The sequence below is a fragment of the Cyprinodon tularosa genome, unplaced genomic scaffold, assembly GCF_016077235.1.
Source record: "Cyprinodon tularosa strain WSP-4 unplaced genomic scaffold, ASM1607723v1 ctg169, whole genome shotgun sequence".
Classification (NCBI taxonomy): domain Eukaryota; kingdom Metazoa; phylum Chordata; class Actinopteri; order Cyprinodontiformes; family Cyprinodontidae; genus Cyprinodon; species Cyprinodon tularosa.
Window position 1 is genome coordinate 762,617 of NW_024038523.1, and position 72,089 is coordinate 834,705.

Consider the following 72,089-nt stretch of genomic DNA (forward strand, 5'->3'; position numbering starts at 1 on the left):
ACCACCTGGATTTAGACCATTTAAAAACTATATTAACAATTAATAAATACATTTAAAGTAATCTGTTGGCCAGGTGTTTTTTTTATAGAGTTTATAAGATGGAAAATGGAATTTTATTTTTTAAGTAAAGTCAAATTGAATGTGAAAATTATAATTTGGTTATATTTATATTCATTAACTGGAGTAAGTACATTAGGTTGGTTCAATTTCAATATATTAGTTTGGTTCATCAAATGAAATCATTTGGAACAGGGCAAAGATTTTAAGTTGGGTCACGTGGAGTATTATTGATTTACATCAACGTGAAATAATCAGGTCCTAACAAGGGATTAAATTCAGATTCTGCAAAGTCAAATATTGTAAATGTGCAATCTGGACGTAATTTTTTAAAATTTGAGCAAGGTTACACTTTTCCAGTCTACGGCACCAGTTAAGGCAAAGTATCGTTTGTGAAATTCAGGAAGTCAAGAATGGTTGGAAGAATGATTTGAAAAGGGAATCATTGGTCGGTTCTGCAGAAAGGAGCCTGATTTTGATGTTAAAATGAAATAATATTAGAATCAGGAGTCATTCAGGTGTCGACAGAGAACTAATCAAATATTTGCTGCAAGAAGGACAGTCTCCTTCTTTATTGCACAGCAGACGGATGTTAAACATTATATTCTAATGTTGGGTGATCATTTATAATGTTTTGATTGTGCAAAGTTTGTGCACATTTTCTTTCAATCTAAAGACACATTTAAAGATATGAAACATAAAACCGTATTTTATCTCTTATGAGTCTTTTAATGACATGCCGAACACTGTAAAAAAATAATGCAACCACTTTTGGCATTCACTTAATCATATTTACTTTAAGACAATTGTTTTGTCCTAAATTCTAATAGTGTTAAAGTAACTAAATATGCTTAAGTAAAATCGAAAAAGGTTGCATTATTTTTTTCAGTGAACTCCCATCTCCATTTACAGTCTCTCAGCTCCTCATTCCTGGTAAACTTCCACCCCCTCAGGCACAGACGCCCTGAAAAAGGTAATATCCTTGACATCCCACCTTTCAATAAGAGCCTGGCAGATTTATGACGCATCCAGCTGAGAGGAAGATTTTTAGAGTTCCAGGGGGTCAAGAGAAGGAAACAAATAAAAGGCTCATTCAGACCAGCAGGCTGAGATAAGGATCATTCCAGACCTAATTACTTTCAAATTAAAAGATTAGAAATCTTTGACATTCTTTGAAGCTGTTTCCTGGTTGTAAATGTCTCATATATGTTCAATGCAGTCTGTTGGTCAGAACTTTTCCTTTTACCACACTGGAGAAACGATCTACAAATAAGTAAAAACCTTGATTTGAGTTTGTAAATGAGATAGTTTGACAATGGAATGAGTATTTTTATTATTAAAAGATAATTAGATAATATGCACTTGAAATAAGACAATGCAATTGTGTTTTCTTATTTTAAATGTAAATCGTCTTGTTCCATTGGCAAAGTGTCTCATTTACCTCCTCAATCCAAGAACAAATGCATTTATTTTAAGAAAAACTGACTGATGTAGATTTTAGTGATAGACTGTAGGATGTTTCTCAGAAAGGCCGGTCCTGAGAGGGATTATCAGACTAAATGCATTCTACTTCTGGCTGGAAAAAGGTTCCCTGGTTTGTCTTTGAAAGCATCTCAGCTCTCTGAATGTAGTCAATACACATTGACTTCAAAGTGGAGGATCAACACCTTGGTTAGGTGTGATCTGCTCCATGTTAGCTGTGTAATCCCCTCTTTAAGTGGATTCAGTCCATTCTTATGCTAAACTTTTTTGTTTCATTTGTTTATTAGCTTTTTTTTAATGATTTTTGTGAATGGACACAATCAAACTCTTCAGAATTTTTTTATTAAAACAAGAGATAAACATAAATATGTGCGTAAAAATGAATAGAAAGTGCAGATAAAAGAATTTACATATATATTTTTTTATCATGTGGATCCACGGTGTCTCCGCCTGGAAGCAAAGCCCTCCCCGGATTCCTTCTTTGCACAGACATGCTTGACTATAACCTGGGAGCAGTCCTCGCAGTTGACTCTGCAGCACCAGTGGAACTTGCAGTTGCAGCTGCTCACCACCTCTGTGCGCATCTCCTCCACTCTCAGGCCGCATTCATGGCACAGCCTGCGGCAGCTCCTGCGCTCCCACTGGCTCAGCCCCGCTCCTGGTTGCAGACACTCCCTGCCCTCGGTGCCCTGGAGCCCTAAGCTGGCGTTCCTCCTGCAGTAATCGGGCGAGTCCTCCAGGTAGATGAGCTCCGTCTGGGCTACGTTTCCAAACGCGTCCAGGATGGCGCCGCGGCTGTCCGCGCTGTTTCCAGCCTTCACGCGCTTCTTGTCGATGTCCAGCTTCTGAGCCTGATTGTATTTGATCTTTAAGTAATTACCGACCTCTCTAAAATCAGACAGCTGCGTCCAGCACGTCTGCAGGCTGCAGCTCTCGGACATGCCGTGGCACCTGCAGATGCGTTTCACTGTGGCCTTCACTGCCTGGTGGGAGGAGAGGAAATCAGTGCGTCTGCAACAAACTGGCTGCTATTTAGTTAAAATAATAATAATAAAAAAGTCCTTACTAGGCGTCCTGCATCGTTGTTGTGCAGATTAACAGCAGCTCTTGAGTCCTGTCCCGTCTCCTGCGCGTCCACATACTGTTTGGAAATCCTTTCCCCAAAATCCAGGTTGTCGCTGCAGCCCCCCCATAACCAGCCGCGGCCTCCTTGCATGCAGAAAAGTAATGATTAAATTCATATTCAGCACCTTCGGGTTTATCTCTGTCATTTTGTGAACCTCACCAATTTTCCCATTGTTGGAAACATCACAGCCACAGTTTTCCAGGTCTCCCAAGCTGCAGTTCCTGGTCAGAGTGAACATGACCCCAGCAGCACTGATGGCATGGACGAAAGAGGTTTCTCTGGTGGCTAAAGGGACATTTAAATGATCATAAAGTCAACCTGACAATACATTTATTTGATATTTTCTTTAAAATAATGTAGAAAACTCATCGAGGAGTTACGGAAGAGGATTAGGGCCAGTGGGAAAAAAAAAGTTAACTGATTTTTAAATTTTATTTCAGTTTAGTATGGGAAAAAAAGTCAGAATTCTGAGATTAAAGTCAGAATTTTTTTGACTTTTTTATTGTCAGAATTTAGTCAGAATTTTCAGAAAAAAGTCAGAATTCTGAGATTAAAGTCAGAATTCTGACTTTAATCTCAGAATTCTGACTTTTTTCTGAAAATTCTGACTAAATTCTGACAATAAAAAAGTCAAAAAAATTCTGACTTTAATCTCAGAATTCTGACTTAAATCTTAGTATTCTGAGATTAAAGTCAGAATTTTGACTTTTTTTCTCAGAATTCTGACTTTTTTATTGTCTTTTTTAAAGTCAGAATTCTAACTTTTTTCTCAGAATTCTGAGTAAATTCTGACAATAAAAAAGTCAGAATTCTGACTTTCATCTCAGAATTCTGACTTTTTTTCTTAGAATTATAAGATTAAAGTCAGAATTCTGACTTTTTTTCTTAGAATTATAAGATTAAAGTCAGAATTCTGACTTTAATCTTAGAATAATAAGAAAAAAAGTCAGAATTCTGAGATTAAAGTCAGAATTCTGACTTTATCCCCATAGTAAACTGAAATAAAATTTAAAAATCAGTTAACTTTCTTTTTTCAGTGGCCCTAATCCTCTTCCGTAAGGAGTAGCTCTTAAAATGATCCTACCTCTTTTGAGTCCTTTGGGTTGGGTTGCGCTGTCAGGACAGTTCCACCTGTCCAAAGCAAACTGGTGTTTACATTCCTCGATGCCGCTCTGGGTGCCCACCTGCACGCTTTTTGCATAGGTCAGATAGGCCTGTAACAGAGACAATCATGCAGTAATCCGGAAATGAAATCTATTATGAGCTGCAAGGAGATCTGTTTACCTTTGGTCCTGTCATGAGGAAGTTACTGCCCACCCTGGGAGGGAAAATACAAAACATTATTTTTCTTTTCTATTTATTCCCCAAATAAGATAAAAACTAATTGTTTCTTACCAGGTGTGTCCTGTGTGCATTTCAAGGTTCAGAAAAAGTAGCCAAAGAATGAAACCCTCCATCTTCATCTGCAGGATATTCCTGAGGAGCTCTGTGTAATTTTCTACAACTTTCCACTTTATTTCTAAGAGAACTAATGGAGAAGCAGTTTTTTTTTCTGCTTCCGGCCCAGAGGATCTGATTGGCTGCTGGATCAGGGAACGCCTTTATGCGCACATCAAAGTGATGACCCTCCTCTCCCCTCCTGTGCTGCAGGACACCAGGATACCAATATACAAACGAAGCTAAAGATGAGATCGAGCCTTAAATGTTTCAGAAAATATTTATTAACTTAGAAAAAAATGTATAATTTATAGCAAAAGTTTAAAAACCAAGCAACTTTTTTTTTTTTTGGTCAGGCATCGATTTTTAAAATAAATTCAGTCAAAATAATAAAAAAAGTGCAATAATAAGCATTATATAATATATCATCCAGATAAAACACCCGTCAGGTTTCCAATAAGTCCATAATAGTGAACTATTTCCATGTCCATAGATGGATCCACGTCAGTGTCGCGGTTTGCGCTTTGTTTTATTCTGCTGTTTCCTCGCACCGTCTTTACGCGAGCAGTAATATTTAGTGACAATCTGTGTGCATCGTTCACACTTGACGGTGCAGCACCAGTGAAACTTGCAGTTGCAGCTGCTGACCACCTCAGTGCGCCTCTCCACCACTCTGAGGCCGCATTCATGACACAGCCGGCGGCAGCTCCTCCTCTTCCACTGAGGCATGGTCCTGTCGCCCTTCAGGCACTCCCGCCCCTCTGTGCCCTGCACCCCCAGGCTCTGGTTCTTCATGCAGTAATTGGGGGAATCCTCCAGGTAAACTAGCTCCGTTTTGGCGATGCTCCGAAAGGCGTGCGCTATGGTCGTCCTGCTCCCCGCGCTGTTACCAGCTCTCACTGGCTTCTTGTCCACCTCCAGCTTCCTGGCGTTCCGGTGCTTCATCCTCAGATAGTTCCCCACCTCTCTGAACTCGGCTAATTGCACCCAACAGGTTTGGATGCTGCAGCTTCCAGAAACTCCATGACATTTGCAGACCCTCCTCATAGTTGCTTTGACCGCCTGTCAAAGAAATCAATGTTTTACCTTAATGACTTAAATTTGAATGTTTTGCATGTGCGAAAATAATAAGAATAATAATTAAAAATAAAAAATAAATGCAAAAATCCGCACCAGTCTTCCTGCTTCATTGTTGTGGAGATTGACTGCTGCGCGTGAATCTTGTCCATCTTCCAGGGCGTCAACAAACTGCCGGGAGATCTTTTCTCCAAACGCTATATTGTCGCTGCATCCTCCCCAGATCCATCCTCTGCCTCCTAAAGCCAACAAACACAAAACAGGTTATAGAAATGTTAATAGAATAGACATCCATTATCTGTTCTAGGTTGTGCCCCTCTCTTCTTGTCCCTTTTCTTCTTGTTTTCCTCTCTATGTTTTGTACTCAGCTGACTTTTCATGCTGTCTCTAAAGGAATGAAAGATTTTTTCCAATCACTAAGCTCACTTAGCTGATTGCTCCTTCCTGTGTTTCCAAAAAGGCCAAAGTAAATAACCCAGTCCTTCTTTTCACTGTAGACAGGCCATGATCTGCTTATCTGTTCTCCATTTTTCATTTGGATGAAATAATAGCTGCATGAATCATGACAGCAGACAAGATAGAGGAGAGCAGGAGGCGGGGTTACCAATCTACTTGCTCTGGAGAGCAGAGTTCGCTGCTTTTAGATGTTGTCTCCAAAGTCTCCAGTAGCAGAAAAAAAGTCTCTAGATTTGGCGCTAGGAGCTTTTTAGAAATCAAAGTTCTAGAGGGGTCTGAAAAGTGGCTAAATGTAGCGACTAAAGCGCTAAGTTGGCAACACTGCTCTTTGCATGGTTTGTTTTCAAATGGTTTGCTGCTGTCTGTTTGGACCTTTCTGAACATGTGCAGCAAATGGACTGATCCAATATGGTGGACACTGAAGGGGGGGGGCTGAGACACACTTAATATTATCAGAAACTTAATGTGCACAAATAAGGGTTAGGTGTATTAACATAGTTTTATGGGGCCCCCAGAAACTTGGGGCCCTAGGCAACTGCCTAGTATTGCCTAATGGCAATCCCCCTGCCAAATATAGTGTATGGTTCATTTAACCTTATTTATTTATTTTTATTATTATTATTATAAATAAGGCAACAAAGAATACTAATAAATGCGAACCTGTCTGTCCAATCCTTGTGTCATCGCAGCCGCAGCTGTCAAAGTCCCCCATGCTGCAGTTCTTGGTGAGCGTGTACATCACTCCAGCAGCGCTGATTGCGTGCACAAACGACGTCTCCTTTGTGGCTAAAATAAAAGACAAAAACAAGAAAAAATAAAGCTCACCAATCAACAGAAAATACTTGGAAGCATACGTGCGTAAAAGCCAAAAAGATGGTGTGAGCGCACATCCATGAATTCATGCAGACATATAACTGATTGCGGTAAATAAATAATAGACTAACCGATGCGGAGGCCGTTCAGCGTGGACAGCTGAACCGTGCTTTCTGGACAGTTCCACTTCTCCCAAGCGAACTGGTGTTTGCACTCTTTTATTCCGCTCTGCGCGCCCATCTGCACGCTGCTGGCGTAGGTCAGAAACGCCTTAGAGAGAAAGAAAGATGCTTTTAAAAAGTGACGATAAAAAATAAAACTACAAAAACAGAGGAATAAAAGTAAATAAAACAAAAAAAAAACGGAATTAAGGACAGAAGTTTGTGCGTCTCCAAAACAGATTTTACGCATTACCTTTGGGCCGGTCATGAGGAAATTATTCCCTGTCCTGTGAAGAGAAAACAAGATAAGCAAATTTAAGAATAAAATTTGAAAAGTTAAACTATAGAAATTAATTCTCCAAAAAAAAAAAAAAAAAATTGACATACCAAGTGGAAGCATGTTGGAAAAGACAGAGCATAGAGAAGATCGTGGCTGGGAGGACATTCAGATGCGCCATGACGGCTAGTTTGATGGTGTTCCAGATGTGTGCAGCAGGAGAGAAATTGGAAAAGTGATGCTGCTGCTTCCCTACTCGCTCATGATATTTATACTCTCTCTGCCTTGCAGCTGACGCATCAATGTGAAAATGCGTCAAGGACGACATTAATTGCCGCGTCCCACTGACTAACAGGGAGCCGTTGGTGCATAAGCGCACTTCAAAGAATGTTGGACAGCCCCTCATTCACCTGTCCTTCCCAGGACCCAAACCTTATGCCTTTCCCACGAGTATAAGCTTAATGAGAGCACAACCGTTAAATAAATCCATGGATTACTAGATGGTTATTTTTTTATCATAAGCAAATGCGCAGAATTTTTATGCATAGATATAACGGAAGGAAAGCATGGTGGAGTTTGTTGTGTTCATTTGGGGAAATTGCACCGCTGTTCCCCAGGAGGAGACCCTGGTTCTACAAAAAAAACCTCAAAGCTTTGCAGGCTGAACGCCATATAGTAATGTAACCCCCCCCCCCCCCCCGACACGTTGGTTGGAATTGACACGGCCATGATAATAGGATAATAGATGTTTCCCTGGGAAACAACTGCGTGTGAAAAAAGTCTGGAATTTACAGGAGCGCAAATACGCTCCTTTTACGCCTCAAATCGTTTTATTGGACAGAAACTAATTTTATTTTATGTATTTATTCATTTGTTACAAAACACAATAAGAACAAGTTTGGTTTTCTCTAAATAAATAGATTATCCCAATTAGTCTTAAGCTTTTCTTGATTTCATACCATCAACGTTCATCAGGACAGTTTCTGCCTTTTCGCTAAACTGCTACTAAATTAATGTGTCCAAGGCAGTGATTAGGGTCAGAGTTTTTCATTAAATCCCCTCCAAAACACTTAAAATCCCTTAAAACAACAATCCACTCAGCGAGCAGAACAATAGAGGAGCGGCTGGGAAGGCCGAAGGTGAGGATAATCCTTTCTAATTAGATATCACCCACATTCATTTCCCCCCGCAAGACAGAAACCAAAAACCAGCATCATGATCTGCGCTTTACTAAAAGCTTTACGGCTTTTAATCGGTTAATAATGACAGCAGACAATAAGAGCTGCATGATTTAGGAGCATCGAAACTATCAACCATTTAATAAATGACAATAGCATTTTATTAACTGTTTTTAACGCGTAAACGCAGCGTTTCACTTAGAAAAAAAACTAAATGCATGTCTAGTCTGTTCGATTTTTATAAGATAAGCCAGTTTGTCTTGAATACACGTTGAAGATGTGATATATGAAGTCATTAAAGCGTCCCGGCTGTCTTGATTTGGCGCAGCAGTGTGAGCGGAGAGGAATGGAGCAATAAAGGCGCAGAAGGTGACACTTCTGACAGGCTGCTGTAGGTGGCAGGACTGGAGACGCCAGTCCTGGAGCTGGGGGGGTTAATGGGGTGTTATGGCAGGTGATCTTTAAATAAATGGCCCAACATTATGGTTAAAGATGCTGTAATTGAATTCAATAATAGGCTGTTTGTGTCTCATCATAAGTTGTTGCTTGAATTATTGGATAGCTTTACTGGTGATTTTATCAAAAACAATGGAGTTCACATGATTTTTATCATCTTTATTGTTTTCCATTGGTATTATTATTATTATATTTAACAAAATTAGAGTTAGAAAAATTTTATTTTCTACACACAAGTGTAAACAAAAAGAAATGTCGTTAACAGCTCTCTAGAAAATGTCATTTTTTTAAAGTGCAGGTAAGCAGCAGGGATAAAAACATTGTGATGAAAAAAGTGATGTAGCATATGATTTTATAGTTACAGTTCCAACTTCCATTTTTTTATAACTTATAACTTTATTATTAATTATAAAAATTGAACAGAGGTTTCATGATTCCCTTCATTTTTCAACAAATATTTCATCTATTTAGTTTCAGTTTATTTCTATAGCGCCAATTTACAGCACATGTCAACCACATAATCCAGCCAGACTGATTCAAAGTTTTCTATCTAGAGAAAACAGTCATTGACTCTTCAACAATCCCTCACACTAAGCATGCTTGTAGCGACAGTGGAGAGGAAAAACTCCCTTTTAATATGAAGAAACCTCCAGCAGAGCAGGCTAATTTACTTATTTATTTTGGTGCCTATTGCAGATTAATTATTATTATGCCAGAAAATTTGTAATGAGAGGGTTTATAACATAGTTGCTACAGATTCTGTCCAAAATAAAGATGGGGATCTAGAAAATGATCAGGAATTTGTGTAAAAAAAAAAAAAAAAAAAAAACTTGGTACAAAGATAGAAATATAGGGGATGTATGATTTGGATGTTTTTTTTTTAAATGGTGCTATATCAATATGCTATATCAACAATCATGTTTGAATTAATTTTATTCCCTAATCCCAGACTAAACATGTTAATGAAACTGGGATTTTTAAAATGGATTCTTAATGAAGAAAAACAAGTAAAAAACCCTGAAACAAATCACCTGACTTGCAACACAAAGCAGAACCTCCTATAGATGGCAAACAGGAGTTTCTCTGTCGTGATTGGTGACCACTGCTCCTCAAAGACATCGCTGCCCTGTTGGGTGCCACAGGGATCTGTTCTCGGCCCTATTTTGTTTTCTTTATATATGCTACCTCTGGGATCAATTATAAAAAAACATAACCTGTCTTTTCACTTATATGCCGACGGCTTGCAGATATATTTGCCCTTGAAACCAAACGAAAAAACTGCATTCACTGCTACTGGACTGCATCACAGATATAAAGCAGCAGCTGTCACAGAACTTTTTGCACTTAAACGACAGCAAAACCAAATGCATGTTGTTTGGTTCTCCATCAATTTCAAATGTTCTCGCCACAAACTCCAGCAATCTAGCCCCCTTTTTTAAATGCCATGTCAGAAATCTCGGGGTAACATTTGATAATGGGCTCAAATTTGACAAACAGATTAGCTCCGTTGTCGGCTCAAGCTTTTTCCAGCTCCGTCTTTTGGCCAAAGTCAAGTCTTTTCTCAGTCGGCACAATCTTGAGAAGGCAATCCATGATTTCATTAGTTCAAGACTGGACTACTGCAATGCCCTTTACGTCGGCCTCAGTCAGTCAACAATTTCTCGTCTCCAACTTGTGCAGAACGCTGCTGCCCGATTTTTAACAAACACATCCAGACGTGAACACATTACTCCTGTGCTGTCGTCACTCCACTGGCTTCCAGTCCGTTTTAGAATCGATTTTAAACTTCTGCTGTTTGTTTTGCCCCCTCTTACTTGTCTGAGATTTTAACTTTCCGCAATTGTGGAAGAGCTTTACGCTCCTCGGGTCAGCCTCTGTTAGAGGTCCCTAGGTCAAGGCGATCGTTCTTTTGCCGACGCTGCTCCCAGACTGTGGAACAAACTACCCCCTGACATCCGCACCACTACTGACCTCAGCCTTTTAAAAAAAAAGCTTAAAACCCACTTTTTTAATTTAGCTTTTAATTCTGACTATAATACTGTGTCTTAGATGTCATCTTTCTGTGTATTCCTTTCTATGCACCTCTGGAAGGCTTTTAATGTCCTGCATCGCTGCACCACTACAGCACTTTTAATTATATCTTGTATGTTTTTATATGTGTTATGTTTATTTTTATGGCTTTGTTGTAAAGCACTTTGGGTACCATTTGGCTATTGTAAACGGCTATACAAATAAATTTGATTTGAAATTTGATTTGATATAGATGGTGACTCTGAAATGGGCAAAGTCTGAAAATATCAATCATTCATCTCATTTAAAAACAACTGTGGAAATATTACAATTCTTGTAATTTGTGCATTTTTGTTAAGCAGAAAAAAATGCTGAAAAATGTATTGATGAAAGACACAAAATTTTAGTTTAGGGTCAATTTAATAAAAAATGCATGACACTGCATCATCACTGTAAGAAAAAGTTAAACACAGCAAAACACTGTTAAACCAAATATTGTCATTTACTTTATTAAATACATTAAATTACTGTGTTGAATATAGAAGTCACAGTGATTTATGGTGAAAATAAATATATATGCATGCATTTTACAAGAACGTACTATATAAAGCTTCTAACTCAAAGCTATTTCTGACATTTTGAATTGAAAAATCTTCCTGGATGGAAGAGAAAGGACTTCAAACTTGGAAACAAAGGATTTTTTTTTTTTCACTTTTTTGGAAAGAAAGTACTGCACACATAGAAATATTAAAACAAAGAATTCTGAAGGAATTTTTGGGATATAACTACAGGTTTCTATCACAGGATATAATTATTAATTGTGAAGTAAACATTAACTTTATTTTTTAGTTAATCAAAATGTTTCAAAATTTAGTCTACTGTAAAAATATTAACAATGAAACATTGGACAAATCAGAAATAACAGCAAAAACAAAAATATTGGCCTTGGTTATAGAAAACATTTAAACTCCACCAGTGAAAGTAGTAAATTCCATCCTTTGTTTTTAATGCTTCTTCATTTCATGTTTTTTGGAGAAAAATGAAAAAATCAAGTATGATTGAAGAAATAAGAAGTAAATTTAAAGTTGAAAATTTGTAAAAATTAAGTTAAAGGAATAGTACACCCAAAACATGATTAGCCTTCATTTTCTACTCACCCCCATGCTGAACAACACTCTGGAGTACTTTTTTGATATCTCAAATGCATCTGGAGATCTGGGAGGCTTCTTGCTGTCTGCTGACATTCAAATAATGGAGGTCTATGGCGCCCGAGGCAGAAAGGTCCATAAAAGTCCACAAAAAACGTGTCAATATTCCTCCATACTGCTCGTCCAATGTATTCCAAGTGTCCTGAGTGGGTAGCGTCCATAATTTACTTGAAACGAAGTCATTTCGAATCTTTTTAGAGCATAAACAGTAGTGTATAGGATTTCCTAAAAGCGCGTTCACGAGTCTACGGAAACCGCGGCAGACCAAACCAGACGAAAGTGCGCATTCAGCGTCTGCTCTGCCGATAATGCAAGCGTAGAAGAAGAAATGTGCTGTTTACCTGTGCAAAGAAAGAAACAACGAAAGAAAAATGTCTGAGGACTTCAGTGTTGAGGAAGAGCATGAGTTCTTTGCCGAGCTGAATGCGCACTTTCATCTGGTTTGGTCTGCCGCGGTTTCCGTAGACTCGTGAACACGCTTTTAGGAAATCCTATACACTACTGTTTATGCTCTAAAAACATTCTAAATGACTTCGTTTCGAGTAAATTATGGACGCTACCCACTCAGGACACTTGGAATACATTGGACGAGCAGTATGGAGGAATATTGACACGTTTTTTGTGGACTTTTATGGACCTTTCTGCCTCGGGCGCCATAGACCTCCATTATTTGAATGTCAGCAGACAGCAAGAAGCCTCCCAGATCTCCAGATGCATTTGAGATATCAAAAAAGTACTCCAGAGTGTTGTTCAGCATGGGGGTGAGTAGAAAATGAAGGCTAATCATGTTTCGGGTGTACTATTCCTTTAAGATCTACAGACAGCCTGTTATCTTTCCTGGTTTTAGGCCATTTGAGGTCTGAGGAAAAAATTGAAATTAACCTGAGTAGAAAGGAGGCTGGTTTTTTTTTTTTTTTTTAGTTTCTTTCTTTGTTTTCTTTCATTTTTTTTTATTTTGGATGCCAGGTTTATCATGTATAAGCCTAAAAGTGGACTTCTTTCCAAATCACGTCACAGTAAAAAAAAAGAAAAAAAAAAAAAAGAAAAAACATCTGCAGATATTACTGTTTAATCAGGTGTGAATCACCTCTTGCTTAATTCAATAAGATAACAGATTCTATATTTTGTACTCATTAATGATTCTGAAGTAAAAAGATTTTGGACACTAAAATGACCCCAACGAGTTTCCGAACTTTTCAGTCACCATGCTGGTGATCATTTACGAATTCTGCTCCTTATAACTTTCCGAAAGCAAACCCAGTTTACCCAGGTTTTCAAAAAGTATTGGAAAGCTTAGCATATTATTCAGTAACCATAGATTCTAAATGTATTTCCATCCAGAAGCACTCACACAGAAGACAAGCAACAATCTGAGTTTATTGGAAGAAATATAAGTCTTGGCGGTGAGGCCGCAGTGGAATAGAAGTAAAATGATGATCCTAGGTTGGTATATGGTATGTATGTAACGTCATCTAAATTTTCCTTCTTTCATCTGAGGAATTTTGCAAAAAATAGAAATCTCCCATCCAGGGGTGACGCTGAGAAACTAGTCCATGCATTTGTTACCTCAAGGCTGGACTATTGTAATTCTTTACTATCAGGAAGTCCACAAACTGTAGTTAAAAGCCTTCAGCTGATCCAAAATGCTGCAGCAAGAGTTCTAATGAAAATTAAAAAGAGAGATCATATCTCTCCTATCCTGGCTTCTCTTCATTGGCTTCCTGTTAAATCCAGAATAGAATTTAAAATCCTCCTTCTCACATATAAAGCCTTAAATGGCCAAGCTCCATCTGATATCAGAGATCTGATTGTTCCTTATGTTCCTAACAGAGCACTTCGCTCTCAATCTGCAGGTTTGTTAGTGGTTCCTAGAATTTCTAAAAGTAGAATGGGAGGCAGATCTTTTAGTTCTCAGGCTCCTCTCCTGTGGAACCAACTACCAGTTTTAGTCTGTGTGGTTAGTTGGTGATTGAGTATAGAAGTATGAGGAGGTAGAGCGTGAGCTGCCTGATCCATCCGAGGAGAATTAAATCCAGACTTGGCTCTACTTTTCTCATACCTCATCCAAAATAGTTAGCTTATCCTGATCAATATTCAATATTAATGCTGCTATATGTTTTGGCTGCCGGAGGACATAGGGACCACTTTTCATCCACTGCTTCATTCTATTTATAGTCTCTCATTCTGCATTATTTGTTAGTTCAGTTTCTGGTTGGCCTCTTCACACACCTGCGGATGGTCATCTCATTAACAGAGGACTCTTAAGCTGCTGACTGCCACTACCTCGACGCCAGAGTGTTGGCCAGTTTAGGGTACTCTAGTCAAACTGAGTTTTTGTCTACCTGAGTTTTAATCTTGCTGTTTTTTTGTCTTTGCCTCTCGGCAGGAAGTCATCCTGCAAACTGGATGTTTCGGACCTTCTCTCCCCTGGAAGGATTCTCTGAGAACCAAACTGAGCTTACCTCTTAGACCCTCAGGGGGTATAAATAAATTTCTGCCTGACAAAAACACACAAAAGTAAATAACTTATAGCCTCACAGCTATTAGATTTAAGAAGAAACTTTTGGTACGTCTGTAAAGGTAAGATGTCATAGAATCGTTTTCTGGTGTCAGCACCATTGTAGCTTTGACCCTGCCTGAAATATTAGGGACAAAATACAAAATATTTTGCATTTTTTGAACCTCACCAAAATTTTCTTTGAAATAAACATTGCAAAACACTACCAAAATATTATTTATAGCACAAAAAAGTAGTACAGACTTTCAAATCTAAATGTTGTGTAAAAATATACCAAATTTGGACTCAATCAGATGAATCATATTTATTTTAGAATGGTATTAGTGAGAAATTTCTTAGGCAGAGAGGCCATTTTGGCACATTTATCCATAAATGTCACCAAACTGTGCCAAATATGTTTTTTACATCAATACTGGGGGTTTGGTAAAACTACGAGGTCATGTAGCAGCTGGACCCGCCGGTGGGTCCGTAGGGTTCAAGGGGTTAGGATTCAAGTGTGTGGTTTGGATCAACTTTTCCCCTCAAGGATTGTTTTGGGATTCTTGCTGAGCAGGGGATTCCTCTCCTCTATAACCCGTTCAAGTACCGCAGGAAAACTAAGTGGCAGTCAGCTTCTCCGTTCACCAAGGAACAACGGCAATCTGGGTAAACCCTGTCCGCCCACCATCGAACAAGACATTCACTGGAATGTCCCACATCGACTGGATTCAATTAGAGACACCTTTTTCTGGAAACGTGAGTCTGCAACCTAATTCCTCCTCTTCAAGTCAAAGAAAATTTCATTTCAGTCAGTTAATATAAGGCAGGGATCACCAACCTTTTAAGACTGAGGCCTTCTTTAGTAGTACTGGGTCATAAAAAGGGCCACCAGTACTGAGAGGGGTCAGCATCCACCTAAAATGTATACATAATAAACATTTTTTATGCTTAATTTGTAATTTTCTTTTAGATGATGGTATTTTGAAATCCCTGTAGATCAGGCATCCCCAAACTCGGTCCTCAAGGCCCCAAGTAACCAGCTGTGCTGAAGCAGAGAAACCTCTAAAACCTGCAGGACAGGGGGCCTCGAGGACCGAGTTTGGGGATGCCTGCTGTAGATGATTAAATTTTATGATAGATATAAAGAATTGCTCTATAAATTATTCAAAAAGAAGATCAATGGAATAAGATAACGTTTCAATTTAAAATGTAGACAGCAAGGACTCATTCCCAAATGCAAATTGAAACCGACGTTGGGAATGAGTCCTTGCTGTCTACATCTTAAATTGAAACGTAGATGGTTCCTATAATCTGCAAGTTTCCTAAGCAATTTCTCATACTCACGCGTTATTCTGAAGGTGTCGTCGGTTTCAATTTGCATGTTTCCAAGCGATACAATGCCTTGTCTGTATAAAGACTCAAACTCACTGCGGATCCAGACATTTGAATTGAGAAAGCTTCCTGGAGGGGAAGCGAAACGTCTTCAAATCTTGGAAACCAAGTCCAGTGGATATTTTTTAAACTTTTAAAGAATGACTATGACCTGGATGACTGAGAATCTTCATCAGGATTTAAAGGTGGGGAGCTGGGTAGCGCTCTAGCTATGCTCAGTAGCTAACAAGTTAGCCTCTTTTAGCTTGGTCAGTTACCCATATTAAGCTACACTACTTTTGAATTTGTATCAACAACAACAACCATTTGTTCTCTACAAGTAGAATAACTGTTTTCTTCATCTAAAATCTCTACGAAACTTTTATAAGACGTTCCATTTGTCCTCCTCTGCCCTCAGATCTTAATAAAAAGAATAAAAATAAAAACTTAGACTTTTAGTGTCATCTTGGTAAATGGCAGAGCTCAGTCTTAAAAGGCAGTACTCTCCTTCAAGACTGAGAATGATTGTTTTCTACTTTTGGCTACTTTAGATCGACAATGAAATGTAAAATAAAAGCAAATATAGGTAATAATAGGTTGAAACTCCAAAAGATATTAGATCCTTAATAAACGGGTGCAATACAGTTTGTCCGAGTGGATTTGCCATATTTTGACATCATAAGAAGGGGCGGGGCCCTGAGTAGACCTGACCACTCGAGCAGATCTGGTACCTACACCGTCCACAACGCCTGGCACACCTCAGACACTATCCCAGACACCATACAGGACGCTAGCTCTGAGCGACGGTCTGTTGGTTTGCACCCGAAGCCAAAACACGCAGCGCCACGGCCAGACTTTGGGGAACATGGGTGGACTGTGTGTCGTCCGCCGTTGGGTAAGAGGTTGAAACAAGCTAATCACACCAAGACAAAGACACCTACAATCCTAGCTAGTTCATGATTGTCCCTCTTGCGTCGCAATTATATTGTCGCGTCATACCTGCAACAAGATAACTGAGACACACTGCTGCGGGAGGATAACCTGCCCTTAACACTTCAAACATTGATACAAATTAATGGGAAAAATCACACAGCAGACTGCTTCCATTATGTCTTCATGTTTATTACATAAAGAAAAGTAAAAAGCTTGTTAAGAAAAATTCCCACATGAATCCCCCCCCCCCCCCTTTTGGCCTGTATTCCCCTCAGCCTGGATGCTTGCTTCTCTCCCTGTGCTACACCAATTCCCCCTTCCCTCATTTGGCATTGCTGGAGACATGTTAGCTACAGGCTAACATCCCAAAACAGGCACCCAGGCTTCAGTGTTTCAGATTTGTAAGAGAGCCCCACATACTAGGATGCCAAATATCGTATCAGCGCCCCAGAGAGCTCGGGCAGCACCCTTCTGTGATGACGATGTCGGAGATTCGAATGTCGGGATAATAAAAAGAAAGTGCTTTTTTTCTGTTGCATCTCAGCTCCTTTTCTTCATGTGCTCAAGTCAAGGTGTGGCATCGCCCTTCCTCTCCTGCTCGATGGCTGCAAAAAAAGAGCATAAACAGAAGCTGTTAGTTTAGGCTTGAACTGGTGAGTTGGGTGCAGCTTTTTTTTTGGTTTCCTGATGCTGCAGAGATTTGTTTCATTGCTCCCTCTGCTGTGTGAAGGTGATGATGGGGGCGGTTCTGACAGGGGAGAAAAATTGCTGCAGAGGATGAAGGAGTTGCACGCGTGCAAAGGGGGGCACTCACTCTCTTTGGTGGGCAGAGGATTCTTCTCTTTTGTCTCTGTCTTCTTCAGCTTTGTCTTGTCGAAACGGGCGATCTCGGTCATGTCTGGCTTGTCGGACATTTTGGCTGTGGAGAAATGAGATGCGGAACTTATTGCAGCACTTTGACCTTCCCTGTCAGGCATCATATGATGCATATACATAGTTTCACCATTTAAGAAAATCTGTAACGTGCCATCAGCTGTATTGGTAAGCGTATGAACAGAAAGGGAGTGGCTACAACATGTGCTGCTCAGACAAGTGGTTGCTTCCCCCACACATGCTCAGTCTACATGCGTGTCTCTCTGATGCCTTTGTGGCTAACATGTGTCTGTCTGCCTTTTTTTCCCCGTCTCTAAAGCTCCACTCTTTGTTCTTGCTGCATCCTCCCTCATTCCGCTGTTTCTTTTTCTTCTGCATCGACTCGTAGTCCGGCGGATGCAGTCATCAGTCTGCAGGCTCCACTGCAGTAACACCTACAGGCTGAGGTCTAAGCAATCCGCCTCGTCACTGTCTAGATCTCAGCGTGTCTGACTCAGCCAGCTGTTTTAAGCTCATGAGGCTGCAGCTCTTTGTAGGCTTCTGTAAAATGATTCTTACCAACGTGGACTTGAAGGGGGCCTAAAAGCTTCTGCTTGACATGCTATGAAGCTTCCTAGGTCAAAATAATAATAGAACAAACTCTGCTTTAACATCAAAAGCAACCTTCAATCATTAGCTTGACCACCTTAGCATCTTAATTAAGTCATGTCACATATTAGGCAAATTTCACAACCTCAATATACCAGTATGATTGCTTTATTTATCATCACCACCATTATCAACATCCTCATTATTTAACTGTTTCCATTAGCAGCCAACTTCTACCCATCCAGCCACACCCAGAGTCCTTTGTTCGTCTCCCCCCTCAAACCAGAGCCGCCATCAATCAGAGAAACAAAGATGAATGAAGAGAAGAAGGAGAAATCGTTCTTTCTTACCGAGGATCCACACAGCAGGTGGGTTAATATCCAAGGCAGGAGGCTGCAGGGAGGGTCAGAGATGCAGAAACGAGAGCGGTACGGAAGCTGAGACAGGCTGCCGGCGTGTGCGCGCCTCACTGTGTCCAGCGTCTGGGTATAAGAAGGGGGGAGGAGGGAGGAGGGAGAGTGACTGGGAGCTTGGTCATCTTTCCTCTTTCATTAATATTAATGTCCTTAAGGAGGGGGACATGAGGGGAAAACCACTGAAAGAAGATATGTACTTAATATAGATTCTCTGAGAACAATAATGATTATTACCATCATAATCCTTAATCTGTACTATAGATTCGATACAATGTCGGATGAGAATTAAATTAAATTCAGTTTATTTCTATAGCACCAATTCACAACACGTCATCTCGATTGATTCAAAGTTTTCTATCTAAGGAAAACCAGCTGATTGCATCGACTCATTGACTCTTCAGCAATCCCTCACACTAAGCATGCTTGTAGTGACAGTGGAGAGGAAAACCTCACTTTTAACAGGAAGAAACCTCCAGCAGAACCAGGCTCAGTGTGAGCGGCCATCTGCTGAGGCTGACTGGGGTTCAAGGAGACAGAAGCAGACATAGAAAAAGAAGCATAGATACAAAAAGCAGCTGTAAAAGGCGGCACCAGGACCAGGAAAGAGCCAGCTCCCATGTCAGAGGATGAAGAGAGCACATCCAGTTAGTCAAAGTCAGAGAAACAGGACTACACTGAAAAACAGGCCGATTTCCAACATATATAAACAAAGGTGTTGATATTTCTTTCCAGAATGGCGTCACAGCCAAAAAGGAACCAGATGAAGCTACTATGAGGAAAAGCAGAGAGAGCAAGATTGAGCTAAAGATGCAGAGTGGGAGATTAGAGATAGAATGAAGCAGAGAGATGAAAAAGGGGTCCCTTTGTCCTCCAGCAGTCTAAGCCTATAGCAGCATAACTATAGAGACTCTAACTATAAGCTTTATCAAAAAGGAAAGTTTTAAGCCTAGCCTTAAAAGTAGACAGGGTGTCTGCCTCACGGACTAAGGCCCCGTCCACACGAAGTCAAACCCTGGCCTAAACACACAAATTTTTCACCAAACCAGCCTCTCATCCATACGAATTTTGTAAACAATTTTTTTTTTATTCATACTTCAGAGTGGGAAGATTTTGAAACGCCGTTTTCGCGTTTCCATCTTTAAGCTCTAACCGCATTTTTTTTTTTTTACACGCATGCGTCATAGCGTCGCCTCTAAACACGCATGCGCCACACAGTATCACAACAACAATGGCGCCGTACTGTGTTGAATGGTTGCTACTCATGCTACTCACCCTGCTGTCGGGCTTACAACAGAATCTTCTTCTTCTGGAATATCTCCAGGAAGAACAGAGCAATATCGACCACATAGTTCAGCACCTGAATTTGACTGAACCACGAAAATGGACCCGCAGGGCAACCATGTATAAATATTAGTGCGCATGCCCAACATTTCTTCGCCTATTTTTGCTTTGGCACCACAGCGCCACTTACAGGCCTGGCATACATTTTGCAGCGTTTTCATGCATTCGTGTGGACGATCACATTTATTTTACGTCTCCGTCTTTACGACAAACATTCTGGAAAATATTAGTGTTTCGTGTTCGTTTTGACTGTGGACGGGGCCTAAAACTGGTAGTTGGTTCCACAGGAGAGGAGCCTGAGAACTAAAAGATCCGCCTCCCATTCTACATCAGAATCTCATGCTCTGAAGGGGTTTTATTTATCTATAGTGTGTCATGATGTTTTAAACCTATAATCGTTTTAATAGAGCATGTTAGCAAGAGTTCATCTCAGTCAGACCTAAGAAGCCCCCTTGCATAAAATCGTGTCGGGTCTGATCATCCCCTTTGACTTTCAATGAGCGCTAAACGCCAGGATCTCATCCGACACGATTTTCAGTGTGATCGGATGCAAATCGGATTTGGTGTGTTCTGGCCTTTAACTTTCATACATAATTACCAATTTAAACCTCATGATAAACCACTTGTGAAAGCATATCTGTTGGGCTTTGATCCAACTCCAGGACATCAGTTCTCAGTGCTATACTTGCAAACAGGACATCTTGATCATGTACATTCGGAGGAAAAATGGCACCATATTACGCCGAGGTGGTCTTACACATCCAATAAATGCATAGCGGCATGCTGCTGGATTAGTTAGACCAATTTTCTTTGTAGCTTTGTTTACATGCATAAAAACTTACTATCAGATTAAAAAGTATTCAAATTCAGTAGCAAAAATAAATTTATTGTACTGTATATATGGAAATAAGATCACATTAAAGTCGTTGATTAGCCTAGAACATGTTATCTAAAAACATGCCATGTTGATGTGAGGTGCTAATAATAATAATAATTGAACTTTATTGATCTGGATAAATTAATCTCTGCATGTAACACATCCCCTAGCAGTGGGCTGCCATTGTGTGGCTCCAGGGGAGCAGTGTGGGGTTTAGGGTCTTGCACAGGAACCCAGAGTGGAGGCAGTGGGGATCGAACCATCTTTGTTATTAGTCGCCGCTGTGACAGCAAATCCCATAATGCTTTGCTTTGCGAAGACAGCTCTACACGCAAAGCATTCTGGGATATATCTGCCTTTTCCGAGGCCTTTCTTTTTTTTTTCTTCTTACACACTTTGTAGACACTTTTTTTTCTTACGATCCTCTGCAATTTCCAAAAAACCACGGTGAGAAAGGTGAGCTTCAAGGACTGAAACCGTTAGCCTCGTGAGACCATCCTGATCTCGCGAGCTTTCGAGATTTCACTCGCAGATCAGTCTGGAGACTCTCCGTTGAAGAAAATTTGGAGCCGTTCACCAAACGAACGTCCAATCAGCGTTGGCTTTGAGGCGGGTTGAGGTGTGACGCAACGAGAAGCGCGACAGTTCAGTCTAAAGAACCTGGCGGCTTCAGCCGATGAAACTAGCGTTAGCGTGGCTATTGAGCAAGTTTTATCGGAATTACAGAGTATTTCTTCACTGAAAGAAGAGCAAAACACTGCTCTGGAGGCTTTTCTCAGAGGAAAAGATGTTTTTGCTCTTCTCTCGACTGGTTTCGGCAAGAGTAGCCTGGCTTGTGGTTGTGTTTTCGTTGTCGCTCTGTTAGTACGTCATATGCTTCGTTGATCTGATTGGTTTATTTGGCCCGTCTATCACCAACATAGGCCAATCAGCTAACCAGTATTTTTGCCCCTTCCCAAAATTACTGCAACGGAAGGTTTCCAGATGGATATGCGGAGCAAATCCCTCTGGGGAGTCAGGTTATGAAACCGTAGCTCACTACAGATATACGCTTGAAAATGCGCGGAAAAAGCTAACAGGACGAGCACGTAGGACGGCCTTACGTAAACATATCACCAGAATAGGGGATTTTCAGTGACGTCACTGGCCAGCTTCCGGTCCGCCATCTTGGGTGGCATATTATCGTATATCAAATATATCATGTCGCGAATGGATAAGTACGCCAGCACGCTAGAGCCACCAGATCATGGAACATATCTGAGGAAATGTTACGTGATCGACCATATGGACCCCTATGCCCTCCACGGTGCCTTGTTTAGCACTAATCCAGATGATTGGCCAAATGTAGAGCACGGCGACATAGTTCATTACCTGGTGTTCAGTGAAAACCCTCTGCACACTCTTGAGGAAATGAGAGCGTACAAGGGTCTAGAGGCTCACAACCAGTTCACATCTGGTTGGGTACGAGATGTCGAAGTGATGTACATGAATGTGTGGGTGATGTACCCGTCCACGTATGATCGCCATCATACGTGGACGGGTGAGTTTTAATAAGATGGAAAAAATGTAAACAATCCGACGCACGGCTCGCTATGCTGGTGGCTAACGGCCGGCGGTGCGCGAACAGTTCCAAAGCTACACGTCCTTGGAGTCTCATGTGCAGTTTACGAATGGATGGGTTCAGGAGCTGCAGCTCATAAAGCCAGCAAACAGTGCTAACCGTTAGTGCTAACAACCACTCAGGCATGTAATGTACTTTTAACTAGCTGCTATGTGTTTCAAAGGTTTGGTTAGTAACGTTAACTGCCAAACCTCCCTAAACCCTCCGGGTTTCTCACATATTTGAGCCTTTTCCCGCTGGTTGAAATCAAGTTAAGGTGAAATTAATAAAATTAAAACACGGCTGAGAGAGGGAGTCCAGTACGTGGTAGTCATAGGCAGTAGTCTGAGTAGCGGCGGCGGAGACGGTCAACATTGCGGCCACGGAAAGTAATACGTCATGACGCCCAAGCCCTATTATTAATATATTCTTACATGTTTTAAATGCTTGACAGTTAATTACCTGTGACAAAGTGAGCACTGCAGACTCTGGCGTATTCCAGCTTAACACCGTCCAAATCGGACCTGGATATCCATGTCAGCCATAGGTGACGGCGTTGTTCAGATAGCTGTTTTGTTTTTTCACATTGATTCACGATTACGGCTGGTATGCGATAGAAAGAGCGTTGATCTCCACCTCCACGGGCCGTGCAACCAACAATTACACACGATTTCACCATTTTTCACTGTCAATACTGCCTAAGGCTGCCACCCAATATGGCGGACGCGCTGAGTAGTCACGTGAGCGTGACGTCACCTGAAAACCCCCTATTAGGATCAATTAGGAGGACCACTTATTTAGATGATCCATTTAAATCATGGTAAAGTCCATGTAAACATGGTCTCCTTTATCTTCTTTGTTCTTTTTGCTTTTCTTATTTGAGCTATTCTGCAACACAGTCTCAACATTTGTAATTTCATGCTACTTTTGAACGTGGCAGTATTAAGTCCTTTTAGGTTATAAATAAAAACCTAATGTCTTCTCTTTTAAAACACCACCATGAATGGATTATTTCCTTTATGAACCCTGAGATGTTCCCTAGCAGACTCTCTACATATGGAAAATGGGAAGGCATCACTTGTAATAAATGGTACGGAAGAGGATTAGGGCCACTGAAAAAAAAAAAGTTAACTGAGTTTTTTTATTTTATGTCAGTATAGTATGAGAAAAAAGTCAGAATTCTGACTTTAATCTCAGAATTCTGACATTTTCTTCTCAGAATTCTGAGATTAAAGTCAGAATTCCCATGTTAAACTGAAATAAAATTTAAAAATCAGTTAACTTTTTTTTTTTCAGTGGCCCTAATCCTCTTCCGTAAAAAGGATACAATTTCTTATGATGCAATTTATGTTTTTTGTCCAATAGGACACTTGTAGACCACTACATCTTAGGAACAATTGAAGCTTTTAAAGACAAACACAGAGCTTCAAGGTTGAGGAGTTTCAGAGTTTTCAGAGGGCAATATGTTTATCTGATCAAATGGTTTTAAAATTTCTCCTTTTTTACATTTAAAATGAAAACAAAAAAAATAAAGTGAAGAGTGATTTTTTTAAAATAAAAATAAAGGTTTTAAACAGTTCATTTCATGGTCATAAAACATCCATTTTTAAAATAGATATGTTTTGAGCTGCTCACTGACAGTGGGTAGCACTGCTGCCTTGCAGCAAGAAGGTTCCGGGTTCAATTCCCGGCCTGGGGACTTTCTGCATGGAGTATGCATGTTCTCCCTGAGCATGTGCGTGTTCTCTCTGGGTACTCCGGCTTCCTCCCACAGTCCAAAAACATGACTGTTAGGTTAATTGGCTTCTCTAGATTCTCCTTAGGTGTGAGATTGGGAATGGTTGTCTGTCTCTGTGTTTCCCTGTGATGGACTGGCGACCTGTCCAGGTTGGAACCCGCCTCTCAACCATAGACAGCTGGAGATAGACACCAGCAACCCTTTGTGACCCCAGCAGGGATGAAGTGTGACTGAAAGTGGATGGATGCTCTTCTGTCTTTAGTTCGTAGTTGGTTTTATTGAGATCGATCATTAAATTCATAAACTGATTAGCTTTAGTCCTATTTCTGATTAACAAATTAATTATCCGTGACAGTTTTGCTTTATTCTAAGGGAAATATGGAAATATCCTTATTTTAAACGCAATAAAGATCATTTAAGGAAGGGAAAAAATGAATATTTCCACTTTTTTATGAGTTTGACTAATTGTCTTGGTGAAAATTATTATGACCCATTATAGATAAAAGATGCTGCACTGTTCACCAGAATCTATGTTGCTTTAATCAATCACTTGAGAGGATTTTTATGCCGATGGAACCTTATAGAATGTGCATATTTTCTTTTCTTGGGAATTTGAGTTTTAATACATATATATTTTTATATATAAATGTCTTTTATTTCATTCTTTGAGGATGAACTATTTTTTACGAGTTAAGTTGGTTCAAACATTCAGTGAGATCTTTAACACTGCTGGTGTGGGGGTCACTATGTTAAATAATTTCTGGCTTTGGTATGTGAAAATAAAACAAAACATTAAAAACTACCCGACATGTTAGAAGATTTAGTTAACATTTCATTTTTTAAATGCTGAATTATCACTGAAATGCAGTGATTATGCATTCATGCTGGACTAAACTCTCCATCATCATAACGTTTCATTTAGAAAATCTAGCAGGTTTTTCTCATTTAGATCTGTTTAAAATTAACATATCTTCTTTGTTTATTTTTACTGGTTTTGCAAGAGGGTAAAAGGTGCTTATATATTCCTTTGCAACAACTTAATTTAATAAATAAGTTACAAAAACTTGTATTAGATTCAGATTTATATGTCTAACCATGCAATTAGTAAAGTGCAAACAAATCAAACAAAAAATGAATCATTGAGACCATGACGCTCAAACTAAATGGCATTAATTTGATCTGGCTAATGCTTAAGGTTAGTGACTAATAAAGCCCTGATGTGAGGCGTCCACTTCGCTCTGCTTACATCAGTCAAACCTGCTGCTCTTTAGCACTAATCTACCCTCAGGTCTGGTAACAGCTTGATGACCGCAGCTGCTCAGAGAATGAGGCTCAGAAAAGACTGCCTGTCTCACAGCAGCATGAGTCTGCATGACCTCAGGCTCAATGATCAGACAGTCAATAATAACCCCCCCACCTCATGCTCCACCCACACATCCACAGCTTTGGCTTTCAGGACCAAAGAGTCACTTTCATTTTAGATAGTGTCACATATGAGTGTTTCCTTTTTAGAAAAACTTGAATCTACATGTTCTATGAAAGTTAGTTATAAAGTAAGAAATAAAAGCGTGTAATTTTATAAATGAAACACAGTTTATGCGTCTTTAACAATATATTTTCCAAATAGATAGATAGATAGATAGATGATAGATAGATAGAAAATATGTAAAAAAAAAATCAAAATCTCTCTCTCTCTCTCTCTCTCTCTCTCTATATATATATATATATATATATATATATCTTCTTTTTAATTTATTTATTTTATAGATTTATATATATTTATATATATCTTTTTTTTTTTTTTTTTAATTATTATTATTATTATTATTATTATTATTATTTTATTGATGTCTTGATGCCAAAAAGAGCCCAACAGATAAAAAAAAAAAAAAAAAAAAAAAAAAAAAATATATATATATATATATATATATATATATATATATATATATATATATATATATATATATATATATATATATATATATATATATATATATATAGATATAGATATAGATATAGATATTTTAATTCATTTATTTTATTTTTTATTATTATTTTTTATATAGATATTTTTTATATATCTATGTATATATATTATTTATTTTATTTATTATTATTATTATTATTATTTTATTGATGTCTTGATACCAAAAAGAGCCCAACAGATAAAAAAATTAAAATAAATAAATAAATATATATATATATATCAAGCAATATCATGTTTTCTGCATTTGACATCATTTCACTGGATTATTTAGGAGATGATGTCCACTATGATGGATTAAATGAAGACATGAGGAATACTGTAGCTCCATCTGGTGGTGATTAAGCAGAACTGCTGTGTTCGAGGCTCACTGATTAATGCGACTGTTAATCGCACCACCTTGTTACTGTTTCCAGTAATAACCATACAGCAGTGAGATTATGTCTAATCTGGTTGGATCTTAAAACTCCTTCTATTTTAATTACATTTCATGTAGCAAGTTGCTGTTTTCCTCGAGCCGCTTGTCTCCTTGAGCCTCGGAGAGGGAAACATCTCTGACCTTCTCTGACTTGCCCAGATCCTCCGATTAACCTTTCTCTCTGAAATGTTCTAACATTTGAAGCCCAGAGATTAGTTGCTCCCTGACAAAGGTTAGACCGAGCCAAATGACTTGTCAGGGAAATCTGACAAACCGCTGCATGCTGAGGGATGGACGGTGGACCACTGAACCTTTTCATACGTCAAACTGTTCTTTCGGGACTTTGACTCAGTCCACATAAATGAGCAACAACACAGCTGCCAGGAGAAGGAAGTGTTTAGATAGAAAGAACGTCCTGCATTAAACCTTCCACTAGGGGGCAGCACAGCACTGTTTATCTTCCGAGTTTCTCCCAAAGGATCAGAGTTCACACCTTTCATATTCTAACAGCAGTTTGTCACTGTTTGAATTCTACTGTCAGCAACGTGACTTAGAAAAAATAGTCCAGTCTGTCTCTTTAAAGTAACCAGAGTATTAAAGTTGGTGTTGAGAGCTTAAAGAAGGACTCTACTGGAAACATGTGGAGGAGAAAATTATGATTTGGAAGAATCCATTGATTTCACTTCTATTCAGTTTATTTCTATAGCACCAATTGACAGCACGTCATCTCAAGACACTTTACAGATCATCTAGTCAGATTGATTCAAAGTTTTCTATCTAAGGAAAACCAGCTGATTGCATCGACTCATTGACTCTGTTCGGATTTAAGGTTCCATCCTTTGGGATCCGCTCTACCTGGACTGGATCTTTTGAATTCCTCAAAAAAAAAAAAAAGGGACCGGAAGAGTTTTGGCTGTGGATTCAAACAGGTCCAGCTTTCCATGGTTTTCAACGCCGAATGCTCTGTCGCTTAGCAACCGTGACAGATGACACTCAAAGCAGGAAAAGATTAAATAGTTAACTTTTCAAAACTGTTACTTTTTTTTTTCTTATTTTGAACATCTCTGATGTTGCTGCTATTTTCAAAAATCCATGACTGTAAAAATGTTCATAGCTGTATATTGATTATTGTTAAAACACTTTACAGTATTTTATGTTTATGTTTTAACTTTTCACTATTATGTTATTCTTTTTGATGTTATTCATTTTTCCAAGATCCACATTTGTGCAACCATTTTCAATTATCTTTGTGCTGCTGTAAATTTGCCTATTGTGGAACAATAAAGAGATTTTTTCTTCTCTTCTATTCTATTCTTTTCTATTCTATTCTATGAAAGGGGTAGAAAGATATAAGTAAATCTAAACAATGTTTGTATAAAAAACCCTGCAAAATCTCTTATATTCAACAACAAAAAAATACTTAGTTAAGCAAATTGTGCAAAATAGCAATTCAAAAATAAATTTCTATCAGACTTATATTCCCCACCCTGCAGATATGTTAGAATCTGTCCTTAAAGGAATAGTACACCCAAAACATGATTAGCCTTCATTTTCTACTCACCCCCATGCTGAACAACACTCTGGAGTACTTTTTTGATATCTCAAATGCATCTGGAGATCTGGGAGGCTTCTTGCTGTCTGCTGACATTCAAATAATGGAGGTCTATGGCGCCCGAGACAGAAAGGTCCATAAAAGTCCACAAAAAACGTGTCAATATTCCTCCATACTGCTCGTCCAATGTATTCCAAGTGTCCTGAGTGGGTAGCGTCCATAATTTACTCGAAACGAAGTCATTTAGAATGTTTTTAGAGCATAAACAGTAGTGTATAGGATTTCCTGAAAGCGCGTTCACGAGTCTACGGAAACTGGCAGACCAAACCAGATGAAAGTGCGCATTCAGCGTCTGCTCTGCCGATAATGCAAGCGTAGAAGAAGAAATGTGCTGTTTACCTGTGCAAAGAAAGAAACAACGAAAGAAAAATGTCTGAGGACTTCAGTGTTGAGGAAGAGCATCAGTTCTTTGCCGAGCTGAATGCGCACTTTCATCTGGTTTGGTCTGCCGCGGTTTCCGTAGACTCAAGTTTCGTTATGATCTGCTGTCGCAGGTCAGCTGCCATTACGTTTAGTGGGCTTGTTGTTGTTGGGGCTGGGGACCCAATCTCTGTGTGTTGGGATGATGATATTTCCCTCCCTACCATTTGTCCTGACTCCCCCTTGCCGCAGCATATCAGTTGTACCTCGTCAATTTCTAGCTGTGATAGGAGCTGCCGTTTGCGGATGTTAGAACACTGAGTTAGTAGTTGTTTCTTTGTCAATGATGACAATGGTTGTTGGAGCTGCCATAATTCCCATAGTCTCTGCATGTAACCTCTCTCACTGGGTACGCTTGTATAGTAGCATTTCATCAGTACCAAGTTTTCTGCTCTAGTCCATCTATGTCTTGTTCCAGTAGCCAATTTGTCATCAAGTTGCCCTGGTTCCCTAGCAACTGACGCGGACCTTGTTAACCCGGGCGACGTCCGAGCCGGTATGGCTCTTGTATTTGCGGTTTCACTCATGCCTGAGGTAGGCCACTAAGCACAAAGGACCTTGCCTAAGGGTCCACCTGGATGTCCATGCCGGGAATCGAACCCCGGTCACCTGTGCCGGAGTCGTCGGTGTTACCTACCTATATATATATATATATATATATATATAACTGGATATTACGCAGATGAAAGAAGGAAATTCTAGAAACCTCAACTTTATTATTAATCCCATCCAAATGAAGTGACTGACTAATCAGCTTCTTTTTCAAAGACTCTGGTCCAAAGACTATAACTTCTGTTTTGTCTGCATTCAGAAGCAGAAAGTTAAGAGTCATCCAGGTTTTTATGTCTTCAGACATGCCTGTAATCTATGTAAAATGTTAGCTTCATCTGGTTTATAGACAGTTATAGCTGAGTATCATCAGCATAAAAGTGGAAATTAATCGCATTCTGTCTAATAATTCTACCGATTGGGAGCATATATAAAGTAGAGAAAATTGGCCCTAGCACTGATCCCTGTGGTGCTCCACAGGTAACCCTGGACAAGTAAAATTTAAGGCTAATTTTTCTACAAATTTTGTGTAAAAACATACATCTGCATTGAAAATAAAATCCCTGTGAAGGCTTTCTGTCCATCTCAGGATGGATTTATAAAAGTACAAACAGCGTTGATTGGTTGGTACATTTGTTCTAGGAATCCTTTCCCTTCCCTTTAAAATACTTTCTTCCCATTTGTATATTTTTTTGCTTTCCCTAACTTTAAGCTATGCAGCTAAATTCGTATTCACTGCACAGCAGCAGGGGTGAGGCTTTCGGTTTAAATGCGAGCTCAAATCTTGTTATCTTTCCCCCAAATTGCAAAGAAAAAGAAAAGCCTTCTGCCCTTGAAGATGCTCTTGGTGCACTTTTCCTTTCTCTTCTGTTTTTCGGTTGGACAAAGAACGGCTTCTGGCTCTCTGAGAAATAGGGGAGGCCTGTCATCATCCAAGCAGATGGACAGTGATGTTAGTGTTCCAAACAGAGTGGGCAATTTCCCTCCATTTTCACCCTTTAACAAAAAAGCTGACATGGTTATTGAATAAAACCCCTGAGCTGTGTGTAATTACTACATAAATGAAAGAACAGCTTTAAAATGTTGCATATTTATTTCTTTGTCAGCCGTTAGAGTGCTGAACTGTCTCCTGCTTGATTAATCCGAGTTAAAGACTGAGCGATTGTGCAGGAAATCCACTGCTCCGCGTATTTATTTATCGCTTTTGAGGGAGTTGTAGGCTCAGTAAAAGCAGATAAGCAGCCTCTACTCAGGCTCATGATCTTCACAACTGATGAAACAGAGTCTGATTGGAGCTCTATGTTCCATCATCAAGCCAATGAGCTACGAGTTTATCCATGTGGAGGAGTTATCTCACCTAGCCAGCTTGCGGAAAGCGACAGAGATGGAAAAAAAAAGAAGAGGGAGGACAGAAGATAGAGAAGGAAGTAAGGAAGGAGGGGATGAGAGACACAGATTAGATCTGCTACAGGCTAAAGCACTGATACAGACAGCAGGTCTGTTTTTAATAGATCCTATCAGGTAATGGGGACAAAAGTCAATCTGTTGATTTAAACAGCATTATTGTTTTTTTCTGTCCATTACACTGGTCCTCCTGAAAAATTACGTGACATACTGTATGTTTAGGGTTTGTTTGCAGGAAAAACTCCCACCTTTTAATGTTCTTCCTCATACTCAGCTTATGCATGAATTAAACAAGACCTGAGTAGATTAAACCAATAATTAGTTACTTAAATCACTACATCAGTCAATGAAACAAGCACTACAGCAGGTTCAGTGTATGGTTAGACTGAAAGCGGGCTTTAAATGGTAATCCACATAAAAATCGAGGTTGTTTGATTGGTCTTCATTCATTATTCTCTTTCTTTTAAGCAAAATTAAAAAACCAAAAACAAGAATTGCAGTAGCAGCCATTCAAAATGTCCCTTCCCCATCAAACGCCAGCCGAATGGCGGCCCACTTCCCTGCGAATCCCAGCAAAATACCTGTCAGGTTTATTCAGTAAAGATTATAAAATGAATTTGTGCTTACAAAACATTTGTGCAAGGGGATGCTCCACTCCTGTCTCATGATTCAGTCAGGAGACCATCCTGCCTTGTCATTCTGATGGAGTATTCTGTCTTCATGAACTGATCAATTGTTCTGTGAGAACAATACTCTGTTTGTAACGATGCGTCATGTTCTGTTAGTAAAATGCTCTGCGGAGGAGGTCCAGTAAGAGATTTGAGTCTGGGGTTCAACTGTCTCTCCTTCCTGCAGGAATTGTATCCATAATTGTGTATTTCAGTTCTTCTTAAGCAAAAACCTACATTCTATGAACCCGACAACACCTTCCAACTTCCAGCCACTGGCTTTCTCCTGGGCGTGCATTTTTTTTTTACTCCGACTCCACATTTCCACCGAATTATAGGGTCTGACCAGGACATGATGCTTACCTTTAGATCTTAATGTCCACAAATCAGACACAAAGAATATTTTCGAACAAAGATTGATGTTTAAAAAGGAATTGCAGGGGACCAGCCAAGGGCCCATCAAGAAAAGTGGGAAAATTCTGAATGGCTACTACTGTATAAATCTGCAGTTAGTCACTTATTAAAATCCTTTCTTATTTTATGTATAAAACTATTACGTTGGATGAACATAAAAAGGAAAAATGAACAATTGAGAGAAGATCATTGAAATTCTTTTAAGGATGGATCATCTGCTGATGCTGTTGACCTTGGAAGAACCAGACTATGACCTGATGGAGGTTAATCTTTTTTAATTAGTGCAGGAAGCGATTTGTCCGGCTGTAGCACGGCTTCTCTGGATGCATATACTGATATGATTAGTGATACCTTCAAATGGCATATATAATGACATGCTATCATTATATAAGGAAGACAAAATGAAATTTTTTACATTTATTTTGTTCTATTTTTAAGCTATGTATAACCTCAATGTATTGTGAACTTTAAAATAATGATGTTTCAGTTTCTTTTCTTTTATTCAAATCAGAATACCAAACTAGCACCTTTTTCTAATATTGGATTTCGAATGAAAAAGAGAAAATTAATTAATTAGAGAGATCCTCGAAAAGAATATATTTTTGTTCATTGGAGTTTGAAAAAAAAACAACATTAGCTTTTTTGCTTTTAAAAATTTAACTTTAAATTGAAATTTTAATTGTTTGTTGTTATTTGCTGAAACATTGGATTATGAAAAAGCTATATATATTCAATTTATAATCAATATGTTGAGGCTCATTTCTCCATGAGGCTGAACACAGATTCATTTTTATCACGCCACTGTGAGCCAGATGGTATGGTATGGAGTGAACTTTGTTCCATTATTATTGCAAGCAGAGAGCATATTTTGTAAAATGAAATTAGTTTAAAAAAATGCAATTAAAAAAAGAAAATTATATTAAAAAAAACTTGTAAATCATAAAAAAAATTTCACACTGGAAAAAAATCTAAATCCAGATAAGTATTTTTTTTCTTAAAATAAGTGCATTTGTTCTTTGATTGAGGTGATAAAACATGAATTTTGCCAATGGAACAAGACAATCTTCACTTAAAATAAGAAAACATAATTGCATTGTCTTATACCAAGTGCATATTATCTAATTATCTTATTTTAAAAGTAAAAATACTCACTCCAGTGGCAAACTATCTCGTTTAACTCAAATTAAGGATAAATACTCTTAATTTAAGGCATTTTTACTTATTTCAAGATCGTTTTTCCAATGCAGAGTCAACTTATTTCCTCTGATTTTATTTATTCATTTCATTTTTTTTTAATGTTTTCTTTTTTTAACTTCTGTTTTGCAAATTGAGTTTTACAGATTGCATTCTTTTCAAATTGTGCTTTAATGATCATATCGTCTTCAGTCCTGGGGGCGGGCTTTCCTCTGGAGTGAAGAGCGAAGATGCATTTCTATTGGCCGGCATGGACCTTAGCATTGGTTGGTCATTGCACACATCAGGAGCCAGCATTTATATTGAGCTTGAAGTGAAGAGAAAATGATTTGTAAAACACAACTGTAACAATATGGCCTTTGTAAAACTAAATCTGAACCATTAAAAATGACTGAAATTAATGGTAATCTTAAAAAAAGGAGATGACCATTAAACAGGAAACAAAAGTGGACATTGAATCGTATCTTTTGTGTGTCAATATCTGTGATTGTTCACTGTGCAGCCCGATGCTCTGAAGAGCTCTACCTGCTCACACTGCACGTCTAAAAAGCAGACATTGGATTCAGCACCAAGAGATGGTGCTGGTCGGATTCGTCAGTCTAGAAGAAGAACTTCCTTGTTTGCACATGGTGAGTAAGGTTCTGGTAAATCGGCTCGTAGCTGAGCTTTAACTGCATGATTTACCCACCTACACCTTTCAAAGGCCGACTGAATTTCAAACATGATGGATTTTCTCCCGACCTTACGATTTCTGATGTGGAGGTTGATCGCCAGCCGTTACCCCCTGTATACTACACTGGAAAAAATCTAAATCTACATAAGTAATTTTTTCTTAAAATTAGTGAATTTTTCTTTGATTGAGGAGGCAAAAGAGACATTTTGCCAATGGAACAAGACAATTTACACTTAAAATATGAAAACATAATTGTATTGTCTTATTTCAAGTGCATATTATCTAATTATCTTATTTTAAGAGTAAAATTACTCATTCCATTGGCAAACTATCTAATTTACTTACTCAAATTAAGGGTAAATACAGTTAATTTAAGACATTTTTACTTATTTCTAGATATTTTTTACAGTGTACACGACACAGGACACACGATGAGGCTGAAACAAGGCGCAATCATAAAATCCCACGACTGACTTAGACAAACTTTATTTTCATTTTGTTCGCACAGAGTTTATACAAAACAAAATTTTGTTCAGTTCAGCTCTCAAGACATTTCCATTCCTAAAGTGCAGCAGTGATTAAATGTAAACATAAAACTGGTATATGATTTACAGTTTTTCCAACATTCAGCACTATTTCTTTCCATCTTATTCAATATGTCAGCTGTCTGACGGCAGTGGGGAAGAAGCTGTTGCAGAATCTGCTGGTCCCTGAATGATTGAATGATTCAAAGCCTCGTTCCAGAGGGCGGCAGGACAATCCATGGTGGAGGTATGAGGGGTCATTGATGATGTTACGGGCTCGGGACATGCCTGGAGAAAAATCCCGAAAAAATATCTCGTACAGTGTATGCCCGGCTTAAGCTGAGAGGAATTTTCCTGCTCAAACAGTAAAAACATTTTTTATTTTTATATTCTTTATTTTCAAATGCAGATTAATATGGGAGTTTTTATGTCAGTACAGCTAACAGGGTAGACATGTTAAGCTTTACAACATTTGTAAACCCCTCTAAAAGCCTTAAATCATAAACCACGCTTCATGCACATATTTTCCCTCTAAAAATAACTGTTATTTCCTAAAAGTTAAAAGATGATAGAGGTGATTTGGGGGGGTGGATTTCATAGTAACAGGGGGAATATTTTATAGTTCTCGCCTTTGGACTTCTTTTAAAGATTCTTTTTGAGTTTTCGCGTTTTTATTTCATTCTGTTTTCTTAGTCATTGGTTTCTTTTCCATTTTGTGTCGTTCTAGTTGTTTTCTAGTTATATTTAAGCAGTGTTGTGTGTTTTGTGTTACTCTCGGTTGCCCCCCTGTGCCATTTTCCTTTCCCCTAGCTCCCTTCTAGTTGCTTCTATCCACACCTGCTCCCTGTTAGCTGATTACCCCAGTCTTTGTTCTGTCTCCCATATATACACCACCTGTGCGGTTCCTCAGTGCTGGTTTCTCATTGTTACTTTGATCCTCATGTGTGTTTTCCCTGAGGTCTCCCGGTTTTGGTTTTCTGTATTTTGTTTTTTACTTCTGTTGCCCTTGATTCTTCATTAAATCAGCATAAACTCATCTCTGCCTCCTTCTATGCTGAATTTGAGTCCAAAACCACATCCACCAGGATAGTTGACTCATGGGACTCACTTTGTTTTATGTAATTTCAACACTGATAATATTTTGATATTATATATATAATATATATATATATTAAATGGTGGTCAATCTTAATGAATGATATATGTACAAAGCTGACAAAATAATCAAGGATACAAAGGAGTGAGAAGAAACAGGACTAAGCAAACACAGAATATCACAAAACACACTCGCATAAACATCCCCCCAAACGGGAAGCGTGAAACCCACTTCCAATTATAATCGGGCCTTTAAGGGTTTGGAAGCAGTAAAGAAAACTGGCTTCCATTTCATCATTCACTTCATTTCAGAAATACTTTATTTACTCGAGGGGAAATTACACGTTGCAGAAACTCACAGGGTTTTTATTTTGTCCAAATCGCAGGTTTCGTTTGAAAATCTTCTGCAGAGGATGCTCACTGTTGTCCACAATCTTCTTCACTTTATTAATATTTCCTCTCTGTGAAAAAATCTCAAGAGGTTCTAGAGGAGTTCCTAAAACAGAGTTTTATTCATTGTTATTAATTGTTCAGCTCCTTTAAGTCATTAGCTCTGCTACTGTTTCCAGCAGAGGATGAAAAAGAGATCACACTCTCCACATCAGACTGATAGACGATACGTAGCATCTTGCTGTTAACACAGAAGGACCTAAGCTTGATAAGGAAGTCCAGACAGCTCTGTCCCTTCTTCTAGATCGGAGGTCTTCAACAGGGGGTCCGCGACCCCCAGGGGGTCCACAGAGGTACTGCATGGGGGTCATGAAAGTTTGGGCTGATTAGACTTTTTTTTTATATACCCCCTTGCAATTTTTTCCGCTAATTGAAATGTCTTTAAATACATATTAACATGAATTCAACACACTGTAGCAAACCTCCAGATAAATGCAGGCAGAAGATGTATTTCCGTCATCAATGCACACAGAAAGGCTTTAGCTATGCAGCTCCTTGTGCGTGGAATTTTTTTACAAAGAAACTGGAAATTGACTGAGGTTTTATCCTTTAAATTCTTTTAAGTTTAAAGTACAAGAATTTGAAGCAGCCTCAATGATCCGTAATTGTTTTCCTTGATATGTTTTTTTTTTTTTTCTTCTTTTCTTCTTCTTTGGTCATTTATTTTAATGTATCTATGTTGGTTTTGTAACTTTGCTGCCTCTTGGCCAGGATATATATATATATATATATATATATATATATATATATATATATATATATAATTAGGGGGTTCCTTCTCCATCTCGCCATTAGTTTGAGGGTCCTTGGCCTGGAAAATGTTGAAGATCCTTGTTCTAGATGGCTTCACAGTTTTCTCCAACCTAGTTTTATGTCCAGATGAGCAACAAGATATTTCTCCACCTCCACTTCTTCCCTCAACACTTTAATATGATTTAAATTGTTTCTTTTTCTTCTGAAATTTACAATCATCTCCCTTGTTTTACTGGCACTCAAAATCAGATGATTGTTTCCACAAAGCGGTTTACCAGCTCTCTGTACTCAGTCTTGTCAATCTTTGATGCACCCAATGACTGAAGAGTTATCCAATTATATTTCTACAGATGACAGGACTCCGTCTGGGACTGGAAGTCAGAGTCGTACAGGCTGTTTCTCAATATGCGTATTTTAGCGTTCTCATGTGCTCGGGTACTCGAGAAACGTCATCAGCCTCAGGCCTAGTACTGTTCCAATTTACAAGAACAAGAAGATAGATGTTGTTCTCGTCCCTCCCTCTTTACCCAGCATGCATCAGAGCAGACTTGTCCATTTTCGAGACTGACAGCTGTCCCAGCATGCACTGCAGCAGCAGCAGTTCCAGGTTAGCAATCACAGAGCTCAGAGTATTACGTTAAAAGATCTCTTTTCTGTTGCTGTGGTTCTATAAAAGTAAGTTTTAAGATCATTTAAGGCAAGAATATTATACTTGCAGGGATTAGAGCAAAAAAAACCATGAACTGAAAAAAGTAAGAATTTATTATTATCTAGAGACTATTAATAATAGTAGTTGAAATGCAGCTCCAGACAAGCTGAGTGTGTGGTGATGTCATCAGTACACTTCTTTTCCAATGGACCCTTAAACCCCATTTACACTACCCTTGAAAAACCGATCCATGCCGAGACCGGTCCGAGCTCGGAGCAGTTAACCAGGCTGAGCTCAGTTCTGACGACCGTTTACACATCACGCTATCTCGGTTCCTCGCCTCCTAGTGGCGATCTGCGGTATTACTGCCAGTATTGAAGGAGGAAATCAAGCAGTTGGTGGCGGTAATGCACCAAAAGTTGTTTGCCAACCGCCATAAAACACAAGAAGAAGAAGACGAAGAAGGAGGGAATCAAGCAAATGAAAATGGTGGCGCCCGTCAGATTCAGAAAGTTATGCTTGATTATTATTATATATTATTGCTGTACTTCTGTGTTATTATTTAAAATGCCGTTATCTAAAATGTTGCGTGGAGATGATTTCGATTGTTGTTTATAGTTGAAGAAGAAGTTGTTGTTCTTCTTCTGTTCACGGAGGGGCGTTACCGCCAACTACTGGAATGGAGTGTGAACCGCGATGTGCAGCCAGAGGGAGATGACGCGTTCTGATCATCCGCTCTTGTTATCAGAGAACCAAGCCAGGGAAAAACCGAGCCGAGCCCACCTCTGGAACTGGTCTGCAGTTAGCTCGGTCCGGTCGTGTCTAGCTCGGTTCAGTTCAGTTTGCTTTCCATTTACACACGATAAGTTATCTCAATTACTGAGCTCGGACTGGTCTCAGCTCCCGTTCTCCCCGAGTTCAGTCTTTCCTGTGTTCTTCTCAAGAACATACTTGGCGAGGACATGAGGCAGTACTCGCGTACCGTTCCCTGTGGTGCTCCTGACTACTTGATCAGAGAACCGAGCCTTTAGTCTAACAAACTGAGGTCTGTTTGCCAGGTTTTCTGTGATCAAGGTGATTGTTTCTCACAAAGTCAGTCAGGCTGAATGGTGTTAAATGTTCTGGAGAAATCAAAGAACATGATCCCTACAGTCCTGTCTGCTTTGTCCAAATGACAGTGAGTTTGTTGAAGTAGGTGTATGAGGGAAACTTCAACTCCATGGTTATATGTAAACTGCCTGTGGTCCTGATAGCTGCTTATCTGCTTTCTCAGAATGACCAGCAGAAGACTCTCTCTAGGACCTTCATGATGTGGGAAGTCAGAGCAACAGGTCTGTAGTCACCAAGGACTGTTGGTTGAGTCTTATTGATAATGAGGAAGGAGGTCTTCCACATCACTGGGACTGTCTCCAAAACCTTTTAGGCACAACAACTTTTCTGACTGGTTACACACGTTGTTTACTATGTTCTCAGAAACATCTTGTAACATATAATTATGAATAAATGAGGCACTGAAGGAATGTGTATTTAAAGGAAAAGTCTAGTCATTTGCAGAATACAAACTTCTTGAAGTACTTTAAGTAAGAAATTATTACATACTGTTTAATAAATGATAATTGTTTTTAATTAAGAGTAATTTTCATGTGAATGTTCTTTACTGGAGGCATCCATGTTTGTCAAATAACACTACTGCCACCTACTGGTTTGTGATGTCACGGTGCGGTATCGGCTGTTAATCAAGTCCCAGTGTTGTATCTGGTGTTTGTCACAACGCGCTATTATCCATGATAGTGACGACCCGTGTACTATTCGAAGCAGAGAGTAATGGATTAATGACGTGTTTTTTCTCTGGCCAGAAGTTCGATGGCAAATCCTCCCTCTTCAAGTTGGCGATCCAACGACCAACCCGTCCGTGGAGGATCAGGAATCAGAAAGGTGGAATAACTCTTTTTTTCCCTTTTCCCCGATGTATTCCAGCATCCAGCTGCCATGCACGTGGTCATTGTCAGTTTCACTATAGCTCTGGTGAATTTCAATGGTGAAGTCCTCTGGAAATCTTCAATAATTGTTGTTGATTGCAGATGTGTCTAGTAGTTCCCATTGATTTTGCTTGTAAAGCGGGGAGAATGGCGCTAGGCTTACCGCACCGTGACGTCACTGCCGGAAGATGGATAGGAGGGAGGGGTTACTATATTTGGGCAAAAATGGCTGCTCCCAGACTCAATGATCATTAGGAAAATTATTGGTTTTATTTTATTACTGATTGAGGCTAAATTAATTAAATCACTGCGAATGTATTAGTTTTAGGTATAAATAATGATCCATGGATTATTCTTTGCTGACCGAACTTTTCCTTTAATAAGCAGTTTGCTGTGATTTTAGGCAGTGATACAAATACCTGACAAAAATGCTATTACAGTTGTGGATTTTAATTTTGTAAAATGTAAAGAATAAATTAGTAAAGTGAAGGCTGTTGTAAAGTGCCACCCAAATGATCTAATTAAAGAAGAGAAATGTTAAACTTTGCTTGCTTTAAATGGGTATTGATATTAGGATACTTGTGGTTCAAATCTGTTTCAATTCAATTCAGTTCAGTTCTATATCACCAATTCACATCATGTCATCTCAAGACACTTTCCAGTTCACCAGATCATCCAGTCAGATTGATTCAAAGTTTTCTATCTAAGTAAAACTAGTTGATTGCATCGACTCATATATATATATATATATATATATATATATATATATATATATATATATATATATATATATATATATGAGTCGACTCATATACTGTTGATTTGGATTTGAAAAGTAGAATTAAGCCAAGTGTGAAATAAACAGCTGCTAAAATTCCTCTAAGCCTTCCAGGTTAACAGCTGGTTTCTGTAAAACCAGTGTTGAGTGACGTACTTTAGTTATTCACATTATTTTCATCCTGACTTCAAATATTTCCAAACATCTGAATTTGCTGTTATTGTGAGTGACGGCAGGGGATTTTTGAGCATTGCATCATGACTCTGCACTTTTTGGTTCGGTTGAAGTTTTCTTTTTTGAGTTTTTAGTTATACTTTGATTTGAGTCTTTCTGTGTTTTCTAGTTTATTGGTTTAATTTCCATTTTGTGTTATTCTAGTTATTTTTTTATTATATTTGAGTTCATAGGTTTTGTTTGCTCTCTGCTGCCCTCTTGTGTCAGGCTCTTTTTTTTCCTATCTCCCTTAAAGTCTCCTCTGTCCACACCTGCTCCCAATCTGCTGATTAGCCTGGTCTTTGTTTAGTCTCTCATTTAAACACCTCATGTTCAGTCACTGTTTGCTGGTTCCTTGTTTGTTGTTTCATCATCTTTTTGCTCCCAATGACAGTTTTTCCTGAAGTTTCCTTTGTTTTAGTTTTTCAGTATTTTATGTTTTTGGAGTTTGCTTCAGTTGCCTGTGGGAACCGTATTCAATCAGCAAAACTCACCTCTGCTTCCTCATTTCTGCATTTGGGTCCTCAGAAAAACCTCCACACAACCTTGACACATTGATTATTTCCCTGTTTGGTTGGATTCGCTCTGAGATCTGCGGCTAAATTATGAACTGATTTACAGCTTGGTCGAAAAATAAAAATGTAGCCATAGTCTGAAATTGACAAAGACAGATGTTTTACAGGACATGGTTGTTAGCATTTTTTTGAAGAGCCGCATTTCTCTAATTACCATGAAAACGCTAAAAGCATTTTACCTTTTCCATGTAATCAAGGAGGCGATGTTTTTTGTACTCGACTGCCACATCAGTGAGCTTTTTCCTCTCAGTAGCCAGATTATTATAGTCCTTTGTGACCCTTTACAGTAAAGGAGCTTTTAGTGCTTACTGTATTGTTCAGATTACTGTTGAGTGGGCTGAGTGAGCCAAAGTTGCCTTTCAGGGAATTAAATCTTAACAAGAACCAGGTTATTTATAAGAAACTGAAACCTAATTTTGTCTATTTTTTTTAACATAAAGTAGCTCAAAAGTTCAGTTTAGTTTCTACTTTAAAATAACAGCTTCACATATTAATTACATTAATGTGTATCAATTATAAAACAAGGCTTTGTTGGGTTACTGTATAAAGCCTCGAACTCAATGCTATTTCTGACATTTTGAATTGAAAAAGCTTCCTGGATGGGAAGAGAAACGTCTTCAAACTTGGAAACAAAGTCCAGTGGATTGTGTGTTCACTTTTCAGACCTTCTAAACTTTAATTCAGCCAAGATTTTGATCTGATCTGAGAAATTTTGTGCACGTAAACGTAGCTATTTTGCTATTTTTGTTACGTTGAGAAAACTGGGCTGACTAAAATAATCTTAGGGTGAGTGATTGCATGCCGCTGAAAAAAAGTCTTCTTCCTTCCTCTTCAAAAATTATTAATATAAATCTGATCCATGATGAAATGAAAACAATTATACGGAAGCAGAGGAGATAGGCAGTTAGCAATAAGAAGTGAGTGACTGTTTTTATGCAACTCTCGGTAGCAAAAACAGCTAATTCCGTTGCATTGGTGCAGCTAATCATTGTGTGGATGTGTGGAGACACTCAGGAACCCCTCCTCCTCCTCCCCCATGCACCTGAAAGGCTTTTCTTGCTTTCTTTTTGAAACAGAGAGATTAATAAATGTCCCTCTGACTGCATTAGGATTAAAGGAGGGGGAAAAAAAGACGCACAAAATCATGACACAACGCAAGACGACTGTGTACGTCTGAGAAGGCTTGCACATTCGGCAGCAATATGCAGAACGTTATCTCCACACAGCCACCTGTTTATATGAAGGGAGTCAACAAACATCATATGAATTCCAATAAGGCTCACCCTCAGTGTACACACACTCCATCATCTTGGGACTATAGCTGTGTTCACTGTAATCTAAATCCCTTATTTCAAAGGTTTGCGTGCGTGTGTGTGTGTGTCATCATGGCTGACTGCGTGCGGCGAGAGGACGGCGCTTAGGATGGAGATAAAAACGTACAGTGTCGAGTTGTCTCTTGGGGAAAAAGAGCAAAGGGAGGTGAAGAAAGTGGCAGTCAGCAAAGGACTGATTGCATTAATTAACAAGAATAAAGTGATGGATAAGACTGGATTATAAAGCATCTTTTCAAACACATTTTAGTTTTAGATTTGTGGCAAAATATAGAAATAGCTAAACTTTTTCTTTTTTTCTAGCCACCTTCTGTATCATTTAGCGTTTTCTTAAAAATATTCTAAATCGTTTGAATGATTGTTTTTACATTTCAACTATTGTGGAAAAACCTTATTTTTTGTTTATATTGGAACTGAACACAAAACTGCTCTCTGTTGAGAGCTTATTGAAGACCCATGTTTGTTTGAGCCATGACTCTGTTAAGGACTAACCTGACTCCGCCAGATGGATTTGCTCGCACATCCATCTGGAAACCTTCAATAGAAGTCATTTTGGGAAGGGCCGAAAATACGGTTTACCTGATTGGCCTATGTTGGTGATAGACGGGCCAAATAAACCAATCAGATCAACGAAGCATATGACGTAACAGAGCGACGACGAAGAGGAGCCAATTGATAGATCAAACTCTTGCCGAAACCAGTCGGGAGAAGAGCAAAAAGATCTTTTCCTCTGAGAAAAGCCTCCAGAGCAGTGTTTTGCTCTTCTTTTAGTGAAGAAATACTCTGTAATTCCGATAAAACTTGCTCGATAGCCAAGCTAACGCTAGTTTCATCGGCTGAAGTCGCCATGTTCTTTAGACTGAACTGTCGTTTCACTCGCAGATCAGTCTGGCTACTTTCCGTTGAAGAAAATTTGGAGCCGTTCACCAAACGAACGTCCAATCAGCGTTGGCTTTGAGGCGGGTTGAGGTGTGACGCAACGAGAAGCGCAACAGTTCAGTCTAAAGAACATGGCGGCTTCAGCCGATGAAACTAGCGTTAGCGTGGCTATCGAGCAAGTTTTATCGGAATTACAGAGTATTTCATCACTGAAAGAAGAGCAAAACACTGCTCTGGAGGCTTTTCTCAGAGGAAAAGATGTTTTTGCTCTTCTCCCGACTGGTTTCGGCAAGAGTAGCCTGGCTTGTGGTTGTGTTTTCGTCGTCACTCTGTTAGTACGTCATATGCTTCGTTGATCTGATTGGTTTATTTGGCCCGTCCATCACCAACATAGGCCAATCAGCTAACCAGTATTTTCGCCCCTTCCCAAAATTACTTCAACGGAAGGTTTCCAGATGGATATGCGGAGCAAATCCATCTGGCGGAGTCAGGTTACACCATTACATCCCTACATCATACAAGTTTATAAATGAGGAGACATCAATGGCTCCAGCCTTCTCAAAATATTACGCTATGTTCTTAGATCAAGGACACTCTCATTCCATTCCCAAATCTTTACCAAGTGCATAATGAAGATGATAACTGTAACTGAGAGAGGAACTGTCCTAATTAGAAAAACTACTTTGGAAAACATCAGTTCTGATACTCGAAAGGCAGGTAATACTAGGGTTTAACAGACTCACACATCATCAATAAGAATAATCCTAACAACTCCTGCACACATCAAGGTGCAGCTACATACATCTCAGTGGTTGTCTCGTGGGGAAGACACTTTGCCTGCGGTGGTCAGAGGGTCTAGTTGCACCTGTGTTTTGCAACCTCTGACATAAGTGATAACAGCTGTGGCCACAGTGTAAATTTATTAGATACAACTCACGATTGAGAAATTAACTGTCTGCTTTTAACCGATCCCCTATGGGGAACCCAATGGGCTGCCACTGTGCAACCCCCCAGGGGAGCAGTCAGGGGTCCAGAGAGCCAGATTAGCAGTCTGTGGGAGTGGGGTTTGACCTCACAACCTCAGGATTCCAAGCCCTATACCCTAGCCACTAGGCCGCCACTCCCCCGGGTAGCTTGCTACCATGAACGGGTTAATGACTAAATCTAGTGCAAAGCAGTTTGGGGTCTCCTGGCTTGAAAATGCCGTTTTCCATACCATATCATGAAGATAGAGCAACAATCATTCAGTGCTTACATTTTTATAAAAAGCTTCTCCTCTAAAAGTTTGCTGCCTTGAGGGTGACCATTTAACCAGATGCTTCTTGCTATCAGTGTGTGTCAAAGTACTGTCGCAGGTAACACAGTTGTCAGTTGCCTTCGCTTCTAAAAATGTAATACCCAGTACAAGTATATGCCCCTACTGAAAATAAACATTTTTTTACCCATACAATCTCTTCGTTCACGCCTTTTTAACATGTCTGTGAAGATCGTCAGTCATCCAGGTCATGGTCAAGCTTGAAAAGTTCAGTTTAGGCAACTGGACGTGAAGTTTTCTAGAAGACATTTCACTCTCATCTAAGAGGCTGCTTCAGTTCTACCTTAGACGTGGGGAGCAATGAGATTAATATACTGTAGTCGGAACAAAGAATTAGGGGGAACAAAAGGTGGCTTTGAATTCCCCCTACTGGATTGGCCATGGAGGTCACATGGGGGGTGTTAATGGTCATTAGGGGGTTGTTATGGGTCGTTAACTCCCTCGTCAGTGTGGGTTCGGTCACACGCCTCACTGAAGTGTAAGTCAGGTGATGGCAGGTGAGAGGGGAATCTTCTCAGTGTTGTTGCTAAAAGTGCTTTCTAAGTAAGTATGACCACCTCCTCCTTTGAGATGTTACAAAAAAGCCTCATTTACGCTACCCTCTAAAAAGCGAGTTTGGACCAAGCTCTGATCAGTAAACCGTGCCGAGCTCAGTTCCTTATGACCGTTTACTCACCACGCTAGCACAGTTCCGTGCCTCCTAGTGATGATCTACGGTACTACTGCTCTCGAGAGGGAAACAAGCAAATCAACATGGAGGTGCCCGCAACATTCAGGAAGTTATGTTATAACTGTGATAACTGTGAAAGGACGCAGCCTTTGGTGAATTTACTTGACAGAGTCGGCTTTTGGGAAGTGGATACAAAAAAACGATAGTCTAATCAGGGCTTAGAGATGAAGGAAACAGCAAGAGATGTTGAAGTACATCCCACAGCTAAGCAGAATCATCACTGGAAATAGTGGCACAGTAGGAAATCTAGTATTTTCATGAATGTCTGAAATTAGATTTTTATTGAGGCTGACTGTAAGGAGATGATGCGGTCTACTCATGCACTCTTTGTTATTTGAGACGAGGCAGAACTGAACCGTGCCAAGCCTTACTACTGAACTAGTACCGGTTTAGACTGGTTTGTTTGTGTCTGGCACGGTCCAGTTCAGTTTTGCATGCCATTTATACTCAACAGTTATCTCGGTTACCGTGCTCGGACCAATCTCGGCACGGTTTCAAAAAGGTAGTGTAAATGGGGCTAATGATGGCTTCCTTCACCCCTCTCTCAGATCAGCTTTCTTCCTTGGATAGAATATGGACGTTGTTGTCCTCAGTCAATTGTCCTATAGGCTTCAGGTGTAGGTGAACAGCTGAGTCCTGTCCTGAAGAGTTGGCCCTCCTGTGTTGAGCTATGAGCCTGTGTAGCTGCTGTTTGGTCTGTGCCCTCTTCACTACACTGAACGGCGTAAACCATGTTGTTATTTCTGGGTGTCTTGTCTGTGGGGTGAACCAATTTTTGTCTCAGGGTGTTGTCGGGTTTGAAATGCACAGGGATCCGGTGCTGGTTGGAAATCCTCCTCAGTTTATCAGAGACTCAGGCAACATATGGAATGACGAAATCCCTTTTTCTGTTCCCTTCCTTCTCAGCAGACCATTTCTTGTTGGTTTTTTATAAAGGCTCATGTGGGATAACCACAGTTCTTCAGGACTTCCTTCTGTTGGTGGTGGGAATGACTTCTGCTCTTGTCTGGAGGGTTCTGATGACGCCTAGATATGTTCAAGACTAGAAACACAAAATAAACACAAATATATATCCATGACCTAAAATTCAATTCAATTCAGTTTATGTATATAGCACCAATTCACAACACATGTCATGTCAAGGCACTTTTGCAGTTCACCAGATCATCCAGTTAAATTGATTTAAAGTTTTATAAATAAGGAAAACCAGTTGATGGCATCGACTCATTGACTCCAAGGTAATCCCTCCCACTAAGCATGCTTGTAGCGACAGTGGAGAAGAAAAACTCAATTTTAACAGGAAGAAACTTCCAGCAGAACCAGGCTCAGTGTGAGCGGCCATCTGCTGAGGCCGACTGGGGTTCAAGGAGACAGAAGCAGAGATACAAAAGGCAACTGTAAAAGGCGGCCCCGTCAAGGAAACACACAGCCAGGCAGACCACCTCCAAGCCAACTCCCATGTCAGAGGATTAAGAGAGCACATAATGTTATACACAGTCAGAGAAACAGGACTACACTGGAAAACAGGCAGATCTCAACATCTATAAACAAAGATGTTGATGGAAGCAGCACAACTGGTATTACTCTCATCCTTTATTTTACCAGGTAATACGCATTGAGATTAAAAATCTCTTTTGCAAGGGAAACCTGGCCAAGATAGGCATCAAAATTACATCACATCATTACATACGTACAAAGACACGCACATAAAAGCCAAGTATGCACTTACAATAACATTTCAATTAAAACATTGACATGTGAGGGAGTCCAACTCAAAACATCTTATTCTCAGCTTAAAAGTATTCAAAGGAACCAATTTACTAAGTTTCAAGTTATTTTGCAGCAAATTCCATGTAAAGGGAGCAGAGTAAGCAAAGGCCTTTTTACCCAGCTCAGTACTGACACGTGGGACAGAAAACAAGACAACAGCCTGAGAACGGAGACAGTAATGACCAGTACTTTTTTCATAAGAAGTGAACATAAATAAGATGGAAGCGCACCAAGAATAGCCTTATATATAAATATATACCAATGACAAAGCCTCCGTGTAGCCAAGGCAGACCACCCTACACGAGAATACAGCTCACAGTGATGGGTGCGAGCTTTACTCTCTAGGATGGAGTCACAGCCAATTGAGAAAAGAGCAGATGAAGCTACTATGAGAAAAAGCAGAGAGAAAAGAACGTTAGAGATTGAACTAACAAGTTCTGTAGAATGGGAGAATAGAGATAGAATGATGAAAAATGGGTCCCTATGTCCTCCAGCAGTCTAAGCCTATAGCAGCAGAACTATAGAGATAGCTCAGGATAACCTGAGCCACTCTAACTAGAAGCTTTATCAAAAAGGAAAGTTTTAAGCCTAGCCTTAACAGTAGACAGGGTGTCTGCCTCACGGACTAAAACTGGTAGTTGGTTCCACAGGAGAGGAGCCTGAGAACTAAAAGATCTGCCTCCCATTCTACTACAAAGAAGCAAATAACACGATCTGGATCCCCATGAAACATTTCTCTGAAATCAGGAATGACAGAAGCCTTTGTTCCCCAGCTTGTATAACTTCTGTTAAGAATAACAGTAGATTATAACTGTTGCATCGAAGCTCATCTATTAAAGGCTAAAAAACAAACTAACTGTCACTATAAGACAGAGGCAGTTTAATCACCCTTTACATATTAGCTAAAATAAATAATGAAACATATGCATCTCTCTAAAAAAAAGTTTAGGTTTGCCTGGTTGTATGACACCTTTTTTGCTGTACAAGGTACACAGTAGCTAAATACATGTACACGGCACATTTTTGAACTTTTCTATTTTTCTTCTTTCGTTTGATTCCAGCTACTTTGTTTGGTTGGTCACATAAAATCCCAGACAAATTCCTATATTTGTAAAGTGACAAAATGTGAAAAACGTTTTGGGGTGTGAAAACTTTTCCAAATCACTATATTTGGATATTCACATCATGTTCTGTTCCCATTTTCAGCAATAAAGTAAGACTTTTTACACAGGAAACATGCTGAGAATTAAAGCTGTTAATCTTAAGAATTAATACAATTGAGTTTGCAGGATTACGGTAATGCCCCATTTCCTAAGCCTTGTCTATTAGGCACCTACAGCTGTCACACTTGGATGGCTTCACAGGAAATTGCCTGGTTTTACAAAGTTGTCGGCCTGCCAGGGCATTTGAACTGAAAGCTCTTGCACACACACACAACACAAAGATGCCTTTTTCTTTTCTCTACTTCGTTTTTTTCTCCTTTGGCTTTAGGAGCCCAATTATGAGCTTTGGCATGTGTTTGTCCATGTGCATGAATGCTTTGGTGCACATCTTCAGCCAGGTGCTTCAGCAGACCCTGACTGTTAGATTTCATGCACCGTGGGTAGTGCCAAAAACACACACATGCTCTGTCTTGGAGCTGTAGAGATGATTGGCCCCCAGCTCCAGAGACTTATTCAGATGCAGCAGTCTTCAGGAACTTGGCCACCAATTACTATTGCTTCTCACCTTATAATCTTCAACAAGGCAGTAAAAAAGCCTCAAACAGCTTGTTGCTTTAATTCCTCGGTAACATAATCTAGAAAAATAGAGAGTCAGCCTGTCATTTTACATTTTTATAACTTTTTTATGAATCTTTTGAGGCACGTAAATTTGACTTATGTAGTTAGGTTTATTTATCTTGCTAATTTCTTCTAAGCTGAATATGAAGCTTTTAGCTGAAGAGGCAGCATGAAAAGGAGAATGACTCCAGATGCCAATAAAACATTTTTTTTCATGTTCTATGTGTGTAATGTTTTATAAACAACCACAGACACCACCCACTCTAATGTGTCCATGTGGGATAAAGAGTTGTAGAATAATCTTGAGTTGGAAGTGTTTAATTTTTTTTATTGTACTCCTTTTTAAATTTTATTTTTGGTGTCATTTAAATCCTACATTCTCTTCCAAGTCAAGAAAGATTAACTCTACCTTAAAGGAATAGTACACCCAAAACATGATTAGCCTTCATTTTCTACTCACCCCCATGCTGAAGAACACTCCTAAAAGCCCGTTCACGAGTCTACGGAAACCGCGGCAGACCAAACCGGATGAAAGTGCGCATTCAGCTCGGCAAAGAACTCTTGCCAAAGATGCTCTTCCTCAACACTGAAGTCCTCAGACATTTTTCTTTCGTTGTTTCTTTCTTTGCACAGGTAAACAGCACGTTTCTTCTTCTACACTTGCATTATCGGCAGAGCAGACGCTGAATGCGCACTTTTATCCGGTTTGGTCTGCCGGCATCCGTAGCGTCGTGAACGTGCGGGGGCGCCCTTTCAGGAAATCCTATACACTACTGTTTATGCTCTAAAAACCTTCTAAATGACTTCGTTTCGAGTAAATTATGGACGCTACCCACTCAGGACACTTGGAATACATTGGACGAGCAGTATGGAGGAATATTGACACGTTTTTTGTGGACTTTTATGGACCTTTCTGCCTCGGGCGCCATAGACCTCCATTATTTGAATGTCAGCAGACAGCAAGAAGCCTCCCAGATCTCCAGATGCATTTGAGATATCAAAAAAGTACTCCAGAGTGTTGTTCAGCATGGGGGTGAGTAGAAAATGAAGGCTTATCATGTTTTGGGTGTACTATTCCTTTAATTCTTCAGTTTAGGTGCCTACTTGTTTCTTTGATAACCTCAGGCATAGAAAACAGTTTATTGAGCTGCTCTTTCTCAGGAGCTACATCCAAAATAACTACACTGCAAAAACTATCTAAAAATGAGTAAAAATGTCTTAAAGTAAGTGTATTAACCCTTAATTTGAGCAGATAAATAAGATGATTTGCCAATGGAGTGAGTATTTTTACTCTTAAAATAAGGTAATTAGATATTATACACCTGATATAAGACAATGCAATTGTTTTTTCTTATTTTAAATGTAAATTGTCTTGTTCCATTGGCAAAGTGTCTCACATCTGTAATTCAAGACAAAATGCACTTATTTTAAGAAAAAATTACTTACCGTATTTTCACGACCATAAGGCGCACCGTACTAAAAGGCGCAGTCTCAGTTATGTGTGCCATTTCTGTATTTAACACACACATAAGGCGCACCGGACTATAGGGCGCGTTTTTTATATACAGGTACATGTCCTCTCAGGTGGATTTTCTCACTTAAAAACATATTAAAACTACTTTATTCCCACTGATCACAGCAAACAAAGCTGCAAGGTGTATTTATTACAAAGTATTATTCAAACCTGGGAACCGGCCGTGAGAGACACATCGCTGATGACACAGGGCTGTGATTACTCCTCTGATACAGTTTATTGACGCATAAATTAACTTAAAACATAGGCAGGATAATAATCTGGATGAACTGACTGCAATGATAAAATTTTCAGGTGGACTTTCTCACTTAAAAAGATTTAGATTATTTAGATGAAAAAACACGTGCGGAGGTGAGCCCGGATGCGCCGCGGCCCAGAGGCTGCTGTTGAATTTGGTTTTCAGGTAGAAAAATAGAGCGGGAGCAAAACTGAGTATGATTGTGCTTTATTCAAGTATTTATTACAGAGTATTAATCAAACCCCTCAAAGTCCTCATCCTCTGTTTCTGAATTAAACAGCTGCGCTAAATCCGACATGCCAGTTTCCCCTTCTTCTTCGCTGTCAGAGTCACTTTCCGTGCCGGGCGGCTCCTCGGAAATGATGCCGGCTTTTGCGAAAGCTCGAACAACAGTCCCAGCAGAAACGTTAGTCCAAGCATCTACAATCCATCCGCAAACGGTGGCGTAACTTGCCCGGCGCTGCCTTCCACTTTTAGTGAAACTGTGGTCTCCGTCTGTCATCCATCGCTCCCACGCCGCTCGCAGCCTTACTTTGAACGGCCGCTTCACACTGATGTCGTGCGGTTGAAGTTCCTTTGTCAGACCTCCCGGAATAACAGCAAGCACAGCGTTCATTTCTTTGACCTTGTTTTTCACATCGGCTGTGAGATGGGCACGCATGGAGTCACAAATTAACAGAGATGGTGATGCGTGGAAAAAACCACCTGGTCTCCTTACATACACCTCCCTCAGCCAAGCTTTCATCATCTCCTCGTCCATCCAGCCTTTTTCATTCGCCTTAATAACAACTCCAGCTGGAGTTGAAACGCTGGCCCCACTCGTTCTTTGCTCCACGATCCACCGCTCGAGTCTTTCCTCCAACTCGGGCCACCTCGCCTTATGTCCGCGGAAACTCAGCTGCGTCTTCTTCACCAGTCGGAGTTCGTTTTCCAGCTTCCTCCACTTGCGAACCATCGATTCATTTATATTGAATTCTCTCGCAGCTGCTCGATTTCCATGTTCCTCTGCGTAGCTGATAGCCTTCAGTTTAAACTGGGCTTCATAGGCGTGTCTCTTTGCCATTTCCAGGGTTGTTAAGACAACAATGTTCTGCATAAAGCACATACCTGTTCTTTTATACACAAGCCACGCCCACACTTCCCCCTTTAAGGTTCTCACATACTCATGGTGGTCTCAACAACGTCCGCAGATAGGGCGCACCGCACCATAGGGCGCACCCCACATTTTGAGGGGAAAAAAAGACGTTTAGGTGCGCCTTATAGTCGTGAAAATACGGTATTTAGATAAAAAATTTTGCAGTGTACACTCAACAAAAAATATAAATGTAACACTTTTGACTCGCTCCCATTTTTATAAGTTTAACTTATAAAAGTTTAATATTTTCCACATATCACAATATCACAATTTCTATATCAAAATGCTGTTTAGACACCATGATTAATGCACAGGTCTGCCTTAAACTGCCCACAATAAAAGGTCACTCTGAAAGGTACAGTTTCTATGAGTTTATCTCATAAAAAAATGGGAGCAAAACAAAAAGTGTTGCGTTTATATTTTTGTCGACTGTAACGTTACAAATTAGCTCTAAAAATATGAAACAAAAAGCTTCTACATTGTCTCTAGTATAAAGGACAAAAACTAAGCTGTAAGTAAAAAAAAAAAGAGCTGCTTGCTGCTTGATGTACAACAAATTACATAGCAAATGTTACATTTGGAAACACTTAAAAGAAATGCACCTCCCTATACCTGCTTCCAAGAGGGAACGCGTGCGAGAGCAGGGTTTCCGTGGGTCATTAAAAGTCATTCAATCTTTTTTTTTTTTATTAAGGCCTTAATTGGCATTAAAATTCTTTAAATGAAATCATCATGGCATTTAACTGTTTATAAAAAAAATAAAAATAATAAAAAAAACATTTATAAAAGCAATTTCATCAGATATCAGATATAACTGGTTCCCTGTGTTTGCTTGGAACTGCTTCCGGTTGATCGTAAAGCCAAATGTTCGGAAAAGAAGCTCAAAGCCGAGAAAAGGCTAGAGATAAAATGCTAATTTCAACAAAAGTGGCTGGAAAACAAAGAATTCGGGACATTGCTGCAGCCTGTCGGTGATCAAAGGATTTGGCTGTGTTTTATCTATATATATATATATATATATATATATATATATATATATATATATATATATATATATATGTATATATATATATATATGTATATATTATTGACAGTAATGAGGTAATTTACAGCAGGCAGGGTGCAATGACATGGTCTTAGTGGTATTTAGAGTAAAGAAAGTAATACTGTTTTGTTTTATTCTGTAAACCAGTTGCAGTTAACCACCAAAAGGCAATAATGTATAATGGTGGATATAAACAGCAACTAATAATAAAGTGGCTACACTAGTTTTCCGAATTTTTATCTCTGCATCTTTCTGTATGTCTCCTTGAACCCCACACTGGAAAAAATCAAAATCTAAATAAGTAATTTTTTCTTAAAATAAGTGAATTTGTTCTTGGATTGAGGAGGTAAAAGATACATTTTGCCAATGGAACCATACAATTTACACTTAAAATTAGAAAACACAATTGCATTGTCTTATTTCAAATGCCTTTTATGTAAATATCTAATTTTAAGAGTAAGAATACTCATTCCATTGGCAAATCATCTCATTTACCTACTCAAATTAAGGGTAAATACACTTAATTTAAAAACTTTTTACTTATTTCTAGGTCGTTTTTCCAGTGTAGTCGGCCTCAGCAGTTTGCCGCTCACACTGAGTCTGGTTCTGCTGGAGGTTTCTTCCTGTTCAAAGGGAGTTTTTCCTCTCCACTGTCGCTACAAGCATGCTTAGTGTGAGGGATTGCCTTCCAGACAATGAGTCGATGTAATCAATTGGTTTACTTTAGATAGAAAACTTTGAATCAATCTGACTGGATGATCTGGTTAAATGTAAAGTGACTTGAGATGACGTGTTGTGAATTGGCGCTATAGAAATAAACTGAATTTAATTGATTACCTTTTTACAGTGTGTAAATAAAAATGAAATGTCAAGTTCATTGACCGCCCATAAACTTGATGGAAGTACTTGTCACCAATTACTGAAACAGCATAAATGAAAACTACAGAATATATTCTCTAAGTATTTTCATAAAAAGTTGTCATAAAGTTACAATAGCTAAATGCTATTAAAAATGCTGCATTATTATGAAGAAATCTCATCAAGTTTTGTTTCTCTCTGACCTTCTCCATAGTAACATAGTCAATAACAATCAACTTATGAAAGACATCATTAATTTTGGATTAACTATTGGATAATATTCTTACATCATGCAGTCGGCTCACAGCAAGGGGCTCCGGCACCAGCGGCCCCCCACTTCAAACAATGAGGGAAGAATCAATTAAAGTTTAACACTGATCCAGATCTTTTTGTCTTAAAAATGCTGAAAGAGTCTATTGGCTTTGCCCAAGGATAATCTCTCTCTTTGTCTCCATCTATCTGGGGGGTGAATATGACCTTTTTTTGCACCACAAACTATCAAAGCTGCAGAAAGCTGACATATTCAAACTGTAATTGAATTCCTAAGCAGTTCTCTGGGCTTTTATGTAGCTGAGCAGCTCATTCACCAAGCATTGTAGGTGAAAACCATAGTTAGATACACAGCAATGAGACTGTAAGAAGCTGTAATTAAATTCACAGTGTCGCACATAGTAACCTTTGTTTTGTTTTTGTTTTCTTTTGTGACTTCAAGGTAAGTTGGAAAAATCTCCTCGTTTCATTGTTTCGGCTTGTTTTCGCTGTCACAATGTGTATTTTTTCTCGCTCTGTAGGAAAGAGATGTCATCTCTGTTTGCAGAAGAAAAGGCTTTGTTGGTGCCCTGTGTTTGCAGTGATTCATCTTTAAAGGCTGTAAAATCTTTACGTTGGGAAAACATAAGCAGCGCTTGCTGGTCAAACACATTTTTTGTCATTTTTCCTAAACTGACAAATGATTTCTAAAATCCACACTGCAAAAAAGGAAAATCTATACAAGTGTAATAAACTTGTATTCAGCATTTTGGTCTTATTACACTTGTTTTTCAATGTATTTTCTTAGTAAGATTATTTGACTTGTTTTAAGAAAATTCATCTTTTTCATCCTAACTAGATAATAAAACTGATTCTGAGCAGCTTTTTTCTTAAAATAGCTCACATTGCGGACTGAGTCGCATTAACATTTAGACTGTGAGTACATTTTTACTTGTTTCGCTTAATTCTGTGACATTTCTGCTGAAATATTGATTAAAAAAACGTTTTGAAGTTTTTGTCAAGTGTATTTTTCCCATTCATTCACTACACCTAAATAATGAAATTAATTCTAGCTAAGAAAAACAGACTAGTTTTAAGCCTTTAAATGAACTGGTATCAAGTACATTTGCCTTGTTTTTAAGCCTGTTGTTTGAGCAATAATTGGTTAGAGGACATTTAATTATAAGCAATAATGACTAATTAATGAGAATAAATTGCTTAAAATAAGAGAAAAAATCTTAACAAGTAAAACAAAAAAATAGATTTTTCTACTTGATTTAAGTAAAACCTCGATGCCAGTGGTTGAAGGGTCATCATACATAACATTTGCATGTGCTAAATTTGTAATTTTACGGAAATAAAAAGTTATTCATTCATTGATGCATTCAGAGCTCTTTCATCCACATGTTTACTCTGTCTCTAACATGCTCTGACCTAAACCCTTCATTGGACCTCTTATTACTGTGGAGGCTGTGGAATAAATTAGGTTCCAGATGTATTACCTTATATTAAAGGCATACTATGCAACATTTTTCAGTTAATTAATGTGTTCCATTACGTTTTGGATGATTAAATGAGTCATTTCAGGTCGAACAAAGGTTTTCTCGGGCCGCCCTGGTGGTCTATGGGGGAAATATTGTACAATTGCAGGAGCCCTCGGCCCGCACCCACAGGCTCAGAAGTCTCGTGTATCGCGAGAGTCGGCCTTGCTTTACGGCGAGAACTGCTACACGCCCCCAGTGAAAAGCATGCTCGTTGCTAGCGCAGTGGCGATATTTGTGCAGTTGTAAATATATGAAAACATGCTAAATTTTCAAACTCGGAAATTGGAACAAAATAGTCACTTACCGCAGTAGACATGGTGATTGGTTGCGTTCGCCTGTCTGCTAAGCTCAAAACAACCGCGCCTGGCTTGACGGAGAAACCAGGAGAACAGCTGAGCATATTTACGACAGTGCACTTTTACTTTCGCCCTCTGGGGGGAGCCTCGCTGGAAAATTAACACCGGTTGCATATTATACCTTTAATGTGTTTAAAGATAACATGGAGTGAACTGTATCTCCGTTTTCCAGTTTACCTGAGAGTGAGAAAACAATATGTGAACTCAAAACCAAAAGGGATCTCGCTGCTTAAATTTATTATTAGCATGTTTGAGGTTCACTGTGGAAAACACAGAGATTACCCATAATAGCAAAGACAACAGCTTACTACGGAAGAGGATTATGTCAATGTCAATGTCAAATTTATTTATATAGCACTTTAAAAACAGGTATAAAACTGCACCAAAGTGCTGTACCGGACAAACAATAGTACTAATTAATAAAAACAGATTATCAAAACACTTCAAGTAAATGCCAAAGAATAAAAATGAGTTGTAAGAAGCGATTTAAAATGATCCAGGCTGTGGGCAGATTTAATTTGAAAAGGTAAATTGTTCCATAAAATTGGAGCAACAACAGAAAAAGCCTGATCTCCTTTCCTCTTAAGTCGGGTCCGAGGGACTGTCAGTAATAGCTGATTATTTGATCGTAAGCTTCTGGATACAGAGTAAAATTTTAAAAGGCCCCGAAGATAGAGAGGAGCTAATCCATTTAAAATATTATAAGTTAATAAAAGAATCTTAAAATCTATTCGATAAAAAACGGGCAGCCAATGTAAAGAGGCCAGTATGGGCCTTATATGGTCACGCTTCCTGGTTCCTGTAAGAAGCCGTGCCGCTGCGTTCTGGATCACTTGAAGTCGCTGCATCTGTGATTTATCCATGCCTCTATATAATGAATTGCAATAATCCAACCGAGATGTGATGAAAGCATGGATAAGTCCTTCAGATCTAACAACAGAGCTAACTTGTTTGTCTAGCTTTAAACAGCTATCAAAAGTGAAACCAAGATTCCTAGCAGAGGTCTGACAAAACTGAGCTAAAGAACCAAGAATCAGATCTGGACTAGGATTAGGGCCACTGGAAAAAGAAAAAAGTTAACTGATTTTTTTATTTAATTTCAGTTTAGTATTCTGAATTCTGACAACAAAAAAAGTCAGAATTCTGAGATTAAAGTCAGAATTCTGACTTTTTTCCCATACTAAACTGAAATAAAATTTAAAAATCAGTTCCGTAGTTTACACTCAGTTTTGTTGAGTAGATTTTCTCAAATTTAATGATCTCTACTGAGGAAGTTATATTTAGTGGAGTTTGCTTAAATGTTTGTCTGTCTGTCTAAAAAGAAAACTTATGATCAGATTTCAATGCAATTTTTACCAAAGAGGGCACCTCAGTCCAAGGAACAATCCATTAAATTTAGGTGATAATATACACCATAATCCAGATGCACAATTTTTTTAAAGATGATTCTTTAACATTATTTAGCAGAACAAGCAGTTCCTCCTTAAACCAGAGGGAGGCAGCAGGCTTGCTACTTCACATCCAAAGGTAAAGCTTAAATGATCAGCATGGATTGTATTTAGCATCCACCAAGATCCTTTTTAGAGCGTAGTTTTGATAATTATGTGGCGTATCGGTAGCAGGGAGAGCACCCTGCTGTGGTTGATGGTATTAATCCCATAGACTGCTAACTTTGAACCCCCCAAGTCAGACCCTGAGTTTTTAAATGTTCTTCGTGTGTCCAAGAGTGGCAGCTTCCATTACCTAACACATGGGTGGAATGCAGACATTTTTAGTAATGCACGAACTTTCTTGTTTCTTGTTATCTGGAAGATCAGGTTTGCAGGAACAGCTCCAGCTCGAGTTGACGATCTGAACCAGCTGGAGTCACCTCCCTCATCTTCTCAAAGTTTTTACCACTAGATCTGCATCTTTGAAAAGCCTCCAGACTCGCCATGAACATCTTGACTGTTCTCCAATCAACACTCCAGTTAATGCTCCCCTTCCCCTACCTGTCAGTAGATGATATCCTTACATACTCTGAGATGATCTCAGCTGGTGATTTTATTTCATGAACTACACTGCAAAAACGATCTGAAAAGAAGTCAACATTTCTTAGATTAAGTGTATTTAGCCTTAAATTGAGAACGTAAATAAGATACTCTGCCAATGGAATGAGTATTTTTATTCTTAAAATAAGATAATTAGATAATATGCACTGAAAATAAGACAATGAAATAGTTTTTTCCTATTTTAAACGTAAATTGTCTTGTTCCATTGGCAAAGTGTCTCACCTCCTCAATTCAAGAAAAAATTCACTTATTTTAAGAAAATTTGACTTATCTAGATTTCGATTTTTTTCTAGTGTAACTCTTAAACTAATCCACAACATTATCTTTGGCTTGCCTGGTTTGCTTTCGGTCTTCTCCAAAACAGTTTCAGGATTAAAACTAAAATAAAATCAAACATTTTTCTAAGTTTTTAATTTAAGAAGTCGTAATAGGAGTTTTTGAATTGTTATTTCCTTTTCGCTTTAATATCATGGAATGGGTCAATTTGGTCCAAATAAAAAAAATATACTAGAATAATCTTAATCTCATGAGATTTAAAGTGTGTGTGTCATTTTTTTCTCATTTGGCCTGTATTTTATGAGTAGAGAAGTTTGCAAAAGGAAAATGAAAAGGCTGATTTCTTTGCATTGCACAGATCTATTCACAGATGGAAAACTGCAAAAACTATCTAAAAATAAGCAAAAAATTTTTAAAATGAGTGTTTTTACTCTTAATCTGAGTAGATAAGATGATCTTCCAATGCAATGAGTAATATTACACTTAAAATAAAAAAAATACATATTATGGACTTGAAATAAGACAATGCAGTTGTTTTTTTTATAATTATTTCACATGTTAATTGTCTTATTCCGTTGGCAAAGAGTCTCAGTTCACTGCTTAATTCAAGAAAATAAATGTACTTATTTTAAGAAAAAAAAAATGACATTAAGACATAAAAACCACAGGCTAACAATGCTCATTAAGACAGTTTGGGGTGTATATATATACAGACATTTTGAAATGTAGCTTATATTTCCGAATGACGTGTTTTCTCACTTGCCCCTTGCTCCTTTCCCCCCTAATCAAATGGATGCACTCCATAAAAAACAAACAGGCCAGTGCAAAGTTAATTTCTCCCTCCTGTTTCCGAAACTATTTTCTCCAACCAAATAGCTGCTCATTTAGATGTATCCATGGCGATGTATCTGCTGACCCTGCTCTCATTTGTCCAGCGCTCCTCACCCAAAGCCACAGCGGCCCTCTCCGAGGCGACAAAGGAATTAATATGCTGATGCATAAGTGGTGTTGCTATAACTAGTTGAGCAGTGATTTCCCCCCCTTGCTTCGTGCCAAACCGCTGAAGAGGCCTCTGATGTGCGCGTGTCGGTTTGTGTGCTTGCATTAGAGTTAGAATGAGGCTGAAGTAACACAGCGGTACACACTGTTCTTGTCATAGTGAAAGGTATAACGTCGATGACAGATGCTCTCAATATGTGCTGAAGCACTGACTCATTCCCGCCCGTCTATCTGGCTGTCTTTCTGTGTGTCTCCTGTTTTGTGCGTGGGGTTTGTGTAGTTACATAAGAATCCTCACAGATTCCTGGGATGTGTGCGCGGTTGGTTTGTGCAAACAAAGAAGCGAGGGAGTGTTACCATGACGATGGCATTAGAATCCAACCTTGCATCAAACCATGAGTGCATGCATATTTGCGTCTTCTTCAAAGCGTGTGCATGTGGCTATGGGTTTAGCAGGATTTTGCATCTGCTTCCATTAACGCCACCAAACTGATAAAAGATGTGCGTCTTGCCGCCATGAAAAAAAAAAAAGATGAGTTTTTTTGGTGATGAAATAGTGAGCAGAGAAAGAAGGGATTCTGCTGCAAAGAAATTCATAAGATGGAAAAGACAGGATGGAGAGTAAAAATTAGGAAGTTAATTAGTAGGGAGGGGGGAACTGATTGTGGGCCCAGATGTTACTAAATGAGCCTTTGATAAATTCCCCTCCCCCTCCACAACTCTTCCCCATCTTTTCATGGATGAGCATGTCGTTTTGCCAGAGCTTGAGCAGCCTGTGCACCTTTGCCAAAGCTGTGAGTAAGCAGTGTGTGTGGGCTTGTGTAGTGTGTGTGTAGGACTGTGTGGCTTGCCTTAATGTGTGTGCATATACTTGACATGACCTACTCTGCTTGGATTAGTGGTGTTTTCTCTAGAAAATGCTTGAGGGTGTGAATATGAGCTTAGTCTATAACATGGGTCAACACTCCTTTCTCATCTGGATGCCTCATTCCTGGGATTTCAAATCATGACTGTATACATATATATATATATATATATATATATATATATATATATATATATATATATATATATATATATATATATATATATATATATATATATATATATATATATATATATATATATATATACAGTGTTGTGCCTGAACGCGTTCATTGAACGAAAGTTCATGAACTCGTTCATATTTTGGGCGAACGTGAACTGAACGTACTGCATTATTACCTGATGAACGTTATTGTGAACTCGTTCATTCTGGTGTCTGTGAACGGCACGCTCTCTCAGTTCAGCTCCGTTCAATAGGTTGCAAGATTTCTGTAGAGCCCTCCAGGCGAAACCCCGGCTAAATCACACCGTAAACAAGCCTTAATATGTAGCGGGAAAAACGCCCAATCTGGCAACAACAGCTACCAGCGTCGTAGCCTACAGCCGCGTGCGTCATCAAAACAAAATGCAGCGTGAAGCCACAGCAGCATGGAGGCGACAAAGCCGCAGTATGATCGTTTAAAGCAGTTTTATGACCAGGTGGTCGGTGAGGATGATGGCAACAATCTTACATTTCTCTGCAAACTTTGACCGCCGGCTTTCAGTAAAAAAATCCGCACTTAAACCTGCCTGGTATATTTTCCAGGATTCCAGTATTCCTTTTTAGTATGTACTGAAATGAAATTTCAAATGGAAAAAATAATAATAAAAAAAAAAAAAACATTTGCACCTTAAAGACTACTTTCCTGTTTTTCTTTTAATAATTCCTCATAAAAAAGACCATTCAAGCAGCACATTTTTCCTGATGTTTTTGAGAATATACTGTAGGGGTGAAAGCTGCAGCTGCTACTAGTGTGAAGTAAATGGACAGCAACAAAGCGTTAAAGCAACAATGGGGAAATGCTGTCCCCTCAATGATAATGTAAACCCTGGTTGGATAAGGATTCAAAACTGTTGGGAGCTGGAGAAGTTCCACCTTTCTCCAGCAGAGTCCGCCGTGGATCCTTCTGAGTGAGCCTCCTGCACAGCTGCAGCCCATCAGATCATCAGAGGATCCACTACATAAGCTGTCTTCAGACCTTGCCTCAACGCCGCAGTGTTGATCCAGTTGGTCAGCGCCTAAGCCTAGACTCTCAGTGAATCTTTGTGACTTTGAATCCAGCCTGGATTCTAACTCTTGTCTCTATCTTCCAGGAAACCAGTTTCTGCTCTGTGGAGCTCAGGAAGAGCTAACCTGCCGAGCCTACCCTCAGAGCCAAACCTGAAGAACCTCTGTGAACTTCCATGCAGCTCAGGACTAAGAGCTGGAAAACCCAAAACCAAGGTCTGCTCAGAACTAGAAGTAAGATGCTGAAGCAGCTAACGGACTCTGCTGATCAACTCCCCTCCAGATCCAACAGTGACCCTCTCAAAAGCTATCTGCAAGAACCCTCAAGGTACAATCAGTAACAATCAAGAAAGCAAGCTCCAAAGTGCAACGCTAACTGAACTGTCTCTCACGCAGACTCCGGTGAACCAGTTTCCAGGCCCGAGCCAGAACCAGTCAAATCAGTGTGCTTGTGAACAAATAAACTTGTTAAACTTTTACTCCTGTGTCCGTCTAGTGGTGTTCTGCATATTTGGGTCACTCTCCGTGCACCCATCATGACAAAAACTGGATATGAAGATGAAATCTGATGCACAGTTTCAGAGTTACAACTGATAAAATAATTGCTGTCTGTGGTTCTACAGTAGGCTATGGTGTAATTAAGCAATATACGAAAAAAAATGAACTATGAACTAGTTCATTTTTTGGAACTGTGAACTTAGTTCAAAATTTTGAATTATGAACTATGAACTGAACTAGTTCATTTTAAAATGTGTGAACTGAACTTTGAACTAGTTCACGTAGAAAGAGAACTTTCCCAACACTGTATATATATATATATATATATATATATATATATATATATATATATATACTGTAATTCAACACAGTGTGAACAAAAGCTCGAAAATCACAAATACATCGGCACATTTCTGTTCTTGGAAAGGAAAGGCCTGTCTAGCCATTTACTTAGAGAATTTGAAGCTGTATTTGACCTGATGGGGTCATACCTCAGCAATGACTCCAATTTAGCAAAAGAGGAGGCTACTTTTTCATTGGTTGGGCTGAGGTGATTGGTTGTGTCCGGGTGCATCAAGAAGTTGACAAGGAGTATGCTCAATATATAACAGGCTGAGGGCATAACGATGGCAAGATGGTTGCATCCTGCTGTAAGCCTAAAGCCAATGTTTTGTCATTATTCTGACCCATCAACTAGTCGTTGGCTCCATTATTCTGCTCCCTGCTCTGATCCAATTCAACACACATGTACTCTCCTGCTCAATGTCATCAACAATTACTGTATATATATATAAACTTCTAACATATCATGCTGATGAAGATTCTCAGTCATCCAGGTCATAGTCCTTCCGTAAAAGTAAAACTCCACTGGACTTGGTTTCCAACATTTGAAGACGTTTCTCCACCTCTCCAGGAAGCTTTCTCAATTCAGATCCAGACATTTTAAGTCTAACATATCATCCTATTTATTTTTTTTTTTCTACAGTGTCCTGTCTGGCAATGTGGCAATAAGAATAATTGTCTTGATGCCAAAAAGAGCCCAACAGATTTTACTTTCACAAGTGTAGCAGTACGGCAATTGCCATATTGTTCCACTTGTTTCATGCATATAAATTGCTTTATTATAATTATGCAGGGAGTTTTACAGTTTATATGGACACTGCAATGCAAATAGAGCAGAAAAACACAAGAAGAAAAAGGGAAAAAAAAGAGAAAAGAGGAGATAGAAAGGAGATAATGACAAAACATTTTCAGTCTGCTTCATCACCTGCAACGAGATGAAAAAAGAACAGCACAACCGAAAGACATGGTACGAGACATACAATAAAGCAACACCTTGAAACTATCGCTAAAGTAATATTATTAAGTCTGACATGTACTCTTTTACCTGAAGATATAGATGTGGGCTTTCTGTATGGAAGCGAATCTCTGAGTACCTGGAGCCAAGCACCTGTAGTTGTTTGTGGGGGTGAACTTGTGCATGTAAAGTTTATCCATAGAGAAAATGTTCAATAGTGGTTGTGGAGAGCCGAAGAGGCGCCCCCACCCAGAGCACTGAGTCCAGCGCCAGGAGACCCAAAGCCCCAGGCGCCCAAAGGGACCCCAAGAGCGAAGGCACCAAGGAGGGGCCAGCCCCAGAAATCAGACACACTAACATATCATCTTAACCATACAAATCTTTCTACATATGAGTTACTTGTTTAAAGCTGCCATGAAAAAGAGTTTACCCGCCTACAAATTTTGTCTGACATTTTAAAGGTGCATGCATACAAATAAGACAACAAGCTATTTGATTGTTGTAAAATAATGTTTACACATCAAGCATCCATCTCGATAGTGTTTTAATTCGATTTTTTTATAGAATCTATGTTATAGCCACTTGAAGGATCGCAATATGCAAAAAAATAAATGCCAAAAATCTTTTTTTTCTTTTACTGTGATTAATTCTGTTTGATCTCTTTCATCACTTTGAAATGAAAACTGGCTCAGAGCTCGTCTGCTCACACTGATTCCGGTTATGCTGGAGGTTACTTCCTGTTAAAAGGGAGTTTTTCCTCTCCACTGTTGCTGCATGCATGCTGGGAGTGAGAGATTTAAAGTTAATGAGTCGATGCAATCAGCTGGTTTTCTCTAGATAGAAAACTTTGAACCAATCTGACTTTATGATCTGGTTGAATTATTTCTATAAAGTGCCTTAAGATTAGATGTGTTATTAATTGGCAATATGTAAATAAACTGAATTGAATTGAAAGTATACTAAACTTTGTAATGAATGAATGAAGATCAGAGGTTGACATATAAGTATGTCGGATGTTTATTTAGACACTTGAAGGCTCGCAATATGCAAAAAATAAAGGCCAAAAATCTTTTTTTTTCTTTTATTATAAACAAGAAACATGATCACATCTAGACTTAGACACCCTTTATAGTAATTTTGTATTTTGATAAAAGTGTATACAAAACGAAATTTCATTGTATACAGCTTACAACAGTTGTAATGATATTGCAGTTGAAGTAGATAAATATTAACAGCATAAAGTGCAGCAATGATCAGAATGTAAACAATGTAGGAGGGACAAAAATCTGTTTACAAATAATGGTACACAAGGGCATTGATATGTACCAAGTTAAACCAGGAAAGGGCAAGTTGAGCGCTTCTAATCTCCACCCGCCTGGTGTGCTTTTAACATAAAATCAAGCGCTGCTTGGCAATTTCTCTCCTTAAAGGAATAGTACACCCAAAACATGATTAGCCTTCATTTTCTACTCCCCCCATGCTGAACAACACTCTGGAGTACTTTTTTGATATCTCAAATGCATCTGGAGATCTGGGAGGCTTCTTGCTGTCTGCTGACATTCAAATAATGGAGGTCTATGGCGCCCGAGGCAGAAAGGTCCATAAAAGTCCACAAAAAATGTGTCAATATTCCTCAATACTGCTCGTCCAATGTATTCCAAGTGTCCTGAGTGGGTAGCGTCCATAATTTGCTCGAAACAAAGTCATTTAGAATGTTTATAGAGCATAAACAGTTGTGAATAGGATTTCCTGAAAGCGCGCGCCAGCGTGTTCAGGACGCTACGGAAGCCGGCAGACCAAACCAGATGAAAGTGCGCATTCAGCGTCTGCTCTGCCGATAATGCAAGCGTAGAAGAAGAAATGTGCTGTTTACCTGTGCAAAGAAAGAAACAACGAAAGAAAAATGTCTGAGGACTTCAGTGTTGAGGAAGAGCATGAGTTCTTTGCCGAGCTGAATGCGCACTTTCATCTGGTTTGGTCTGCCGCGGTTTCCGTAGACTCGTGAACGCGCTTTCAGGAAATCCTATACACTACTGTTTATGCTCTAAAAACATTCTAAATGACTTCGTTTCGAGTAAATTATGGACGCTACCCACTCAGGACACTTGGAATACATTGAACGAGCAGTATGGAGGAATATTGACACGTTTTTTGTGGACTTTTATGGACCTTTCTGCCTCGGGCGCCATAGACCTCCATTATTTGAATGTCAGCAGACAGCAAGAAGCCTCCCAGATCTCCAGATGCATTTGAGATATCAAAAAAGTACTCCAGAGTGTTGTTCAGCATGGGGGTGAGTAGAAAATGAAGGGTAATCATGTTTTGGGTGTACTATTCCTTTAAGTTTATTTTTATTTTGGGTACTTGACCCCTGATTAATACCTTTGCACAAGGATCCTTCTCATCCTTGTAAATAAATTCAAACTGTGGCCTCAGATGAAGAATAAAAAGAAGTAAACATGCCAGGAAAATCCAACTAGAGGAGCTGAACTTAATTTCTATTGATGACAGGTGGAAACGTATAAAAGCTCAGAAACTGAAGCTAAAGTAGTTTCAAATGAGGGTGTAAACAAAAGAAGAAAAAACACTATTCAATATGCAAAAAATAAACAACTATCTAAAGAATCTGCAACGGCACACATTAACTTCAGTGCCATCAAAAGGAATTATACAACAGTAGTATATAATGGTCAGTGCGGTCAATAAGGTATTTTCTTTTAATTAGCTGAAGGCTAAAGTTCTCACAACTCATTTAAAATTCTCCCTTAATTAAATGGGGGCCGTATTTTTCCTGCTGCTTTTAATGTATTTCTCACAGCAGCCCATCAGCTCTGACTTCTGCATCTTCCCATTTCACCATTTATATCCACCTTAAGTCCTTAGTGGCTTCTGGGAGAAGCTTGGTGAATCTCTGATGTTTCTATTAGTATTTGTGTTTTTCTTTGTTTCTGTCATGGTCTTGTTTCTGTTGTGTTTTACTTTGCTCCATGTTTTCTAGTTTTATTGGTTTAATTCCTGTTTTGTTGTTATTCCAAGATTTATGTTAGTTATCATGTTTTTCTGTTTCCCTCTTGTGTGTGTTGCTTTCCCTTGGCTCCCTCATTGTCTTCTCTCACACCTGCTGCTCATCAGCTCGTTAGCCCTGCCATTGTCTCGGTCAGCTATATATTCTCTCCCTCTGCCGGCACTCCTTGTTGGTTCCTTGTCATTGCTGTTCCCCCATGCTGTTTGCCTACCTCTTCTCTCCCTGGCTCGTCGTGTTTGGTTTCCCCTAGTGATGGTGAGATGAAGCCACATGAGGCATTGAACCGTTTGGCCAAATTGCTTCAACCATCCCCACAGTTCATGAGGCTTCATGTGAACATGTCACCACCTACTGGTGGACAGCAGAACTACAGTTTGTAATAAAATCTGTGATTTCTTTTTTTTTCTGCAACTGTTTTTTCCCCCTTTAAGGTTCCTTTGAAATTGTTAAAGGTTTGTGTGTATAATTAAATCTTTTGTAATTTTTTTAAGTGTAAAATTTCTTAGATCACTTAAGGTTCACAGTTTTTCTGCCATTTTAGTGAAATAAACTCAAGCAGACAGTGAAAGTGTTTGCGCAAATTGGGCAATGATGAGCAAAATGAAAGGTGTTAGTCATTTTTGGTTTTAATCAGGTTGGAAGTTGTGTTCAACCAATCTTTTGGCCAAACCGACCTAATTTACCCAATCTATATTTTTACTCAGGCAAAACAATGCAAATTAGTCTCATCAGCCAAAATAATTAAGTTTAATTGCAACTTTCAAAAGTCAAAAACAGGTCTTGAACCAGCAACCTCCAGAGTGAAAGCCTGACTCTTACAGCAGACGCCACCTATATAGATAATGTCATGGTTGGTTTTAGGAATTAAACCCACATGCAGAATACACCACGGAGTCAGGGGTAAAAGTTCAACAGTTTATTAAAGGTACACACAGAGAAATATAAACAGGTTCAGGTAGAGGTCCGGGACTGGAATCACTGATGTCTGCAGAGACGGACAGTTTGATTAGCCAGGCAGTTTGATGGCTTGTCGAGTGTGTTAATTCAGTGAGTACCTTGGAGAGGTTCTGGCAGATCCTTTGAGAGGGGGGGGACCGGTTGGGTCCAGAGACTATGGTTTCAGCAGGGAGCTCAGCAGCGTCTAGCTTCTGACTTGTGAGTTTCTGACCTTGACTCGGTTTCCTAGCTCTTCCTTGAGAGCTGTAGGAGGAATCCAGACTGATATCTTCTGGTTTGGCTTCCTTGAGCAGGCAGGCAGGTTTCCAGGCAAAGCTCATCCAGAGCTTCTGGGTTTCCTGTGAGCAAAGAAGACAAAGGCAGGTTAGAATCTAGTTTCTCTCTTGAGCCAACTAAGATTCTCTAAAAATGACAGAGGCTCAGGTTCGCTAACCAAACTTGGTCAACACTGCGGCGTTGAAGGAAGGTCTGGCTGCTGGTTAAATAGGAAGGTCTCCTGATGGGCTGATGAGCGTCAGGTGTGCTTGAGGGCTCCAGCCCAGGAGACCCACAGCGCTCTCTGCTGGAGACAGATGGTAACTCTCCAGATCCCAACAGTAACCCCAGTCCTAACAGAAAACAACATAAAACAGAAGAGGATCCTCGGCGCCCTCTGGTGGGCAAGCCTGAGGATCCCAACAGATAACTCTATATTTTATACAGTTTTTGATCATTACATTGTTTACCAAATTCATTACATTGTTTACCAACTAGATTGGTTGGCAAAATAACCAATCTATTCTTAGAATCTATCCAAACTTTATCCAGCTGAGATCATCTCTCCTCCAAAGTCGCACATCTTGACTGAACACTGAGGCTGTTTAGATGCCTTTCAAAATTCTTGCGCTTCCCGCACTGCTTCCCAAAGCGGTCACATGGTATCATGATAGCCAAGCCTCGGACGTTCTCAATTTTCGCCCCTCCCCTAAATGAATCACGCCTCGACACGAGCTTCTGGGAAACGCCCCCTCCATTACTCGACACACGCCTCGAAGCCTCGGCTCATCTCATAACATCACTAGTTTTCCCAGATGTCTCCATAGTTCTGCTGTGTTTTACATTATTAGTTGTTTTTTTGGATTCCTGGCTTTGTTCATTTGATTAAAACTGCAAGAAATCACCTCAGCTTCTGCCTCTGCATTTGGGTCCTCCAAACCACAACCAAACCCTGACAGTTTCTGGATGCTAAAGATAGCATTTATGTAAAAAACAAAAACACACCAGCTTAGTGCAAACATGGAGAAAAGCTTTGAGAGAAGCAAAGTTGACCCTTCTGAGTACAGAGAGACAAGAATGTCAAAATGGAAATTAAACATGGAGAAAGTGTGTGTGAGTTTGTGTGGTCTAAGTGCTCAGTGTGTCATTCAAGCTTTAGGGTTTTATCTTTGGGAGCAAGGGCACTCGGCTTAGCTGGCTTTGCAGTAGGTATTGCAGGTATCTGTGCACATACCCGCAAAAGATTTGACAGTAGGTATCCACTTCTGAGTTGAGATATGTCATTATTTGGAATGCATAAATCATTTACTGCAGTAAGCTCTTCTTTTTATGTGAGCCTCTGTTTTGCTGTCTGTACACGACACACACACGGAGAGCTGCACAGAAAGACCGAATGGAGCTGGGATGCATGCATCTGCCTCAGCTTGTTATCTCTGCCCAGTCAATGCACCACACGACAAATCTCTGAGAGGCTTGAAATTACACTGTGAAAGGAAAAATATTTTGGGTGAGAGACATCACTGGCACCAGCCTCCCTTGGGTTGGCTTATACTTCACAGGCACACAACGGGGAAAGACACAGTAAGGAGGGCGCACACCTGCACTCACACATACGCACACAAGCACCCCTGTCCACATGTGTTTTTTTCAGCTGCCTGGATAAATCATTTTGACAGCTGAACACAGATTAGGAGTCCCTCAGCACTCTGCTTTAACGGAAAAAAAAAATATGGCGGAAATTCTCGAGGGACTTTAGAGTGAGATGTGACAACGGCAAAAAGCAACAGCGCCGGAGGCTACAGCTAACATACATCTTTCACTGAAAACACTGAATTATACAAAAAAACATTTTAAACCCTTAATGCATTCTGAATAAATGAACATTTTCTCACACTTGTTCTATAAATCATTCAAATTGGGGTTTGACAGGTATAATTTCAGACAGCTTAGAAATCCTAAGTAGTTTCAATAAAGAAATGACAATTTCTAAAAACGTGCATTAAAAGCACATAGTATTGCTTTAAATAAAGGCAAGGCAAGGCAAATTTATTAGTATAGCACAATTCAGTACAAAGACAATGCAAAGTGCTTTACATGATTAAAATATAGGAAGATAAAACAGAATCAAAGCAAGTAGGGAAAAAAATAAAATAAAATAGCAGAAACAAAAAAGAATATTAAAAACAGTTGGACTAAAGAAAATATGTTTTAGTTGAACTGTTTAACTAGAACAGTGGAAGGTAACAAATGTGAAAAAAAAATGTGTTTTTAGTCTTGATTTAAAGGAACTCAGGCTTTTCGCACTTTTAAAGTTTTCTGGAAGTTTGTTCCAGATAAGTGGAGCATAGGAACTAAATGCTGCTTCTCCATGTTTAGTTCTGGTTCTAGGTCTGCAGAGCAGGCTGGAGCCAGAAGACCTGAGTGGTCTGGAGGGTTGATACACTGATAGCAAGTCTGTGATGCATTTAGGTGCTAAAGCATTCAGAGATTTATAGACTAACAGAAGTATTTTTAAAGTCTATTCTCTGAGATACAGGGAGCCAGTGGAAGGACTTTAGAACTGGGGTGATGTGCTCTACTTTCTTAGTCTTAGTGAGGACACGGGCAGCAGCGTTCTGGATCAGCTGCAGCTGTTTTAATATTCTGTTAAAAACAAAACAAAAAAATATGTATAACTGTATCAAATAAAATAGTCATTCATTGTATAGGGCTTGGTCGTCATGACGTAAGCACTTTGTGTTGCCGCCATAATGATGGCCTCTTTTACCGCGGCTCAGACTACTGCCTATGACTACCGCATACTGTACTCCTTCTCAGCCTGATTAATTTCACCTTAACTTGATTTCAACCATGGTAAACCGTTGCTGTATTGTGGGCTGTAACAGCGCAACACATGATCGCCATGGGAAAAACATAGAAAATGGGTTAACTTTCCACTGCTTTCCTGACTGGAGGCGTAACCATGGAGACCAAGCGTCAGAGATAAAGAGTCGTTGGCTAGCTTGGATCGCGGCTGTAAGACGACCGAACATAACTTTCCACAGTATTCCAATGTCATTGAGAGCGTGTTCCCTGCATTTTCATTCTGGTAAGTTAAAGATGCACGGTTTTATTTTATAGCCTACTTTGTTTCTTTCCTTCAAAGTTGGGATCTTTTACGGGAAAATAATAAAAACGGCAGCGGGAAAAGGCTCAAATACGTGAGAAACCCGGAGGGTTGGCAGTTAACGTTACTAACTACACCTTTGAAACACATAGCAGCTAGTTAAAAGTACATTACATGCGTGAGTGGTTGTTAGCATTAGCGGTTAGCAGTTGCTAAACTAGCAGGTTCCAGAGCCTGTTTGATCACAGCTTACCTTCGTACGGATTACTGTGTTCCCACTGTTTGCTGGCTTTATGATCTGCAGCTCCTGAACCCATCCATTCATGAACTGCACATGAGACTCCAAGGACTTGTAGCTTGGGAACTGTTTTGAAGTATAGGCGCTCACTCATCGGTGCTCTGCTCATTGTTTGGAACTTTATATGGATCCAAATGATTAACAATGCTGATTTTGTCACCATACCGGTCCCTGGCTTCTCTATTTAATGTGTCCCGGTAAATTCCAGATCCTTTTCTGGATTTTAACATCTTTTTTCTCTCTACTTCTACGTCTCTTCTTTCAACAACAACGTTGTATCAGAGCTATGTTTACGTTTGCGTAGCCGTCAATATGACCGCGACGTCTCACAATGCAACGTGGATCCCGAGCCCTATTATCTATGGGTCCCCTGCAGTGAACAACCTCACCTTGTGTGAAAATATAGCAATCAGATCCAACCCTCCATTGGGAAAATTTCTAACTTTCTAGCATTACCCCTTTAGCTGAACATTAAGAAATTTAAAACCAGCAAGCTGTGGTTAGCTTGATAACTTCTAAAGCAAAGTTAAAGCTGTGCACATGTTTATTCAAAGGAACCAACAGAAAACTTTATTCAGAAACAATCTGCTATAAAATTTATTCCGTTATGCTTTTTTTTATGTATGCAGCTCAGCTTTCTATGATGATTTGGAGCACACTCTACACACTGACGCTTGCCAACAGGTTTTTATTCTCTTAAGGGTCTATAAGACTGGACTGAGCCATAAATCTCACATCTTTTCAGATTATTACCTCCTATGTCACCATCCAACACATTTGAAACAAGCAGGTTGTTTTCTTGAAATGTTCATATCCTAAACAATTTCTCTAAGTATTACAGCAAAGAAATGTATTGATATAGCTGTCTGAAGTCTGAGCTCAAGAGGTAAGGTGTAAAATGTCGGTCTGAAAAACATTTCTTATTTCCCTTGTGTAATTTTCCTCCTGAAGCCATAACAACAGTAAAACCCCAGGAAGAACTATTATACATTACGTTACATTAGTCTACACTGCATCTGTTGTTAGTTATTTAAGATTGCAGAATTCTACTAAAAGTGTTGATATGATTACTACTGATGCGACTTTGTCAATTTCTCATTTATTACAAGGGAGGCTAAATCCTACCCTCTAGATTTCATAAAATAATTAGTCAAATATGCATGATTAAACTTTCTAAAAATAGTCATTAATTTGCATTGTAACCTGAAAAACTTAAAATAATGTTTCAATGGAACTCTTCTAATTGCCTTCCTTGTTTTCTAAGTCTTTGCAGCGCTCACATGGCCGGTTCTAGACAGGGGCCAATGGGGGCCAGTGCCCCTGTAGATCATGTCCTGGCCCCTGTTATGGCCCCTGTACTGAAGAAATAATACTTAAAAGAAATTCTAATGATGATCTGCACTGGAACAGACATGGTTGAATCTATTTCATTGTTTCATTAGAAATTCTGTTTTACTAATGAAACAATGAGATAGGATCCCAGTTTTCATCTGTCAGGTGTTTTTTTTTCGCACAACAAATAAAAAAAATGCTCTAAATTTTACAGATTAATTTAACAGTTCTTCTTGAGTTCAAATAATTTTTTTTAGAAAACTGTAGTTTTAACTTAAAGTTAGTCAAAAAAATATATAAAATTCCTACATTTTAAATGTATATTGACCTCATAAAAGATACAATTTTTATTGAACCTCATTGAAAAGAAATCTCACTTCATGCAGCTATATTAATATATTTGAATCCCTTGCCCTGTTTTTTAATTCATGCTTTTCTGGGCCCCCATGAAAACACGCTGTCCCCCTCATGGCGCCCTGGTTCATTTGGTCTCGATCCGCCACTGAGCGCTCAAGCCAAAGTTCTTAAACAATTTGATTTACTTTGATTATGCATGAACTGCTGGATGAGAACAGGACTGAACCCCCCCCCCCCCGGCCTAAAAGTGGTTGTGGAACAGAGATGGAATTAAGATGGATGCCAGCTGGAACAAGGCACAGGTTCATATGAACCTCCATGATGAGCAAGCATGAAGCAACAGTGGAGAGAAAAAAAACTCCCCTTGGGAAGAAATGTCTGGCAGAACGAGGCTCAGCATGTCAGCTTTTTGCTGGACCAGCTGGGGATGTCTTGTGATAGCAGTATGTCCAAGGAA

General features: G+C 39.2%; 3 protein-coding genes across 3 annotated transcripts; all 3 read right to left on the bottom strand.

The window, feature by feature from the left end:
* Positions 1 to 1,869: 1,869 nt before the first annotated feature.
* LOC119780974 (protein Wnt-8-like) lies at positions 1,870 to 4,157 on the bottom strand. The gene is made up of 6 exons (XM_038281259.1): positions 4,061 to 4,157; positions 3,950 to 3,983; positions 3,750 to 3,879; positions 2,825 to 2,950; positions 2,606 to 2,748; positions 1,870 to 2,522 (listed from the first exon to the last, which is right to left on the bottom strand). The coding sequence occupies exons 1-6, from the start codon at positions 4,126 to 4,128 to the stop codon at positions 1,965 to 1,967; spliced, it is 1,059 nt and encodes a 352-aa protein (XP_038137187.1). The 5' UTR covers positions 4,129 to 4,157; the 3' UTR covers positions 1,870 to 1,964.
* A 302-nt stretch (positions 4,158 to 4,459) lies between these two features.
* Positions 4,460 to 7,122, bottom strand: LOC119780975 (protein Wnt-8a-like). The gene is made up of 6 exons (XM_038281260.1): positions 6,997 to 7,122; positions 6,863 to 6,896; positions 6,580 to 6,718; positions 6,296 to 6,421; positions 5,276 to 5,418; positions 4,460 to 5,164 (listed from the first exon to the last, which is right to left on the bottom strand). The coding sequence occupies exons 1-6, from the start codon at positions 7,065 to 7,067 to the stop codon at positions 4,607 to 4,609; spliced, it is 1,071 nt and encodes a 356-aa protein (XP_038137188.1). The 5' UTR covers positions 7,068 to 7,122; the 3' UTR covers positions 4,460 to 4,606.
* A 9,946-nt stretch (positions 7,123 to 17,068) lies between these two features.
* Positions 17,069 to 18,498, bottom strand: tmsb2 (thymosin beta 2). Its single transcript, XM_038281250.1, has 3 exons — positions 18,351 to 18,498; positions 17,354 to 17,458; positions 17,069 to 17,144 (listed from the first exon to the last, which is right to left on the bottom strand). The coding sequence occupies exons 2-3, from the start codon at positions 17,451 to 17,453 to the stop codon at positions 17,107 to 17,109; spliced, it is 138 nt and encodes a 45-aa protein (XP_038137178.1). The 5' UTR covers positions 17,454 to 17,458; positions 18,351 to 18,498; the 3' UTR covers positions 17,069 to 17,106.
* Positions 18,499 to 72,089: the final 53,591 nt, after the last annotated feature.

What these genes read in the sequence shown, in the direction of transcription:
- tmsb2 (XM_038281250.1), bottom strand. Translation starts at nt 17,453, where the DNA reads ATGTCCGACAAGCCAGACATGACCGAGATCGCCCGTTTCGACAAGACA. An exon ending in TCCTCTGCCCACCAAAGAGA is followed by an intron (nt 17,145 to 17,353) that starts GTGAGTGCCCCC and finishes CTTTTTTTGCAG; the next exon opens with CCATCGAGCAGGAGAGGAAG.
- LOC119780974 (XM_038281259.1), bottom strand. Translation starts at nt 4,128, where the DNA reads ATGAAGATGGAGGGTTTCATTCTTTGGCTACTTTTTCTGAACCTTGAA. An exon ending in ATGCACACAGGACACACCTG is followed by an intron (nt 3,984 to 4,060) that starts GTAAGAAACAAT and finishes TTTCCCTCCCAG; the next exon opens with GGTGGGCAGTAACTTCCTCA. An exon ending in TCCTCATGACAGGACCAAAG is followed by an intron (nt 3,880 to 3,949) that starts GTAAACAGATCT and finishes TCTCTGTTACAG; the next exon opens with GCCTATCTGACCTATGCAAA.
- LOC119780975 (XM_038281260.1), bottom strand. Translation starts at nt 7,067, where the DNA reads ATGGCGCATCTGAATGTCCTCCCAGCCACGATCTTCTCTATGCTCTGT. An exon ending in TTCCAACATGCTTCCACTTG is followed by an intron (nt 6,897 to 6,996) that starts GTATGTCAATTT and finishes TTCTCTTCACAG; the next exon opens with GACAGGGAATAATTTCCTCA. An exon ending in CACAAGGATTGGACAGACAG is followed by an intron (nt 5,419 to 6,295) that starts GTTCGCATTTAT and finishes TGTTGGCTTTAG; the next exon opens with GAGGCAGAGGATGGATCTGG.